The following is a 66,438-nucleotide window of genomic DNA, read 5'->3' as shown; positions in this document are numbered from 1 at the left end:
ACAATAGATTAGGTAGAAGATGGACCTTGTTGATACCTCTCCAGAAGACGAAGTATCAGAGCACCTCTCCACCCTTTTTTTTTTTTTTTACATCAAAGGATACGGCTCAAGGGCAACAAAAAGGGTACAAAAAAAGCCCGCTACTCGCCGCTCCCACATATATTGACCACTCTTCTGGCTTTTCGTTCTGTTTCCTTTGATTGGGGCAGCTTCTATACGGCCTTTCTGCTCCTGTTTTTATTTTTTTACCCTTGAGCTGCCTCCCTTGCTAAGAAAAAGACGATTAGCAGTAAAAGAAGTACTCCAACCCCTCATGTCCTGCGTAGGACGGATAACGGACCCACAACCTAAGCACGAGTGGCAACCCAGGAATTGTAGGTCAAGGTAGACAGGGAAGCAGGTGGAGGATGGAGTACCTACACATCATCATCAACAAAGAGAGATGGAAAGCGTTGGGCAAGCAAGACCTTTATCCTGCAGTATACTAATAATAGCTGATGATGATGATTATACATAGAACCAGGAGTGAAGGAGGCAAGGAAGGGATGTGGAAGGCTGGGGGAGATGGTAGTGTTTTATCTAGAGAAGTCTGGGAGTAAGATGGTGATTGTTGAACGACAGTGGGGGGTCAGGAAGAATAGGCGTGGTGGCGGCGGTTGTGTATTATTGAGGGAAATCTAAAGAAGGATGGTGTCAAGAGGGAAATGAACAGTAATAAGAAATACATAATAGACTAAGTGATAGTTTTTGATACAGAGGGAAATGGGAAAATGTGTGTGTGTGTGTGTGTGTGTGTGCTGGAGATAGTGTAGCTTGTCACAAAAAGAAAAAAAAAACAAGTGGGAAAATTAGAAAGTAACGTATTTTTGGGAAAGACCATAGGATGATGGGTTGGTTGGAACCTCTCCGCCGCGCAAAAAAAAAAAAAAAAAAAAAAAAAAAAAACATACGTTGCATTGTGCTGAAAAGAATAAAGAAAAAAAAAAGAGTAAAAGAAAAGGAAACAAAGCTTTGACTCACGCAGACAGCTCTCGAGGGGACAGGGTGTGACGTGTTTCAGATCTCTAAGACATTCTCTCTCTCTCTCTCTCTCTCTCTCTCATTTTTTCATCATTAGCGTCATTATCATTTTTATTTTTTTCTTCGTTTTTTTCTTCACCTGATCATTTCATTTCAGTTCACGGTCGGGAGCTTATGCCTTTGTGGTTGGGTTTGGTGTGACTGAGTGTGGTGTGGTATTGCTTGGTGTGATGTGTGGTGTAGTGTGGCTGGGTGTGATGTGTGATGGTGTGGCTGGCTGTGATGTGTGATATGGCGTGGCTGAGCGTGGTGTTAGGTATGCTGTGATGTGTAGTGGTGTGGCTGGGTGTAATGTGTGGTGTGGTGTTAGGTGTGGTGAGGCTAGGGGTGGTATGGTGTGTAGCTTGATATGATGTGTGATGTCGTGTGGCTGGGTGTGGTGTGCTATACTCAGATGCAGTCCTTCCCTGTCTATGTATCTACCTACCAATTTTATCTATCAATTGGACTGTCGATCTATCTATCTATTTACTTACCTATCTATCTATCTCTGCTTCATGTCCATTTCGTTCATATATATTACCCTTCCCCGTCACCTCTCATTACAGAGATCGTCAAAGGCTGTATTTTTTCTCCCTAAACTGTTTCACGTATCACCAGCTAATTTATCCTTCCTTTGATCTATAGTGGGAGAGAAAAATATATTGAGAGGAGCATACAAGGGCGGGGATGAGGTGGGCTTGTCCATTCAACTTGTAAGGGTGGCGGGAGATTAGAAGTGATAGGAGGAGGAGGAGGAGGAGGAGGAGGAAGAGGAGGAGGAGGAGGAGGAGAAGGAAGAAGAAGAAGAAAAAGAAAAAGAAGAAGAAGAAGAAGATGAAGAAAAAGAAAAAGAGGAGGAGAAGGAGGAGGAGGAGGAGGAGGAGGAGGAGAAAGAGAAAGGAGGAAGAGGAGCAGAAGGACGAGGAGGAGGTTGAATAAAAGTAACAAATTTTTAATGTTGGCAAAATCCGGAGCCGACGTTTCATGAATTTCACTTTCATTATTAAGTATCGAACTCTTTGTATCAGAATGGAGATTATATTCAGCTCAAAAAAGTCAAATTCGTTCTTTTTTACAATCACCAGGGTTCGGAGCAGGGCGGGGGGCTCCGTGGTGTAGGGATGGGCTCTAACCAGACTGTCGCGGGTGCAGGAATAGGGAATGGATATGCTCATGTTGTGTTAGTTGTGTGGCGTTAGAAGCATTTGGTATGTGTTCACTTCGTCATCGATTGAGGGAGGGGAAGGGAGAGGAAGGGAAGGGAAAGGAACGGAAGGGAAGGGAAAGGAAAGGAAGGGAATGGAACGGAAGGGAAGGAAAGGAAAAAGAAGGGAAAGGAAAGGAAGAGAAATGGAGGGAACGGAAGAAAAGGGAAGAGAAGGGAAGGGAAAGGAAAGGAAAGGAAGGGAAGGGAATGAAAGTGAAGAGAAGGGAAAGGAAAGGAAGGGAAGGGAAAGGAAAGGAAAGAAAAGGAAAGGAAGGGAAGGGAAGGGAAAGGAAAGGAAGGGAAGGAAAGGAAAGTGAAGAGAAGGGAAGGGAAAGGGAAGATAAAGGAAGGGAAGGGAAGGGAGAGAAAGATAAGGGAAAGGAAGAAAATGGGAGGGAAAGGAGGGGAAAGAAAAAAAAGAGACGCATGGACCAGCCTGTCATCATCACCCATATTCTTCCTCCTCTCCAATCTTACCCTTTCTTGTCCTTCCTTAGACTTTCATATCCTTGTGTTTTCCCTCTGCATCCCTCCCCGCCCTCCCTCCCTCCTCTCCTCTTCACTTGTGTTCATGGCTTTTATATAGTCGTGAGTGTGACCTCTTTCTTGTGCGGGAAGGGGAACTGGCAGGTATGTTAGTTGTTAGATGTTAGTATGTTAGTTGACAGGGTAATCTATTCGTAGGTAAGCCCGGTTGTTGAGTCACTGAATATTCTTTAAAATCATTGTAGCTTTGTGTATTGCTTTGTGTGTTTTAGGGACCTCGCACATTTTAATGTCCAATGAATAGTTCTGATTACCTCGTGAGACTGTTGCTAGTGGGGGGATGTTCATACTACACCCGCTGGATCTTATATGTAAACTATTCAGAAAATTAATGTGGAGGAAGTGAAGTGGTGGAAGAGGAGTAAATAGAGTTAGTTAGTCTGAAGATGGCATGTAGCTCTATTATAGGTATGAGTGGAAGAGAGAGAGAGAGATCTGTTATCATACAATATCTTCAAAAGTAAATAGAGCTTAGATTGCAATCCCTGAATACTTACCTGATGCATTAATTACGTTAGTGGTGCCAGGCCAAGCATTAGGCGGCGGGTCTTGTTGATGATAATGCGACCTGACAAAGCCCTGTTAATTAGGTGGCTTCGTGTTGCTCGCTCTCTCTCTCTCTCTCTCTCTCTCTCTCTCTCTCTCTCTCTCTCTCTCTCTCTCTCTCTCTCTCTCTCTCTCTCTCTCTCTCTCTCAATATATTCCTGCGGTTGTTCTCCTTCAACTGATTAATTATTGCCTCCTGTCGGCTGTCGCGCACCTGTTAGCCTTTTTTTTTTTTTATTGCAGGAAACAAATTTAAAAAGCCGGCCGGTTTTAATTAATTGAGTATTGGAAACGGGGAGATAAAAAGCAGAGCGCGGTGCAGTGAGCGGGAAGGGAAATGGTGTGTAATGGTTATGGTGGTGCAGAATTAGCGAAAAATGAAATAGCTTGGTTTTCTTTATTTTTTTTTTTCATGGTTTATTAAGGTATTCGTTTTTCATCTGTGGTCCTCCGCCTCTCTTTCTCTCTCTTCTCTTTTTTTCTTCCTTCGTGTGTGTGTGTGTGTGACCTTTGACCTCATGTTTGGTGCTTCTCATCTTTACTTCGATACAGATTTTCTTTTGTATTAATTTAGTTATCTTCCGTAGATTTCCAAATATTCTCTCCCTCCCTCGTTCCTTCTTCATTTTTATACCTTACCGAATATTCTTACGTGATACTAATATATGTTTTTCCATGGCTCTTGGCGTTCTTAATAACATGGATTTTAATTTTGTCGTCTTCTTCATTTTCCATTTTTACTCTTTGTCGTGGGAAGTTATTTTATTGTGCCACTGAGGGAAGAGAAATGCGAAACCCAAGACGCCGCAGAAATGTTGAATGCTTAATATCACTCTCCTTCTTCTCCTTCCTCTGTTCTCCCCTTTGCCTATCTCCCTTCTTTTGGCCAGCTGTCCCCTCGCCTATTCTTCACCCACGTAACGGACTCTCTTCCTTTACCATTTTCTTGAAGCTTTTTTCTTTCTTTAGTGCTTTCTTTCCTTCTTTCTTGCCTTCTTTATTTTCTCTTCATTCCTTCCTCTTACTTTTCCTTTATTCTTTTCTTTCCCTTCCTCTCGTCTTCGTGTTCACTATTTGCTTTCTCTCTTAAGCTATTCCTACTCCTCCGCTCCTCTGTGATTCCCCTCCTCTTTGTTTTCTTCTTGTCCTCATCTCCCGCTTTTCACCTTCTTTTTCTCTCCTTTCCCCTCCTTTTCTCTACCTTTGTTCCTTTGCATTTTGTAATTTTCTTCTCCTCCTCCTCCTCCGCTCCTCCGTGATTCCTCTCCTCAATTTTTTCTTCTTTTCCTCATCTGCTTTTCACCTTCTTTTTCTCTTCTTTCCTCTCCTTTTCTCTACCTTTGTTCCTTTGCGCTTTCTAATTCTCTTCTCCTCCTCCTCCTCCTCCTCCTCCTCCGTGATTCCTCTCCTCTATTTTTTTTCTTATCTTCATCTCCCGCTTTTCACCTCCGTTTTCTCTCCTTTCCCCTCCTTTTCTCTATCTTTGTTCCTTTGCGTTTTCTAATTCTCTTCTCATCTTCATCTCCCCTTTCCTTTCCTCTCATCTCCTCTTCTGTCCCTTCTCGCTTATCAATATATTTTTCTCCTTCTCGCTTTCATTCCTTTGTTTTCTTCTCATATATTTTCATTCCCTTGTCCTTTTTTTCTCCACATCCTTCTTCTTTCTTTTCTTCCTTACTTCTTCTTTCTTCCTTTTCCATCAGCATCCCTCACCTCTCTCTTCTTCTTTCTCTCTGTTTTCACCCATTTTTCTTTCCATATCTTTACGTGCCCTTGTCTTTTCTTTCTCTCTTTCTCTCTCTCCACATCCCTCTCCCTTCTTTTCCTCCTTGTCTCCTTTTCTCCTTTTTTTTTTCTCTGCATCCCTTACCATCCCCTTCTTCTTTCTCTCCGCTTCCACCCTTCGTTTTCTTCCTATTTATTTTTATGTCTTTCTTTTATTCTTCCTATTCCTCTCTTCTTTTCTTCCTTGTCTCTTCTTTCTTCCTTTTTTCTTCTGCATCCCTTACCATTCCCTTCTTCCTCTTTTCCTCTTCGCTTCCACCCTTCGTTTTCTTTCCATATATTTTCATACCCTTGTCTTTTTTGTGCATCCCTTCCCCTTTTCTTCCATTTCTCTTCTTTCTCCCCTTTCCTCCTCCCCTGTCTTCCTTTCCTCCGTGTTCACCTTTAGTTCTCTTCCGGTTTCTACTCATACCTTTTTTTTTTTTTCTCCGTATCCCTCTTCCTTCTTTCCTTCTTACCTCTTCTTTCTTCCTCTTCCCCCGCATCCTTCACTCCTCTCTTCTTCCTCCTCCCCTCTCCGCCATTTCCTATATCACACACAAGGTTTTAGAGTCCTCAGTTGGAGTCTATTTCAGGAGAGGATTTTGCGGTAATCCAGAGGTGATTCAGCAGTCTGTTATCTTCCTCTTTTTCCATTTATCTTTTTCCTCGCCCGTACTCGTTACCAGCCCTTTCGTTCCCTGCTGTCATTTTTCCCCGTCTGTTCATCTCCGTTTTCTCTCCTCTTTTTTTTTTTTTTTTTTTTTCCGCTTCATCTCCAGCTTTTTATCTCCGTGTGCTTTCCTTTCCCCTCCTTTACCTTACCTCTGTTTCATTTCGTTTTCCTTTCTCCTCATCCTCATCTCCTTACCCTTTCATTGCCCTTTTTTCTCCTCTCCTCTCTCTCCTTTCTCCTACCTCTGATCTTTCTCGTTATTTCTCATTCCTTCTCCCTTTACCTGCCAATCTCCATCTCTTCTCTGTCATATTTTTTTCCTCTACCTCATCTATTTCCCTCTCTCATTTCCCTTTTATTTTTATTCTCCTCTCCTCTCTCCTTTCTCCTACCTTTGATCTTTCTCGTTATTCTTCTCATTCTTTCTCCCTTTACCTGCCAATCTCCATCTCTTCTCTGTCATATTTTTCCACTTCCTCATCTTCTTTCTCCTCTCAATTGCCTTTCCTTTCCTTTCTTTTCATTTCTCCTGCCTTTGATCTTTTTCGTTTTCTCCTATTCCTTCTCCCGTTACCTGCCTTTCATATTTTTCACCTCTTCCTCATCTTCTTACCCCTCTCATTTCCTCTTTTCCTTTTTTCACATCTCTTTTCCTTTCTCCTACCTATGATCTTTCTCGTTATTTCTCATTCCTTCTCTCTTTACCTGCCAATCTCCATCTTTTCTCATCTTTTCTCGTCCTCTTCAACTCCCCCTTTTCATTTCTTCTTTCCTCTCTCCTCGCCTTTCTCTTCCCTTTCATATTTCTCGTTTTCTCATTTTCTTTTCCAGTTACCTTCCATTCTCCTCTGTTTCATGACCCTCCACTCTCTCCTACTCCTTATTCCCATGTTCCTCCTTTCCTTTGTTTTTACCCTCATCACTCACTCCTTTCTCCTCCTCCTCCTCCTCCTCCTCTCGTATCCCTTGTCCTCTAAACCTCTTTCATCCATCCCTATCCCGACCTTCACCATCAGACAACTGTTTACGATATTGGGGAAGCTTTGTGTTGTTCCTTTTTCTTTCCATTGATAGTTTTGAGCCGTGTTGGAAGATGCCAGTCTGTTATGTTAGTGTGGCTGTATGTTTGTCAATGAATTTTGGTTTGTGTTTTATGTGTTTATGTGTATGTGGCTTGTTTGTATGTTTGTATGTATGTCCTTCTTGCCTCACTTATCTCTTTCTTTCTATCAGTCTAGCTATCCACCTCTCTCTAAATGTATCTGTCTCTTCTGTTCTTCTGTCCCCTCCACTTCTCCTTTCCACCTTTTCCCTTCTCTTTTTTCCTGTTCTCTTCCTCCATTCGTTCTTTTCTCCGCGTCTCCTTTCCCCTCAATTTATATTTCCTTCTCTTCTTTCCACATCTCTCTACCCTTCTTCTCTTCTCCTTACTACTTGTCCTCTCCGTCCTTTTCCTTTCCCATTCACCTTCTCCTATCTCTGGTACTAATGAATGGACGGTCGACTCCTTTCACCAAGCGACGTGTGTGTGTGTATGTGTGTGTGTGAGTTCCTGTAGACGTGAGTGTTGTCGAGAGACGGTCCTCCGGCCGCTCTTATGCAACGTCGGGTTACTGAGGATGATGTCGTGAAGTGGCTCTTTTGTGGACACACACACACACACACACACACACACACACACACACACACACACACACACACACACACTTTTTTTTGTTCTGTTACCTCACTTCCTCCTCCTCTTCATCTTCTTCTCCTCTCCTCTCCTCTCCTTTCCTCATATTTTGAGCCGTTCTCGTGGTTTCTTCTCTCCTCTTCCTCTCAAAACCTACCAATCGCTGTCTCTTCCCTTTCCCATTGATCCTCGTCGTTGGTTGTCAAGTTGTCAAGGACACACGCATAACAGACACTTAACAGAGTATATATAATTAATGTATGAGATAAAAAAAGACAATTTCAACCTTAATTAATCACACCTATAAACAAAAAGCGCTTTCATCTCTTACCAATAGTTTCTCTCCTTATTAATTTGCCGTCATTGATTATATTCGGCGGTATTGTATAATTTCAACCCCAATCACACTTTAACAACACGAAATTTACACATAAAAGACTCATAACAATCGCTTTCATCTCTTTTCATTAGTTTCTCTCCCTCTTATTTAGTTATTGTTAATGATTACACTCGGCGGTATTGCATAATTTCAACCCCAATCACACTTTAACAACACGAAACTTACACATAAAAGACTCATAACAATCGCTTTCATCTCTATTCATTAGTGTCTCTCCTAACTTATTTATTCCCCGTTATCGATGTCTTCGCCGGTATTGACTGACCTCTGCCTTCGCTTTGTTTTATCTCGTCGGCGGCGGGGCGGAGAGGGAGGCCTTCAGGAGCCGCTTGTGCCCTGTGCTTTGTGTGGTGTTGTGTCGCCGAGGGAGGGAAGACTTTGGAGCGCCCGACCACCCTTTGTCCCGCGTGGATGATACCAATAATAGGGGCCTTCCATCCCCTTTGTCCGGCGCTGTAAAAGAGTAACATGAGAGAGAGAGAGAGAGAGAGAGAGAGAGAGAGAGAGAGAGAGAGAGAGAGAGAGAGAGAGAGAGAGAGAGAGAGAGAGAGAGAGAGAGCTTTGGTATTATCGAATGTGTACTACTATTTCTTGACGTCCCTTATATACTCAATCCTTTTCTCCCACGTGTGTAGATGAGATATTTCCTGACAGCACAACCCATAACCTTTTTAAGCCGATGTAACATGTTTTCTTCAAGTATGCACTCCTCCTCTACCCTCTCCTCCGGCTCCCACGCTTCCACCTCTCCTTCGTCTTCTTTCTTCACTCTCTCCTCCGTGACCTGCTGGCCTCGTGGGGGGAGCGTGGTCCGTGATGGGAATAAAGGGCTGGGTTGCGTAAACGTGGAAGTGATGGTGATGGTGGTTGTGGTGGTGGTGGTAGTGGTGTGAGTAATTTTTATAGATGGCGGTAGTTGTGACGTAATCATTGTGGTAGCAGTTGTAGGTTAGTATGGTTTAGTGAATGCAGTGACTGTGGTAATGGTGAGGAATTATTCACAGCAAGGGAGGGAGTCTAAAGGCAAAATAAAAATAAGAGAAAAAACGAAAAAAAAAAAAACGCTAATCGCCGCCGCCACAAAAAGAGGACAAGTTACATAAAAACGTGTACAGTTTCGGTTGGGAATGTTTGGCAAAAAGTGTTAATAGCTGTGTCACTTCGCATACTCGTCCACCGCTAGTGAAGGTTGTGGTGGCGCGAGAAGGAACGAGGACCGACAGGGAGCGGAAGCCTTCGGTCGAGGGAGGACATATTAGGCGAGGAAAGAGTTGAGGGAGGCGAAAGAGCTTTAAAAGGGACCAGATAATAACAGAGCTAGGCAGATAAGGCTATGCACTTGATGAATTTAAGAGCGCTAACTCTCTCACCCAGAAGCTTTTAAGCATATGTAGGAGTTTAGGTGCGCGCCTCTGAACCTGAACCACCCGACCTCTGAATGGGTAGCGATTCTGAGGGATAATTATTGAAGGAGATCGTTTTATATATACTCTAGCGACACTAAGAGTAAAGGACCCCTAGCAGACCAGACACAGAAGCTTTTATGCATGGGTAGGAATTTTGGTGCGCGCCTCTGAACCTGAGCCACCCGACCTCTGAATGGGTAGCGATTCTGAGGGATTATTGAAGGAAATCTTTTTATATACACTCTGGAGACACTAAGAGTAAAGGAAACCCAGCAGACCAGACACAGAAGCTTTTAGGCATGGGTAGGAGTTTAGGTGCGCGCCTCTGAACCTGAGCCACCCGACCTCTGAATGGGTATCGATTCTGCGAGATTATTGAAGATCTTTTTATATATACTCTAGCGACACTGAGAGTAATGGACCCCCAGTAGACCAGACAAGCAGATCAAAGGCCAACAAATAGAAAGCTGACTGGAAGCAGAAACACACGGAAGACACACACAAAGACTGTAAAGGTTGTCCTCTTCCTGTCGCCATTGCCTGCCTTTGTCTCCTCCCCGCCTGATGTTTATCCTGAGTCTTTTGTCTTTCTATTTGCATTCATCGTGTGTGTGTGTCTGTGTGTGTGTGTGTGTGTGTGGGATCGTGTGGGTGGGTCGTGGGATTGTGTGGGTGGGTGGCTCCAGCTGCCTGATAGCTTGGTGCTTGGTACAAAGTGGTTTAGACCGGACAAAACTAGACGTGATAAATGATATAGAAATTGTCCTCTGTTCGTTTCTTATTATTTTTTTAGAGTAGATGTGCAGTTTCATCTTCAGATTACTTGTAGGGAGTAAATATATTTATGTTTATGATGCTAGCTAGGAGTTTTTGAGCGTATATGTATTGAATCACTGTGTAACAAGTTAATTATACGATTTTCTCTATTCAATACTTTAATTTTCTAGGGACAGGGAGAGTCAGTTTCATTTACTTATAATTTTCTAGGGACAGGGCGAGTCAGTTTCATTTACTTATAGTCATGGGTATATGTATAGGTGTAGTAATATATCTTTGAAGACAAAAAAAACAGTGATAGTTGCAGTCTTTGTGAGTGATAAACTGGAGCACGCTGATGACCCAACGATTAGTGAGGGACAAACAAGGAAGTATTTGCAGGAATCTTAATGGAATGTTGATGAGAGTGATCAGTATGATTGCTCTCGAGGCGGGGACGGTATGGGGGAAGTAAATCTACTGCGATGGAGGGGGGGGGGGGAGGTAAGCAGGGAGGGAGGGAGAGAGGGAGGTGGTCACAGGTGCTGGGCTATAGGAAGGGACGGAGGGGAGGGAGAAAGGATGTGGCCGAGATCAGTGTACTTGTGTTGATTGTCTCACTCTGTTGAACGCTTGAGCCGCCGCCTCTCTCGACCTTCTTGTGTGGAGTGACGCAGGTGATCCAGGTGGTGTGTGCAGGGGACGACAGGTGGGCTATGCTGAGTACGGCGGGGGGAGGGGCGGGGAGCTGGGGGTGGGGATAGGTGGCGATGCTTGTCAATGGTCTGGGTGCTAGAAGGGTGGTTGGCATGGCTGGGGATAAACACACAAATGGAAGCAAACTGAGAGTATAAACCTAGGTAGTATAAATAACTAAGTGTGAAGAATGATAATGGTGGTGGTGGGTGTCGTTGGTCTGGGTGCTAGATGAGTGGCATGGCTAGAGATGAATGGAGATGGAATATTGAGGAGGAGGCTTGATGGAGATGGAAGCAAAGTGGGAGTATAAACCTGGGCACTGCAAGGGACTGGTTGTAAGGGATGGGGATGGGGATGGGTGTTAGAGTGGTTCCATGGGTGAAGACAAACTTACAGATGAAAAGTCAGTAGACAGAAACCAAAAGAGGGGTGAAAATGAGGGTACGGCAGGTGATAGAACAGGTAAATGGGTATGGTGAAGATGGTAATGATAGTTGTGACTGACTGAAGGAAGCCACAAAGACGGAAGGCAGAATTACTCCTGGCACTGCAGGTGAAGAGGGCTGGGAACCGAGTGTGGCAAATGGTACAGACGAATAGATAAAATGCAAAATAGGAGCAAAAATATAGGTTATTGAAGGCTTGAGAAACAGGGAAATAGGTCTTATGGGTGGAGGAGGTGATGAGAATGGCTGTTTTTTAGTGGTTCAGATTGAGGGTGGGATGACTACATTAGGAAAGGTGATCATATTCATTAAGTGGCTATGATAGGATGTTGAGGTAAAGGGAAGGTGGCTGGAATATTATCATTGGTCAAGGTGGTGATGGTGGTGGTGACAGGTGGAGAGTTGTGGTTGTTCGGTGGTCAAGATGGTTAAGGGTAGACGGGTGTGGTTACTGGGTTGGGCAGGTCGTGGTGGGGGGTCTGGCTCGTGTGTGTGTGTGTGTGTGTGTGTGTGTGTGTTTACGTTAATGTGTAGACTGTATAGCCTGTAAATAGGACTTAAGTAATAATGTTAGATGTGTGTCCGTGGGAGGAACACACACACACACACACACACACACACACACACACACACACACACACACACACACACACACACACACACATCCCACGACCAACACACGTGCACCACCACCATCACCACCACCACCACCACCACCTTACCAACACACACACGCACACATTCCTTAACTCACCTCAACTTTGATATCATAGACAAACACCTCCACAATCTCTGCACCTTTCCCTCCCCTCCCTTCCCCCTCCCCCCACCCCTCCACCCCTTCGAGGATCAACTGTTTGAGCACTTCCCTTCCTCTATTGGGGGCGGAGAGGCGCTGGTGTGTGATTCCTCTCTCCCCCCGGTCATCAAACACCCCGGCAAGAGCACATGGATGCACTTGAGGTTCATGGGCGTCCTGTCCGCCGCTTGCTTCTCATGTGTGTGTGTGTGTTAGGGGGGAGGGAAGGTTGTGTGTGTGGGTGGGGGTTGTGTATGTGTGTGTGTGTGTGTTGTGTTGTGTTGTGTTGTGTGTGTGTGTGTGTGTGTGGGTGTGTGTGTGTGTGTGTGTGTGTGTGTGTGTGTGTGTGTGTGTGTGTGTGTGTGTGTGTGTGTGTGTGTGTGTGTGTGTGTGTGTGTGTGTGTGTGTGTGTGTGTGTGTGTGTGTTGACGGGTCCTGGTGGGAGGTGACCTTGTCGGCTGTTAATGGTTACATGACCCGCCATGTTGGTTATACAAGCTTCCCTGCCCCGCGGCCGTCCCGTCCCGCTGCCTCGCCGCGCCCCGCCGAGCCCCCGCCCGCCGACTCTGACAAGACACTGAGGTGTGGGAAACTTTCATCACTGTCACGCTGGGTGGCTGCTCACGGGCGCTGAGTACACCTCGCATGAATACCGTCTAGACAGCTTGGTCGAGTTATAACCATGCTTATTTATTTATTTATTTATGTTTATTTACAAAAGGAGACTGAGTAATGGATCAGAAAAAAAAGTCGAGTAAACATAAATTCTTTTGAAGACAAGTCGGAGACTAAGTAAATTATTATTACAGTAATGGAAGGAGCTCACGGGCAATAAGAAAAAAGTCCCACAAAGCGCTGCTCCAGCAAAAGAAGACAGAATGGAGTCGCCAAAAGAGATGGTCGATTTTGGTTGGAGAGATGTCTTGATATGCTCCTCTTGAAAAGGTGAAGTCGTAGGCAGGAGGAAAAAGGAGTGAAGATGTTGGTTAACTTTTGCATAAGGAATTTGGATAGCATAGGGGTGAGCTAGAGTTGATAATTCGTGCGCAGTGGGGCCGCATGCATTTAACCAGTTCCAGAAGAAGTCATCATGAAAATATCGATAGAAGATAGAACGAGAGGCAGTATGGCGGCGAGATTTAAGAGATAGAAGACTGACAGTAAGAGGAGGGGAGTTGACGAGACGAAGAGCTTTGACTCGACACTGTCCAGAAGTGTTGTGTGCATGATGCCCCCCACACATGATTTATAGTTGTATTTTATCATGGTTTAATTTTTAACTGATTTTATATAGTTTTATTAGTGTTGGTTTTATCACGTTTTTAATTTTAAGTTTATATAGTTTTATAAGAAAATTAATTTGTATTAGATTCGGCGCCAAATGACCCCGAAGTTGCGGCGCCAAGACAGACCGCCCTAATACTCATCATCACCCCCACACATGAGATGCGTATATTCTCCATACGTAGTGAATGCATTGATGTCGTTGTTGATGCTGTGGCACACCTATGATTGATAAGTAATGTACTGGTATTAAACATTACGAGAAATGTTTTAAAATAATTACATGTGTAAAATCGTAATACTATGTTTTGCAAAATGCGTACTTTTGGTTTGGAGTTGGTCTGTAAAACTTATTTGTACTGAGACAATGCTGAAGAGTTATATGTGTCTGGTGCGATTGTTTCAAGTAATCTACCAACACTTGTTCCGTTCACTTACTGTGTTTTCTCATTAAAAAGTTAAAGAAACACCGACCCCGTGCACACACCTCAAAAAAAAAAAAAAAGGAAAGACCATCGCAAAACACACACACACACACACACACACACACACACACACACACACACACACACACACACACACACTGCAAGCCATACACCATTTCCGGTAACAGTAATGTTGGTGCTAAGATAGTTCTTGGATTCCTTTGGAAAGAGGTATTGTTTTTACGATAAAGTTGTGTAATGTCTTGAAACAAAAGTAAATTACTAATGTTATCTTTAACACAGAAACATGAGCTCCGAAGAAGAAAAAGAGCTACAGGAAAGGTTATTTTTGGGTTACATTTTTTTTTGGTCAGTGTAAGGAAAACATGAAAATTGTCGGTCATAGAAAGCGCCGAACCTTGATACTTCTCGTCCCTAGGTTCTTACTTTTTTTTTTCTTTAAGACGGTTTAGTTTCGTTGAGTCGATGCTCGATCTTATTTCGATCTTAATATGTCACCAATATACTTAATCACATGCTTGATTATCTACGCTTTTTTCTTCATAGGTGGACATTCAATAACACCTCCCATAATGATAGGTCCTTAGGCCAATCCTTAGGTCAGAGCACGCAACAGGCAAGTAACAACCTTGGGGTATACACGGTGCAGAGGGATGTGTGGTGTGCCGGGGAATGTGTTGCGCTGTTTTGTAGGGGGCACGTACTGCATCACTGTTGCGGACCGTCACAGCTCAAATTTCCGTTTTAAGTGGTTAATTGAAGCTGACGAAGTGGTAAGTGCATGTAAGAAAAATGGCCGGCTTAATTTAACTGGATTGAAGAAATTGGCTGGAGTGTGTTGTTAAGTGGTGGTGGTTGTTGAGTGACAATTGCGTGGTGTCGAGGTGTCACATCCGTGCTCTCACATGCACTGTTTGATGTCACGTGTTCAGGGAGCCAGGGGCGAAGGCTGGGGGTGACGGTGAGAGAATAGAGGGCACCGACACGATCTTCACTGCATCCAAGTTTCTGTATGTTTTATGATTCACACGAACAACATTTTTCCCTTGCCGAAGTGAAGGACGTCAGGGAGTGTTGGGATCCTGAAGCATTTCCACGGGCCCATTATGCAAGATAATTACATGTATATGGAACAACCTTCCTTCTACAATATTTCCTCCCTCCTACAACTAAAATCAAGAGGGAAGTAGCAAAAGAACATTGGAAATAATTTTGATTTGTTTTGGTGATCCCTGTTTTCTTTGTAGGGGCAGCATGTCATTGTATTTTTTTGTCTCTTGGTCTGCCTCCTTATACCGTAAAAGAGGCGTATTGAAAGTGGAGGCAGTGATCGATCGTCCTCGGCACCTACGCCCAGTGTACAATATATAATAAATAGGGCTCGTCTTCCTCCGGCGTGGGCGTCGTGGCGCCCCGCCGGCTGGCTGGTGGGTGTGCCTCACCCCTGTGCCTTCCTGTTGCCTCACCCCTGCCGTCCCCCCACCCTCCCTGCGCCGACCCCCATGGCCACCCCTCAACCCTCCCCTCACCCACCTTGCCGCCCACATGCCATTCTTGCCCACCTCAACACTATGATTTACTGGAACCTTCCGTGGGGTTTAGTCTCCGTTCTTCGTTTTTGTTTTTCTGTTTGGCAAAGTTGATATTTTTTCATGAAAATTTATCGAGATTTTGTTGTATTAGTATTGTTTGTCATTGCATGTTATTTTTATGAAAGACCTGCCCAGCGGACCATTCACTACACGTCATATAGAATCGAAAGTGGCCGTCACTAGCTTATTTTTTGCTTATATGAATGCTTAAGATGGCGTGAGGCAGAGAACAAGGAGGGAAATTTGCGGGCATTCCCCCACCAGACGAGATCAGAACCTCTCGTGTCACTTATCCACGGCGAATATTAACGGGCTGGAGCAATGTCAGACGCAGGGGCGGGAAAAAGATAAGTGGCTTCCTATCCCATATACCCAGCGCCGCGTCCATGCCCTCCCTCCGGTGAACCCGGTAGTCCTTCGGCGTTCCTCAGCTGTGTACCCGCGGCGGCCCTTCGCTCGTGCCTCGCTACCATGACGCGACCTTGTGTAGCTACAGGGGAAGCTGCTCTCCGTTTTCTATTGGGCATTAACACTCATATAGCTCCTATTACTCTTCATCATACCGTACCAGTCAGCTCCTGCAAGCATTCCCCTCGCCTCCATCACTCCACTCATTGCCGGAACTCTCCCTCTCGTGTGGTGCTCATAATAGTTTCCTTTACATCTTGCGCTATCACTTACGCTCTAAATATTTCCTCGTTAGGTGAAGTTCTTACTCTATACATGTAACACGTCACTTCCTTCTTGGTTCGTTTGCACACTAGAGTAGTCACTGTATCGTGGCCTGACGCGCATCAGTCACCATGATGTGGCACAAAAGTCTAGGGTTCTCACGCACATGAAACACTGAAGCCACACGCCCTATGTTAGCCCTACACGTGCTCCATAACCTTCTCACACACACACACACACACACACACACACACACACACACACACACACTCATACACACACACACGATTAAAATTAAAACATTCTCTCAGTATTTATCAGTATTTAAAAGCGAGTGCTTCCGTATCATTTTGTATTCTTTTATTCAGTCTTGTTATTTTTTCCCCTGTCACATAAAGAACATTCGTGTATATTGTCTTCGATCTGTCCCCCAGCTGTCTCCTAATAAACACATTTACCGCTAATTATGCCAGCTCATTCCTTGTTCATTTGTCACACTTGCCACGGCTCGTTAGGTGTTACCATCTCGTTCATCGTCCTGCCACCCATTATCTCGACTTACCTGCTTTCAATACTCTGCACCTTGTATTCACTCTGAAATAGACTTTGGGTTACGGGAGTTTCTTGCTCCTTGGCCTACACACCTACATATATTTTTTCAAAATATTTTAGCCTTTCTTGCGCCCCATTTGTCAAGAATATTTACAGAAATTATATATGTCTTCTTTGTGTGTCGTATGAAATGGAATGGACGGTGAGGTGACATTTGTATTGTGTAAAGGATGTCCCTGTGGAAGCCAGGGGCTTGGGGGCAGGAGTGTCAGGTCTGGAAGCTGTGTTCTGAGTTGTTCCGTGATTAAGAGTGCTGGAGGGCAGTTCTTTGGACCCTGTAACTAGCAGTAAAACAGTGTTACCAATACAGTACATTTTTATTAGGAATATAGCTAAGTGCACCAATATATTCGTATCTAATCTATGTAAATAATTACTATATGATACATATAGCACTCTGGAACAATATCGTATGCAGTAAAACTAATACATAATATATGTATGATATGCATAATAATTGACTTCAAATACATGTTGTAAATATTAACCATCACTTGCTAAATACAGCTGACTGGCAGTCACATCATAACATCTCTTTCTGTCAAGGATAAAATATAACATTTCTTAACAGAGTTACAGGTACTAGGAGGATGTAGTACATGGTGAGGGGGCGAGCACAGATACCAGGTGGGAGCGAGAGGGTGGGGGCGATAGCGGAGTGGACTGTCAGAGGCAACAGGAGGGTGAGGGGCTGATAGCGGCGGGAGAACTGGTAATATGCACTTGGAGGACTTAGGAAGGCTCCAGGAGACGTTGGTAGAGTGAGTGGGCTAAGAAGCAGCAGCAGCAGGAGGTGTGCGTGGCGCGGGGAAGGGAAGAATGCTGGCAATGGACGGCCGAGGGTTGAGCAAGGTGATGTTGGTGCCGAACGAAGGTTGTAGCAGCGGAACCGACATGACTCACTGACCTACAGACACATTGGATGACCCTCACTTCAGCACCATCCACTGGTTAGGTGACCCACTGACTGGGCCAACAACGTACCCAAAGAATGTCAAACTGACCGGCTAATCTGGGTCAACCACACATCAGCAGATCTAATGACAGACTTGCTAACAGATGAAATGGATATCATACTAACAGGCAGAAGGCATGACTCACAGACGTGCCGAGATACCTAAAGGGCTACACTGATTAACTCCAGACAGGTATTCGGTTCCTCACACTCGTTACATTCGTTGCCAGGAGGTGGAGGTAGGCGGGGGTGAAGGCGTAGCGGGTATTTTCTAATACGCATGCTTTACATTCTACAATCGACGCACGGAAAAAAAGGTTGATAATGTGAACCCTCGTTGCATCCTGTCCTTGACGCTTTGCAAGTTGAGTGAATCTGGGAAAACATTGGACGCATCACGTGATATATGATGCACACACACACACACACACACACACACACACACACACACACACACACACACACACGCGCACACACTAAAAAAAACTGCATGCAACTCAGTATATACACAAACTAGCAAAGTATGCATAAAGCAAATATCTGAACTAGGTGTTAATGGCAAAGCGATACGCGCGTGCGCGCGCGCACACACACACACACACACACACACACACACACACACACACACACACACACACACACACACACACACACACACACACACACACACACACACACACACACACACACACACACACACACACACACACACACACACACACACACACACACACGAATAGCAGGATACTGAAGGAAAAAAACAGTTGGTATGGTTACATTATTAAGCTAAGAGGGGCTGGAAGGACACATAGCCAGACTGCATATGAAGCGTTCGTAAGGGCGGGTGTACAGATGAGTTTGGTTGTCCTGGGCCTCGAGAAAACACCTGACCGGGAGTGGAATACTCGAACACGTCTCTGAACACTGCAACAATTAACAACCATAGAGACACCTTGCGCTGCGGGGACTCGGTATAGGCGATCACAGCTGCACCAAAGTAATATTTGACACCACAGAATGAAGTGAATCAAAATAAACATCGAACAGTCATTATTAGTAGGTTATTGTGATTATATATACCTGCCTCACTTCTCTATATCCCTAAACGCTTTGCTCAAACTAACATTGACTTTTTACTCTCACACCTACGGAATGTTCACAATTGTGTCTTTAGGTGTTGTCGCTCGCCATCATGTATGTGTTTACTCTGCTATTAGACCTAAAATCCAGGCTTTCCTTGATTTCATGAGCCACACTCTACACTGGAGGTTACTTCAGAGTAGTGGTAATGGTCTAGTCGTGTGGCCCAGCTGTGCAGTAGAGGTAAAGCATAACGAACGAATGCGACGGAAGCTTCAAGGTTGCTGCTACGTACGTACTAACAAGCCGGGAGCGGAACGAAGCAGACCCATGACTCCCTATAATCAAGCAAGGACGAGAGAGATTAAGAATTATCTGGTTTCTGCAGAGGCTTTGGAGGAATAATTATTTACTGGAGCCAAAAGCTAAGCATAACGGGAGCATGCAAGCGCGATAGGCTGCTGAGAAGAGCCGTACTATTGCTGAGTGTTGTCCCTCCTGCCTGCTGAACTAAGCCTGTAACGATCCTCTGACCTCTCTTCCGAAATTAGGGCGATATGTAAAAATGTCTCCCTGACCTGAACGAAGCAACTTTAACTTATCAACACTTTTCTGTCTGGCCTCTGGAACAAAGTTAAACAATGAAAAAAAGTTAGTCTTCCATCATCCGATTGAAACCATTGTAACCTGCATGAAAGTTTGTTTAATCTACATGAAAAAATAGGCAATCTACTAAAACAAATCATCTGATATATTCACCGAAACACCTGTCACCTGTACAAAAGTTCCAGCAAGTCCTACTCAAAACGTTTCTTCGATTATCGTGTCCTGAAATATAACCTTCGCTCACGCAACGAAAAGTAATCCTGACCTGAGCTGAGGCACTGTAACCAACCTGAAAACGTTTACTTGACGCGAGTGAGCAAAACTTCCATGTACCTGACCGATGGCTTGGAGGAGGAGCGAGTACATAGGGAGGCAGAGGAGCACCAGTTTTCCTTGCAATATCCTGCGCGGCGTGTAGCGGCAGGAGGTGTTTGAATAGGAAGACTAAAAAGGAGTAGAAGAATTCGTGATAGTAGAGAAGGTGAAAAAAGTAATTCAAAAGTAGCTGCTACGTATTCCTAACTTTATGCTCTTTGGATCAAGCCCATCAGATTCCCGCCCCTGTTCCAAAATGCTCCTTGCAACCTTTATAAATCCTTCCTATCAAACTAAACAAGCCTTTGTTCGGCATTACTGTCCAAGCCTGGGAACTTCGTAACACTTTGAATGTCCTGATGACTTGCCCACATACGCATCCCAAGGTGTGAGCTGTAATGATAATGAACAACCTAAGTCTGTTCATGTGAAATGCTCGCTCGCTCGGTCCGCCAGTACTCCAGTCCGATATCCTAACATGCAGTCCTCTCGTCAGTCACGAAACGAATCACTATCAATTTCTCCAGCAACAGGACACGCATCCGCTGCCCTCAGCGAGCAGTGACTAACGCTATGAGAAGTGTGAAGCCTGCCACTGACTCTGTCCCCCAACCTTCATTCTAATCATCCCTCACATGGCGTTTTCCGTTGTACGAGACGGGTTCTCTTTGGGGCAATTCTAATGTAGATGTTGTCCTCTTGATCCAACACCCTGGTCTGTAGCTAGTCGTCGAGGTGTTTAGAAAGAGAAGTTTTAGGCACCGACTTTTGAAATTTCATCTCAGCCCGGCTTGTGCGAGGCGCTGCGGGCTACTGATTCCCTCCCGGCAGTCGCGGCGCTGTGGCCGCTCGTGCTTGCTCTGTTGGCGGTGGCGGCAGCGGTGCTTGGTGGAGAGGGGCGGCTGCCGGGAGGAGTCACAGCTCATACGAATTCTATGGAATAGTCGGCGCTGAAGCCCTTAACGTCCACGGCGTACTTGTTGTCTGCCTGACACTCGTAGTAGCCGGCGTCCATTTGGGTGGCCGGGTCGATCTCCATCTTGCTCTTAATGGCCTTCCCTTCCTGCCACTCGTGCACCTGGAAGAGACACGCCATTAGCCACCTGGCCTCTCCATCCCCACACCTGCTAATGAGGTCCATGTCAGGGCTCGTGCTGCGAGTCGTTCCCTCTTGTTTTCTCTCGTAACGTGCAAGATGAAGGTACCATTTTGTCGAAAGCGTGAAAATCGAAGATCTTTACGGAAAATATATTGTAAATATATTCCTTGGTTTACGTTAATCTAGTTACTAAGCATTGGTAAAATGATGGAAGAAAATGTCTCATTATCTGGAAAAGTCTACGGACACCTCGAGCTATATTTCACTAACCTAAGTTATAAATGGCCTGATTTAAGGGGTGACTGTTGCATCTGGTCAGAGGCGTTACATAACTTATTAGAACAGTTAATTATGGTCTCTCCCTGGTGAGTGAAACCTGCACGAGGAATGACAATATCCCTAGGCGCGTCGAGGAGCCCACAGCTCCAACGTTCTGTTCCTGGCGTTCCAGTGTTGTCACTCACCTGGAAGAAGGTGTGGGAGTAGAGCTCGATGCCGTCCTTAAACCAGGTGATGACGGGGCGCGGCTCCCCCTCCGCCTTGCACATGAACACGATCTTGCGGCCCAGCACGTACTCAGACTCGAAGTGCGACCACACCGTTATCTTGGCGCCCTGTCGAGACACAGACGCGTGAGAATCACACACGACACACATTTCCTCACGTCGCCCTCACCCCGCCCCGCCCCGCTCCGCCCCGGAACCCGACAAGGAGGAGGAAAATTGTATCCCTTCCGTGTAAAGCGTTTAGGGAGGCGGGGAAGGATTGAATCAATGCTCACATCATTTCAAACAGGCCGGGTCTCGGCGCTGGACTGCCTGGGACCCGAATGTGTGTGTGTGTGTGTGTGTGTGTGTGTGTGTGTGTGTGTGTGTGTGTGTGTGTGTGTGTGTGCTTTGTTTTTTTGTGCATAGTAGAAAAAGGTCATATGAAAAATAAAAATAAATTAACCTTTAACTTGACATTAGCAGTTTAAGTAATCTCGTGTATTTCAGAATCACATATAGAACTCTTGGTTTTATCAGAGCATTTCCCTCACGTGTATCACTCTGTCCGCTTATTCATGTATTCACTCCTCTCTTTTCTCCCTGCCTGCTCGTTCCCGGCACCACTATAATCAAATCTCACGGCTCCAACGCCACCTCTCCCCACCCCTTCCACAACACAGACGCGCCCCACGGTTCCTTCTCCGTCCTGCATTCCTCCTCGTTCCCTTCCCGTTCCTCCAACTACAAATACGCCCTATAACCCCCTCCCCTCTTGTCTTCCTCCTGTCCGTTCCTTTCCCTTTCCTTCAACTATAGATACGCCCCACAACCCCCACCCCCTTCTGCCTTCCTCCTCTCCGTTCCCTTCCCGTTCCTCCAGCACAGACGCCCCCGACAGCCCCCCTTCACTACTGCCTTCCTTGTCTCCGTTCCCTTCTCGTTCCTCCAGCACAGACGCCCCCTACAGCCCCCCTCCCCTTCTGTCTCCCTCCTCTCCGTTCCCTTCCCGTTCCTCCAGCACAGACGCCCCCCTACAGCCCCCCTTCCCTTCTGTCTCCCTCCTCTCCGTTCCCTTCCCGTTCCTCCAACTCTTGCTACTTTATTACTTAGCGCTCCGCCCCGCCCTTTCCCCTCCTTCTCTGCCACTTCCTGCTGCGTTTCTTTTTGTCTCACTCCTCTTCCCCTCCTCCCCGCCTCTTCTTTTGTCATTTTCCTCTTCCAATCTCTTTTTGTTTTCTTTTGCATCCTTTCTCCCCGTTCCTCTACCACTTTTACCACTTTCTATTTCCTTCACCTTTGTCTGAAGTCGGCGACGGTTCATCCCAACCCCTTCACCCTACTCCTCTCTTTGAATCAGTCCCTCCGATTCCTTCCCACTTCCTTTTCCCTGTCGTATCCAACCCCCTTTCTCTTATTCCGTCTCTCCCTTCTTCATGCTTCCCCGCTCTACCTTACCTAACCACTTCTCTGTCTTTCCGTCTCTCCCTTCCCCAACCAATTCCCTGTCTTTCCGTCTCTCCCTTCCACTCACTCCTACTTCCCTGCCCTGTCTTACCCGGCCCCCTTCCTCTTATTCCGTCCCTCCCTCCTTCATGCTTCCCCGCTCTACCTTACCTAACCACTTCTCTGTCTTTCCGTCTCTCCCTTCCCCAACCAATTCCCTGTCTTTCCGTCTCTCCCTTCCACTCACTCCTACTTCCCTGCCCTGTCTTACCCGGCCCCCTTCCTCTCATTCCGTCCCTCCCTTCTTCCCACTTCCTCGTCCTCTCCCACCCGACCTCCTCCCTCTCATTCTATCTCTCCTCTCGCCGCTCCTCTACTCCCTCCCACCCCTCAGGTCCTCTTCCTCCCGCTTCGGCCTGGTGAAGCGAGCGGGAGGCTGCCCTTTAGTGCGGGTTGGTAAGGGGTAGAGGGAGGGTGAGGCAGCTTCTTGGCCTTCCCGCAGGTGACTCCGCGATCTAGAGCGATTGATTGGAGTGTGTGGTTCCGTGTGTGTGTGTGTGTGTGTGTGTGTGTGTGTGTGTTTCCTGGGGGGAGGGTAAAGAGAGAGAGAGAGAGTGAGAGGAACAGACAGGCAGGCAGACAGACAGACACACAGACAAAGCCAGGTAAATACATATAATTACAAGCAGACTCATTACTTCTCCTCCTCCTCCTCCTCCTCCTCCTCTTCCTCCTCCTCCTCCTCCTCTCTCTTCTTGTTACTCGAGACATATTTTCTTTTAAATAAGGTCATAGGAGATACTGTGACATCAGGGATAAAGTCAATCAGTATCTGCCTCACCTTTTGGCCTCCCTACTCTTCCTTCTCTTCTCCTTCTTTTACCTTCCTCACCAACCTAATTCCCAGCCTTTCCTCTTTCTCTTCCCTTCTCCTCCTTTTCTCGTCCTCATTTACGTTCTTTAGCAACCTAATTCCCTTTACTGCTCCTTTTCTCTTCCCTCTCTCTGCATCGTATCTTCTTTTTCACCTCTGTAACATCTCTTTTTCTCTTGTCCCTCTTCTTTCCCCTCCATTCTTCTCTCAGTTTTCTATCACTCCCTCATTTTCATAGCTTCTTTTTCCTTCCGCTCTAATCCATTATGTATTTTTATTTTCGCTAACTTTTCCTGTCCTTCCATTCAATTCACTTCCCCTTTCCTTCCTTCAAACGTTTTCCCATTTCTCTTCTCCATCCCTACACATTTCCTATCCTTTTTTATATTTTCAGCTACGTTTATTTTACCTCTCTTTACCTTCCTTTTAACCTAACCTCATTTCACTTCCATACCCTTTTCCCTTCCCTCCCTCCTTCTCAGTTTTTTCACTCATTCCTTACCCCGCCTCCTCCTCCCTTTCGCCCTCCCCTTCCTTCTCCCTTTTAACCTCCCTTTTCCTTCTCTCTTTTTAACCCTAACACCTTTCACTCCCTCTCCTTCCCTGACCCCGCCCCACCTAGTCAATTCCCTCTCCCATTCCTCACCCTCCCCTTTCTTCACCCTTTCCCCCTCCTTCCTTCCTCCTCCTCCTTCCCGCCCTTCCCCTCCCTCCCACTCGATCAATACACCTCTGCTGAAATACACGACAAGGGGAATACCTACTGCTGGATACATTGAGGTCAGCTGCTGCCGGACACACACACACACACAGACACACAGATATATAGTGACAAGACAGTAACAAGGTGCATAGTAATTAGTAGACAATTTTAGTGTTTTTGAAATGGTAGAACATCTGTGAATATCATTGCTGGTTGAGTGCAGGGATCGTTGTGTGTGTGTGCGTGTGTGTGTGTGCGTGTGTGCGTGTAAATGGAAGGGAGTGGTAGCAGTGTGGAAGGCAGGCTGTCCACTCCACACACATTCCATTACACCCCCCCCCCTCCCCATCCCCCCTCCCTTACACCTTTCTCCACCATCCGCTACATACCTATTCTCATGCATAATTTACCTAGTCACTCCTTCTCTTCCTCCTCCTCCTCCTCTTCCTCCCTTTTACTTCCTCTATCACCTTCTCTCCACATCTGTCCACCTCATTAACTCCCCACACACCTGCCTTCTTGAACAAACACCTCTTCATCGACCTATTCTCCACCTATTATCCTCCATGTTCTCGTTTAGGCCCAGCTCCCCTTTCTCTTCCCTTCCCAATTTCTCTTTTTTTTCTCTTCCCTTCCACTCCTCCTCTCCCCTTTCTCTTCCCTTCCCCATCTGTCCTTTTTTCTCTTCCCTTCCACTCCTCCTCTTCCCTTTCTCTTCCCTTACCCATTTCTCCTTTTTCCTCTTCCTTTCCACTTTTCCGCTCCCTCTATCTCAGCATAAACCTACCCCCTTATCAGCCTTTTTTCTCCTCATTACCTCTCTCATTCTACTCCCTTAGGCCTGGATCCCCCTTTCTTCCTCCCTTCCTAACCTTTATTCTCCAGCCCTCCTCTCTAAATAAGGACTTCAACACAAACCTACCATTCAGACAAGCACCTCCATAGTCTATTTTCTCCCTATTACCTTTCCTATCTTTCTTGTTTATGCTTAGATTCTCTTTCTTCTTCCCTATCATTTACCTATTCTCTAGTTCTCTTCATGTAAGGTCCAGTATAAATCTATTTACACACACTTCCTTATCCGCCTATTTTCTCCCCGTTACCTTTCTCATTACACTTGTTTAGGCTCTAGTTCCTCTCCTCTCCCCTTCCATATCTCCCATCTCCTCTTTCCGTCTTCATTCCTCTCTCCCTATATGATATCTAACGCCAGTACGCCACACATACCTACCCTTTAGAGTTTAGACAAGTGCCCCCTTATCAACAAGCTTTCATCGATCCATTTTCCTTCTCGTCCTATTCGTTCTGACTTGCCTCCCTTCTGTCCTGGCTCTCCTCTCTCTAACTTCCACTCTCCCCTTACCCTCACTCTCCCCTCCATCTTCCCTCTCCCCTCTCCCCTTTCCACCTCCCCTTCTCCCTTTTCCTTCACTATAAATGTCAGCGCCTCACTCACTTTCCCACTTTCCTATTCTCCCTTCGTGAAATATTAATGTCATTGTCCGTACTGTCATTTTTGGTCAATTATTCACCCTTCACGCCCCCACAGAGAGAGAGAGAGAGAGAGAGAGAGAGAGAGAGAGAGAGAGAGAGAGAGAGAGAGAGAGAGAGAGAGAGAGAGAATGCTAGCAGTGTTTATGCATGTTTTTCGTATGTGTTTTATGAGGAACTTTATTTCGAGTTGCACTTTTTTTATTATTTGGTATTCTTGTATTTTTATTTTATTTTCTATTTTCTGCGCCACGAGTTGTTCAAAGCGCAAAAAAAGGGAGGGAGAGAGTGTACCATTCCGGCAACGCTTACTAATTTTATCACTCTCGAGACTCACGCTATTTCCCCGCCGCCATGCCATTCCGGCCGCACTCCACTCCACGCCGGGCTGCTGCTGCGAAATACAGTATAATGGAGGAGGGCTTTTAAAGGGGAAAAAAGAGTCTGGGTGTACAGTGAAGGCGGGAAGTGCGGAGCGAGGCTGGGGTGTGGAAAAGATAAGCTGCTGTATCTAATTTAATCGTCAGGTGGATTTCACACGCGCTTGTTTCTCGCCTCCTCTTGTTGTCAGAGATTTGGAATGGTTTGGATGTGTTGGAGGATTGAAGGAGAAGACTTTGACGGGGAGGGAAGGAAGAAGTGAGAGTGTGGGTGCTTTGTGTGGGTTAGATGTTAGTGCTAAGATGCGGGGTTGTGGTGAGGATGTGTAATGGAGAGTTTTTGTGTGGAAGGATGTGATGATTAGAGTCTGAATGAGGAAATACAAAATGGGTAGGGAAGGAGGAAGTGAGAGTGTGGGTGCTTTGTGTAGTTTAGATGTTAGTGCTAAGATGCGGAGTTGTGGGAATGGAAAACTCTTGTGGGGAAAGTTCTGATGGTTAGAGTCTGAACGAGGTAATAAAAATGTTGTAAGCAGACGGTAAGTAAGTTCGTGGAAGGTGGCGGTTAACGGGCGCCGGGAAAGGGTTCGACGGGGTGCGAGGTTATGGTGAACGTGGAGGGCTCGACACTGAGGTTTATGGTGGTTGAAGTCTTTATGAGGTTACGAGGGTGTGGAGGATGATCGTAAAAGTGCGTAAGGAGATGGGGCAGCCTTAAATGGGTAAAGTAATGGAATTAGAGGAGTAAAAGACTGTGATAAGGCTACGATTGACAGGTAGATGGTAGTAAAAGGATAGTAGAAGACTGTGATAAAGTTACGATGGAATAAGAAGATGGTAATTAAAGGTTGTGGGGTGTTAGAGCAGCCTTAAATGGGGAAAGATAGTGGTATTGAAGGAGTAAAAGACTGTGGTTGGGCTACGATTGAGAGGGAGATGGTAGTAAAAGAGTGTGAAGATGATAAGGTGATGATAGAGTAGAAGAGTGTAGTGGAAGGATGTGAGATGTTAGAGCAACCTTAAATGGGGAAAGATAGTGGCATTGGAGAAATAAAAGACTGTGATAAGGTTAAAATTGGGTAGGAAGGTAGTAAAAGGATGTGAGAGTACAATATGTTAAGATTACGATAGGTGGAAGAGAGTAATGAAAGTGTGTGGGACGTTAGAACAACCTTTAATTGGGAGGGAAAATTATTGATGTTGGAGTAGAAGAATGTAATAAAAAAAGTGATGCAGTGATGGTAAAATAAACAACGTGTAGGGACAGGTAGTGATGATAGAGGGTAGTAAGAGTGATGACCTAAATGAGCACGAGGAGGAGGAAGAGGAGAATCACTGGTTGGGTCACTAATATTTACCTTTCATTTTGCAGGTAAGATTAACACCTGTGAGGACCATGAGGAGGGCGAGGAGGAGGTGGTGAGTACATCCATTGTGTGTGTGTGTGTTTGCAGGGAGAAGAGAAAAATGGAAGTGCAGCAAGACGATTTATTAGTGTGTTGAACATTGAGTTGTTTGCATTGCGTTAGAGACAGGGCTTATTCTTTACGTGCTCCGAGGCTGTTAATGCTTGTGTGCTTAGCGGTCTCACGTTACTCCGGCCACGCTGACAAAAAAAAACCGAGGTCGTCAATTCTCGGATTCATAAACCAGTGATATGTCGTTCCAATATTTATGTGCCTTTCTTCAAACTGACACACCCACACACACGCACACGCACACACACACACACACACACACACACACACACACACACACACACACACACACACACACACACACACACAGATTAAACGATAGTAAGGGGATATACCGTACGCACACAGTTACACACACACACACACACACACACTCTCTCTCTCTCTCTCTCTCTCTCTCTCTCTCTCTCTCTCTCTCGACATGCAAAAGTGTACTGGAAGAGTCGCTATACGCTAATCCGCTTGAGAGAGAGAGAGAGAGAGAGAGAGAGAGAGAGAGAGAGAGAGAGAGAGAGAGAGAGAGAGAGAATGTCCCCTCGCTTCGTTGATCAAGGGCTCCTGACGCCGCCTACATCTGCCTTCCCTCCCTCAGACGCCTGTTTTGTTTTGTTTTCGGAAGCCCCGGAAAAGTTTTGACTGCAATGCCTACTATTCTCGTTTGCGCAGGTGGAGGGAGGGTGGAGAAACGGAGGGAAGAGGGGAAAGGAGAGAAGGTAGTGGAGGATCGGAGGGAGAGTGGAGGATCGAATGGAAAAGGGGAAAGGAGAGGAGGTAGTGGATGATCAGAGGGAAGAGGGAGAGTGGAGGATCGGAGGGAAGAGAAGAAAGGAGAGGAGGGAAGAGGAAAAGGGAAAGGAGGGAAGAGGGAAAGGGAAAGAAGGGAGAGTGGAGGAACGGAGGGAAGAGAGGAGGGAAAAGGGAAAAGGAAAGGAGGGAGAGTGCAGGGTCGGATGGAAGAGAGAAAGTAAAAAGAAGGAGAGCTTGGTTTGTAAGTGGGAGAAGAGAGGGCTTTATTGAAGGGGTTACGAAGGGAGTGGCTTGGTGGTGTGAACGGGTATGGCAATAGTGTAAGGTGATGGAGGAAAAGAAGGATGTAGGACAAGAGGAGACAGGAGAAGGGGAGGAGAGGAAAGAAAAAGGTTGGATCGTGAGAGGAGAACCACAAGGAAAGGAGCGGGAAAAGAGAATTATGTAAGGCAAAACGACAATGAGAAACGGGGAAAAGGGCAAGAGAGAGGCGAATGTAGGCAAGATGAGAATGAGAAAGTGTGTGTAGGAATGAGAAACACAGAGAAAGGAGATGAAAGAGGAAGGATGGAAGGGGAAATCAGAATGAGGAAGGAGGGAAAGTAAAGAGCAGGAGAGAGGCTGCATCATGAGAGGGGCAGCACAGGAAAGAAAAAAGGGGGTGAAAAAAGGCAGGATGCAGGCAAGACGAGAATAAGGAAGGGAGAAAGGATAGAGGAAAACCTGAATCGTGAGAGGGAAAGCAAAGGGAAGGGAGAGGAAAAAGGGAGGATGTTAGCGAAGTCGAGAATTAGGAAGGGGATAAAAAGGGCAAAGGAGAGGCTGAATGGTAAAGCGGAAAGCACAAGAGAAGAAGAGAAGGGGAGGGAGATTGCTTGACTGAGGCGAAGGGCGGGCGAGACTTTACGGGAGACGCGAATGCAGAAAATTAGGGTTGATGTAAGGAAGGAAGGAAGGAATGTGAGACGGGAATGAGGTTGATGGGAGGCAGACGGCAAGAAAGAGTAGAAAGAGGGAATGCATCTGCTGGAAGTGAGGAGTAAGGGAGGGAGATTAGGTAGTTAAGTAGGTGCGTAGGTAAGTAAGGAGAACGAGGAAGTCTATATGGTGGAAGTAAAGAGTAAGGGAGAGTAGTTAGACAGGCAGGTACGTAGGTGTGTAAGGGAACGCTATGCAGGGGAGGAAAAGGAACATAAGCAGTTATTGAAATGATTAAGGAATATTCCGAGCAAAGAGGTGGTTAAGAAGTCAAGGAAGAAGGAAAGGGGTAAGTGCATCTAACGGCGGTATGGAGGAAGGAATGGAGGGAGGGAGGGAGGGAAGCAAGAGGCTGCGGTGCGTAAGGTAAATGGAGGTTGCAAATGTGAGGTCATAAAGGTGAAGGAGTTATTGGTGGGTAATGGGGGGCGGGGTCAGGCCAGATGGAGCTGTGTGAGGCCGAGGATGGGAGGCGTTGTGTGGGACCTCGATGGCTGCTTGAAGTGTGAGGTTTTGATAACAGAAAAAAATAGAAAAGAAGGCCAGAAAATTTAATCCACAATAGAGAAAGGAAACGAAAGATCGAAAATATGAAAAAAAGGGAAAAAGAGGTTAGTTATGTAATCCTTAAAAGAAAAAGAAAAAAACACTCGAAAATAATAAGAAAAGATGAAGGAAAAAAGTTTAAAAGTGTGGAAAAGAAAATGAAAATGAAAATATGAAAATAATGGTACAGATGAACGAAAAAAAACGCTTGAAAATGGAAAAAATAAAGAAAATGAAAAGGCGAAATTGATAAGAAAGATGAATGAACAAAAAGCTTAAAAGTGTGGAAAAGAAAAAGAAAACGAAAACTTGTAAATTAGAGTAAAGAAGGAGAAAAAGCTTGAAAATGTGGTTAAATTCTAAGGGACGAGGGAAAGGAAAAATGACGAGGCGGCGGCGGCACAGTATGGTAATGAAGCAGAGTTTTGACAGAGAAAAGATAACATTGTCAGGACGCGTCTTATGTAGTTTTAGCTTTTAGGCGCCTTGCCAAAAGTATTCTCGTCTCGAAGGGAACATCAAGGCTCTTAAATCTGAAAGGACTGCATCACAAGGACCTGCCAGCTTAGTGTTGCCCCCTCGAGGGATATGAGGGAGCTACAACACTTTAGTCAGCCCCAAACTTTACCGAAAATGTCTCCTCAAATCTGTGGGAGTTAGGCCTACTTCCTTCCCTGTCTACGTGTCTGGCAGGCCCAACGAGTATGCGACTCAGACGACACATAATTTCAGTGAATTCCCAAAGCTTGGTAGCGTGTGTAGAATTTATTAGACACTTGGTGGTTGAAGGAGGTTATTTTGACCTACCTACTCACTTGAGGAGAAAAAGGGTTCATTATGGCTATGCATCTCCTAAATTAAATGTAGCTTAACTTATGTCACTGATAAATGGCAAATTCAGTTACGTGAATGGATAAGTTAAGGCAATTCAGACCGAGGATCAGGAAGGTCAGTGGTCTCCAATTCTATAGCGAACCATTATCAAGCATTAACCACACGACCTATTTGCAAGGGTGTGCCTCCTGCTGTCTGGTATTTAGATGCACAATTTCTCAAAGAGACTAAATAGTAAGTGAGTGCGACATAACAATTAGGCGCGAATTGCACTCTGAGGAACCATGAAGTAGTATGACACCAACACACGCCATTACTCACGCCGTTGTGGTTGTAGTAGGCGCGGCTGGCTTCCGTCTTGAAGTTCTTGGTGATGCCTCTGTTGCCGAACTTGCGTGCCTTCTTGCCGCGCCCCTTGCCCCTCTTGGCGGCCGAGAGTTCAGCAGTCGCCACCAGCAGCACCACCACCACCCACACCCACACCCGGCCGAGCTGCATCCTCCTTCCCCTGGCCAGGCCGCTGCTCGATCACCACCGCCTTTGCCTCACCCTACCGCCACCCCACACCCACCATACAACCTGCAGATTAAGAGGACGTGTTAGGGGGCGATGAACAGCCGAGTAACAAGATTGGCAGCCCAGGAATTGTAGAAGTCTGGGTTGACAGAGACCTTGGTGGAGGGATTAAATTAAAACCTTTGCTGGAACAGGTGGAATATACTATCATGTGACGGAGAAACATGGTGAACATTGAGGGAAGTCTGTTCTATAGTGGAGTGATAACTGTCAATGTGGGGTTTGAGCGTCAACGAATGGAAAGGAGGGGTCAGAGCGAGGTGATTCGAAGCCCAGTGCCGACGCGTGATGGCAGGAAAGGCATCTGGTCTTGAACCCCGAGCCACAACCTCAAAAGAGCGACCACATGAACATGGGCCAAATCTACCTCGACAAAGAAGATAATAATAGTGGGTGATAATGCTTCCTATTCCTGTAGAAAAAGAAAAGTTGGCAGAAAGCATTATTTATAGGAATCAAAATATAGCAAAAGGAGGAAGGTCAATAATAATTGGGACAAAATAATCAGATGAATACAAATAAAGAACATAGACAGAGAATAAACAGGAAAAAGATATAATTAATGAGAAAAATAATTACACACTTTAAAAGAATATAGCAAGTGAAATAACCTTGCCGAAGAAGTAATTCCGCTCCAGATAATTAATTGTAGACAGGAAGTGAAGAGCGGTCGATGCAATTGCTTGACAACACAAACACACTAATCATTAACCTGGCAAGGGCGAAGTGGGGCACGTGGACGAGATGGAGATAAGAGAGGAGGAGGAGGGGGAGAATGTGGAGAGGGGGGAAGGCCTTGACCGTGGAGTGTGTGGAGGAACAATGACGGCCACTGATAACCGTGATGGTGATGATGATGACGATAAGAAGGTGGAGGAGAAGGAGAAATGAAAAAGAAAATAAGAAGAAAAAAGGAAAAGCAAACAGAAGAAGAAGGAGAAGAAAAAAAGAAGAAGAAGAAGAAAGAAGCAACATGAGAAGAAGAAAAAAAAGAAACAGAAGAAAAAGAAAAGAGAAGAAAATAAGAAAGAAGAAGGAAAAAGGAGCAGAATGAAAGTGAGAAGTAGGAACAAAGAGGAAAGAACACAGACAAAGAAGAAAAGGAAGAGAGGAGGAGAAGAAGGAGATAAGGAAGAAGTAGATGAGTAGCCCTCTTCGAACATGGACCATTTTCAAGCCAGTGCAGCAAAAATAAAAATGGGGGGGGGGGGGGGAGAAGATGCCATGGTCCCTTATACTTCACACTTACCACACAAACTTATACACACACTTCACATACTCCCCTAACGCTACTCCTCCTCACACTCCTCCTCCTCAATCCTCATCCTTCACTCACGCCGGCCACTTCCTCTTCTCCTCCTCCTCCTCCTCCTCCTCCTCTCTTCGTAATAATAGCGGTCGTAAAAATACTGATCCTTACCTTTCCTTGTTTCTTGTGAGTTTGCGAGATATTGTGCTTTTTTTTTTTTTTTTTTTTTTTTGTGTGTGTGTGTGTGTGTTCCTGCCTCCATCCCTCTTTATTCTTTTCACCTTTTTTAGTTATTTTTTTTATATAACTTCAAATAAAAATAAAAAACTTCCGCCGGTTCCCTTAGCATCATTAATTAATCCTTCTTAACTTTTGGGGTTCATGAATAAAACGGATTTTATTTTATATTCGCTTTTTTTTATTCTGTTTTGCCTTGTTAAGATCTCACTCGTTTCGTGCGTTATCTTGTGTCATGTTATTCTTGATCATTTTTTTTTTTTTGTCTTGTTTTGTCTCCCTTTCTCTCTCCCTTCCTCCCTCTCTACTTCTCGTTCTTTATTTCTTTCTTCCACCTGTGTTGTTTTTCTTCTCTCTTTTTTCTTATTCCTTCGTCCTTCCCCTCCTCTCTCTTTCTTTCTTCCTGCAAGCTCATTTTTTTCTAGGTGCTTTTGAATCGATGTTTGTTTTTCTATTTCTTCCTCTTCTTCTTTGTCCTCCACCTTTTGCTCTTCGTCTCTCTGTCTCTTCCTCCTTTATTTCTCATTTATCGTTCGTCCTTCTTCGCTTCCTCTTCTCATCCCTCCTTTATCCTCTTCCATCACGCCCTTTCTTAGCTATTGTCTTGCCCTTCTTCTTCCCTTTCGTATAATGTTTCTCCTTTTCTGTGTCCTCATTTTTCCCTTTGTCCTCCACTTCTATCTCTACCTCCTCGTTCTTTCGTCATTCTTATCTTCTCTTTCTTTTATCAAGCCCCCACTTTTCCTCTTGTTTTTCCTCTTTCACCTCTTATTTTGCTGTCGCCTTTTTCCTCTCTTCCTCTTCTTCCTTCTTCCTCTTCCTCCACTCTTTCCTTCATCTTTTTCCACCTCCTTTTTTTCTTCTCTTTTCTCCTCCTCCTGTTCCTCATTTCCGTCCTCGCGTCATGGACTCACTTTTCCTCTTTATCTTCTTCCACTTTTTTTTCCTCCTCCACCTCCTCCTCCTCCTCCTTCCCCTCCTTCTCTTCCTTTGTGTCTTCACCGTCATGACCCCGCTTCTCCTTTTTATTCCATTCCACCATTCTTCATTTTTCCTCCTCCTCCTGCTCCTCCTCCTCTTTCTCCTTTGTCCTGTCTCTGTCCTTCATCTTCTCCTCCCCCGCCTCCCGCCCGCCCGCCCGCCTTTCCCCTCATCGCCTTTAAAATGTCCTCGCGTTCGCCAGTTGTTTTAATTGTCATGAGCCCTTGTTCCCTGCCCACAAGGAGTCGCGGAGTGAGGTAATGGGAGAGTGAAGGAAGGGAATAATGAGTGTGCGGGGAGGAGAGGGAAAGAGAGAGATCGTGGGAGAGAGGAAATAAGATAGGAGAGAAGTGGAAGAAGGCAGTGAGGAAGGGAGGGATGTCGGGAGTGGGTTAGATGATGGGAGAGGGATAGAATGAAGAAGGGGAATAATGAGTGATCGGGAAGAGGGAGAGGAAAGGAGAGGGAGATCGTGAAATGGGAAGAATGGGAGAGGAGAGGGATGGAATTAGACAGAGAGGGAGAGAGGTCGGAAAGGAGTTAGATGATGGGAGAGGGATAGAATGAAGAAGGGGAATAATGAGTGATCGGGAAGAGGGAGAGGAAAGGAGAGAGAGATCGTGGAATGGGAAGAATGGGAGAGGAGAGGGATGGAATTAGACAGAGAGGGAGAGAGGTCGGAAAGGAGTTAGATGATGGGAGAGGAAGTGGAGTTTTAGGGAGTTAGGAAAGGGATTTGAGAATAGAAAGTGAGTGAGAGAGAGAGATCGTGGAAGGGGAAGAATAGGAGAGGAGAGGAATGGAATAAAGTAGAGAGGGAGAGAGCTCGGGTTGGAATTTGATGACCGGAGAGGAAGTGGACTGAGGGAGTTAGAAAATGGGTTTAAGAATGGGAAACGAGTTATGTGAGCGAGTGAGTGAAGAAATAAGATCGTTAGTGAGGGAGGAATGAGTGAGGACGTAAGGAGATAGGTTAAGGAGTGAGGGAGTGGGGAAATGGGTATGAGAATGGGATGGGGGTCGTGTGAAGGAGGGAGTGAATGAAGAAAGAGGTGAAAAAATATGATAGATGGTGTTGATAAATAAGTGAGGAAGTAAGGGAGTGAGATGGCTAAAGTAATGGATGAAGGAGAGTGAATGAGGAATCGGTTTTGAAAATGGGAAGAGGATCGTATGACGGAGGGAGTGAAGAAAGGAGTGAATAAATATGCTAGTTGATGGAAAGGAAGTTAGGGAGTAGTGACAAAGGTTAAGTAATAGAAGGAGTAAAGGAGTGAGGAAGGGAGTTTGAGAATGGAAAGAGGGTCGTATGAAGGAGGGCATGAAGAAATGAGTGAAGAAATAGGTTAGTTAGTTAGAGAGGAATGAACAAGGAAGTGAGAGAGGGGGAGATGGATGGAGTGAGGGAGTGAAGAAGGGGATTTGAGAATGGTAAAAGGATCGTATGAAGGAGGGAATGAAGGAAGGAGTGAAGAAATATGTTAGTTAGTTAGGAAGGAATGGACGAGGAAATGAGAGAGAGAGAGGAGGGGAAGGGATGGAGTGAAAAAGTTAGTGGAAAGTTTTGAGAGTGGGGAAGGGAGTGTTGAAAGGAGTTATGTAATAGTTCAGTAATAGATTAAAAACGAAAAAGCTGAAGAAAGAAAAAACAAAGGAAAAAATAAGAGAGTGAGGAAGGGAGAGAGGAACAAAGCGACCCTATTTAGTAAAGGAATAAAAAAAAAATGAAAAGGGATAAAGAAGAAAGGAAAGGAGAACGCATGAATAGGAAAGAAAGATAAAGATGTACAAAGAAACTCGGGTTGTAACAATGAGAAAGGTATATGGTGAGGGGGTCGGAGAGAGGGAGGGAACTGTCCTGTGAATAAGTGACTTTATGAGGGAGGAAGCGACTAAATCAGTGAGGAAACAATCGTTCAGTGAGACGATAAATGAATGAATGGAGCGATGGATGAGTGAGTGAATGGACCTGATTTCACCTTGAGCGATAGAGTGAAGGACCACGTGTGACTGATAGAGTAAGTGGGCGAACGATTGAGTGAGTGAGTGAGTGAATAAGTGAGTGATTGAGTGAGTGAATAAGTGAGTGAGTGATTAAGTGAATGGGTGAGTGAGTGAGTGAATGAGTGATTGAGTGAGTGAATGAATGTGTGAATGAATGAGAGAGAGAGAGAGAGAGAGAGAGAGAGAGAGAGAGAGAGAGAGAGAGAGAGAGAGAGAGAGAGAGAGAGAGAGAGAGAGAGAGAGAGAGAGAGAGAGAGAGAGCAACATAGTGAGTTTAGGATCACCTCCAGGACTCCGGAAGTCAGAGTAGAAATCAAGTTCAAGTTTGTACGTGTTGTGAATTCGGCCCTCCTCCACTTCCGGCTTCTCTTCCTCCTCCTCCTCCTCCTCCTCCTCCTGTTTCTCTTTCTCCTCCTCCTCCTCCATCTCTTAATCTTTCTCTTCACCCTCCTTTTCCTCTTCCTCCTCCTCCTTATTATCATCGAAACGACCTTTTTAACTAGCAAGATATTATAATCTGCTATATATTATCTTTACCTGCCTATCTATCTATCTAATGTATCCTCTCTTCCTCCTTTTGTGAAGTTACTTCGTTTCACTTTTCGGTCTCTCGCTCTCTCTCTCCTTCAGTCGTGTCTCTGGAGTGAAGCCCTGACCTTCCTCCTAATCCTCCTCCTCCTTCTCCTCCGCCACACCCAACACCCCACCACACCCAGCCACACCCCGCCACACCCACGGCTCCCAAGGGCTTCACCTCCATCAGGCAGCCTTTCTCCTTTTTGAAGATGATTTTGCCCGGCACTGTGTATTTTCGCGTCTTCTTATGCTGTGTCTTTTGTTCCCTTCTCTTTGTGCTGTCCGTGAGAGCTCGTGTGTGTATGTGTGTGTGTGTGTGTGTGTGTGTGTGTGTGTGTGTGTGTGTGTGTGTGTGTGTGTGTGTGTGTGTGTGTGTAACTTATTTTTCTGTTGCTGTGCTTGAGTCCACGCTTGCTTTTTCTTTTCCGTTCCGCATGTGTTCCGTGAAAATCCCTTCTTTCTTTCTTCCTTTCTTTCCTCCTTTTCTTTCTGGGGATTAAATTACCATCTCTCCTCCACATCCTGCGAATTCTACGTCTTTCTCACTTTCCATTTCCAAACACGACTTTTCTTTTATCTCCTACTATTACGCCCACTGCTACTACTTCTATTTATTCTTCAGCAAATGTAAGAATTAAGGCGAAAGAGAGCAGGGAAAGGATATGGAGGAGTTGGAGAGAGAGAAAGACAGATAGACAGACAGACAGAGAGAGACAGACAGAGGTCCAAATTATTAAACGTTCACTTTATTACTTTTTCCCAAGGCCACAGAGACGATTAACCGGGTATTCATGGGTGACTTTTCCCGTTGAAGGTGCCGAGGCTCTGTAAAACCATCACTAGGGTCACAAAACAGCCCTTGAGAACCCCGGCGACTTCCACGCGAGTCTCTTCAAACAGGCGAATTAAGGTGCCAAAACGTTTAAAAATACGAACTAGAGACAGACAGGCAGAGACAGAGGCAAATAATCAGGACGAAGGAAAAAAACTGAAGTGGAGTAGTTAGCGATGTGGGTGAAAGATAGCACGTGTAATGGAGTAACGCGGAAGCAAGTGTGGAGTGGTGGCGTGCGTGGCGGTGCGTGGATAACAAAGTGGCGGTGAGGGCGATGGAATGGACCGGTGTCGGGGTGAGTTATGAGTGTGCGTGCAGGCGAGAACTCAGGACAACACTTGATACTAACTGGATACACTTTCTTTTGTCCACGCTTGTCCGGCCTTGAGAAAAATTAAAAGTGAAGTAGATAGATGGTTAGATAGATTGGTTAGTGGTAGATAAGTAGGAAGGTGGATATGCAGAGAGGAAAGGAGGTAAGGAGGTGGGTAGTGCTCAGGTAGGTAGGTAGGTAGATAGGTAGTGAGAGAGAGAGAGAGAGAGAGAGAGAGAGAGAGATTAATTTCACCTCTCGTGTGTTTATTTAAAGAAAGAAATACACTCATCATTTAGAGTTGAAATGTTGGTTTTGTGTATACGCCGAGTGAAGACATATTCATCTTCTTTATGGTTAGTTTAGATAGACCGTATACCACACACCCCTTATCTATCTATCTATTTATCTATCTATCTATCTATGTATATCTATCTTTCATCGTATCAGTTTGCACAAGTCACTCACTGGTCACTGTCGTCTAACTGATTGATAGAGGCAGTTGTTTGGATGTTACCAGGCTATTTTTTGACCCTGTGTGTGCGTGTGTGTGTGTGTGTGTGTGTGTGTGGTAATGTACTAGTTACGAGGTAAAGTCATGGAGCGGTGTTCTGTGATATATGTCCATGGAGGGAGGGTGTTGTGTCATGAGTGTAGTGTAGTGTTTGCCATGTGTATCGAGTGTGGCTGGACGGTTAGTAATGCATGGTGGCCTGTTATTGCTCTCGCTTTAGTGGTGGTGGAATGGAGGGGGCGTGAGTTGGGTGAGTAACGCGGTGATGTGGTGATTGCTTTTTTGGGGGTGGTAATGATTGTGTCGTATTTTTTTGTTATGAGAGTGAGGGTGTAAAGCATGGACCATCACATCACGAGTACTAGTGTAGTGCGGCGACTATGCCTGATGAACGAGCCTCCCATAACCCACTTAACCAGTGCGGTACCTCTTTGGCCGACTCGGTAAGGAGTTGCTCTCCCGTCACGCTGCTGGTCGCGGGTTCAATCCCAGGTAGCCGGGGAATACCCTCTCCTTGTTGTGATTAATTTCTCGTGTGTTTCGATACACGCAGAGGACGTGTGGGACCAAGAGAGTAATAGAAAAAGAGAATAGAAAATCTCGTCATTAAACTGGTGGCATACGGTGGGCATCCTCTCCTGCGGTTCTGTTGAGTTTCCCCGAAGGGGTATAGTATGTAGAGTGGTGGCCCATGCTCTCCGAGGTTGAAAGAAAACGGAAAGTGTTGGAGGTATGTCTCTACGGGGACATTGTAAGGAGTGCACCAAAATGGGTCACTGTCTAAAGGTCTCAACACAGAAATTAATCTTCATAGGGGGGAAAGCCGTGTAGTGCGGCGACTATGCCTGATGAACGAGCCTCCCATAACCCACTTAACCAGTGCGGTATCTCTTTGGCCGACTCGGTAAGGAGTTGCTCTCTCGTCACGCTGGTCGCGGGTTCAATCCCAGGTAGCCGGGGAATACCCTCTCTTTGTTGTGATTAATTTCTCGTGTGTTTCGATACACGCAAAGGACGTGAGGGACCAAGAAAGTAATAGAAAAAGAGAATAGAAAATCTCGTCATTAAACTAGCTTACGAGAGTCCATTCACGGGGTCATTATTTTTTACGAGTGGATAACTTATAGTGGGAGTTCCAGAGTCCGACGCATTGTCATTGTCAGCATCCAAACCAAATTATATTGTCCATAATGGCCCGTTTTTTTCTACTCAACACCCGATACTGGAGAGACTTCCTTCTGTTTGGTTTCTTCGGATTTATGGCCTTCTGTGTGAAAACCAAACACCGCACAAGGACTTTTCTTTGTAATCCGTGTTTGGTTTGCGATTTTACAAACTTAATTTGTTGAACTGTGGAACGCACCCTAAATATTTATAAGAGAGGCAGACAAACAGCTCTTAGTACTTCCAAGAGACCTAGAATGGGGCTTGATGGAAAATTCAACTATAAAACGGAGAATCAAGCAAGAAAAGTTTTAAGAGCACGAAATTAGAGGAAAGTGTAATGTGAAATCAATGGTATGGTATGGTAATGGAAGTAATGGTTCTTAGACTGTGGCTTGATAATATATTAGTATTGATCAGACTCGTGACAGATACTCATGCCTTGAAGAAATCGAAGACAGTTTTGTGGTACCAGGCAAAGGGGAAGAGGCTGCATTGATAAGTGATGTGTGAAGCAAAGCGTTGGAAGTGCCTTGTAGTGCCTTGCTCCGAGTAGCGACTGTGTAATATTGTAGTGGGTGGTGATGTAACACGCGTGGCTGTAAGGTGTTGTTATAGTTTAGGATGTCAAGAAAGTAGATTAGAAAACGAGGTTAGAGCAGACGTGAGAGGAATATACGAAGTTGGAATGAAAATAGGAAGGAAGAAAAGAAGGAAGGAAAGAAAGAAAAAGATAGAGGAAGAAAGAAGAGAAGTAAGGAAGGTATAGAGAACGGAAAAAAATAAGAAACGCAAAAATGTGTAACTGAGATAAGACAGGAGTGGAATTGATATGAAGACATGGAAGAAGGAAAAAGATAGGGATGAAGGGAGAGAAGTAAGGAAGAAAGGAAGAGAGAAAAAATAAAAAAGGAAATAATAAATACAGGAATGGATGACTCGGGTATAACAGAGAGAGAGAGAGAGAGAGTGGATGGATGTCGACGAAACTTTGAGGTTAGGGCGGGGGCAAGGTTTGGGGGGCGGGGAGCAAGGCGGGGGCAGCGGGGCGGGTCGTTGGGCGTGTCAGCGGGAGGGAACTGAGGGGCCTCGAGCACTCAGCCTCGGCCACTCAGTCTAAGTGATGGACAGCGACACTCTCTGATTGTCTCTTCCTTTCCGACCCGCGCCATCGTAACAGCCTCAAATCACCATCCCCCGACCCTTTGCTCTTTTGTGCTTCTCTCTCTCTCTCTCTCTCTCTCTCTCTCAACACACATACACATTCATACACACACACGCGTTTATTTGGTCACCCTCTGCATCCCTTCCTTTATTTTATTTTTCGACTCACAAACCTCCATTTATTCCTACACTGATTGCTCCTCGTTAGCCTCCCCTTTTGTCCATCCTCCCTTCCTCTGCCTCCCTTTTGTTATTAATCGTTGTCCAGTCTCATCCCTCCCGGTTTTGCCTTTTCCTCTTCCCATTCTTAGTCTAATCCTCATTCATTTCCTTTACTTTATTTTTTTCGTACCTATCTTTATCCATTCATTACTTTACCTCTTTCTTTTATCCCCGTTTCATCCTTCCCTCTCCATTCTCTTCCTCACCACTTGCGTATTCTCGTTAACTCTTTCCACTCCTTCCATTCTTCTCACTCGCCATTCCTTCACGTCTATCAGATAAATAAAACAGGAATTCCAAAACTCAATAACTCTTCTGCCTTCCATCCTTCCTCCTTGCCTTCCTCCTCACCCCTTTTTGCGCCCCTCCTCGCCCTCGCTTCCTGGCATGTGAGGCGAGGAAGATGGTAACAGTGTGTGAGTTCGCGCGATAAACAACACTACTACCACGTAAAAAATTCCACACGTGACCTTCTACATCCTCTTCCTCCTTCTCCTCCTCCTCTTGTGTGTGTGTGTGTGTGTGTGTGTGTGTGTGTGTGTGTGTGTGTGTGTGTGTGTGTGTGTGTGTCGTAGAAAGTATGAATTCACAGTTTTCTTGGTATGTACTGCTTTTCTACCCCCTCCACCCCTGTCTCTCTCTCTCTCTCTCTCTCTCTCTCTCTCTCTCTCTCTCGTCCCCCTTTCTTCAGGAATAATTAATTTCTGTTAAGACTTTGCCATCACTCACTGTCACGGACATGGAACTCACACACACACACACACACACACACACACACACACACACAAACACACACACACACACACACACACACACACACACACACACTGGTACCCGTAAAATTGTAGTATGCAGTTGGTAAGGCTAAAGGGGGGGGGGGGGGGGGGCAGCAACAGGAGGAGGAGGAGGAGGAGGAGGTGGAGGAGTTACAAGCAACACTATCTCGGTCACGGAACGTTTAATTTAGCTTTAGGTGAGCCACGGACGAGAGAGAGAGAGAGAGAGAGAGAGAGAGAGAGAGAGAGAGAGAGAGAGAGAGAGAGAGAGAGAGAGAGAGAGAGAGAGAGAGAGAGACCGGACGACGTTATTCTCTCCCTAAGTGGTCCACGGAGACACCCGATCGTGGGACACTGCCGCCAGCTGTGTCTCACTCCAGGGCGGGGTCAATAGCAGCGTGTTGAAGCGGTGGGAAGGGCGGCTGCGAGGAGGGGCGGGGTCTAATAGGGTGGGAAGGGTGAATGGTAAGGGTGATGGGTAAGGGTGTGGGCCGTGGGAGGGGGGAGAATTTAAGGGTAATTAAGAAAGGATGTTAAAGGAGGGGCGTGACTAGCTAAGGAGGAGGGAAGTGGAAGTGGGAGGAAATGGGAGAGAGAAAGGGTGTGCGTCGTGAGAGGGGGAGGAAAGAAGGGAGGGTATTCAAGAAGGGACTGCAAGATAGGAACGTGGCTCGCTAGGTAGGAGGGTGATGGGTAATTAAGGACATGGATTGGGTGAGAGGGAAGCTAAGGGAAGGAATAATGGTAAAGAAGGGGCGTGGTTAGCTAAGGTGGCGGTAGGTAATGGGTGAGTAAATGTGGACAGGGCGAGAAGGAAGTTGAGCAAAGAATTGGAGGATTTTTTTTTCCGCAAAGGAGACTGCTCAAGGGCAACAAAAAGAGTGCAGAGAAAAAATTAGCCCGCTACTCGCCGCTCCCATAATAGACACAAGTAAAGAGCGGCCAAGAGAGGGGTCAATTTCGGGTGTAGAGGTGTCTTTATACATTTAAGAACGGATGGTAAGGAAGGGGCGTGTATAGCTTGGATGACAGGCGGAGGTGTGGGAGGGTGGTGAGTAAGGAAGGGAGGGCATTATTAAAGGAAACAATCGGGTAGAAATGGAGGGTATTCAAGAAGTGACGGGACATGGTCAGATAAAATATAAGAGATGGGAGAGAGAAGGGAAATGGGTAAAGATGGAGGCAGTTTGAGAGGGAAGATACTAGATAATAAAAGTTCAAGGGCACCGAAGTAGGATAAAAGAAAGGAGGAAGCAAGGGAGGAGGATGGGTAAGTAAGGGTAATAGTTTGATGGACAGAGCCAGTTGGAAGGGTAAAAAAATTAGGTAAGGGAGCTTGCTACTAGGATGAGAGGAGGGAGGAGGGGAAGAGAATGGCCAGGTGCGGACCGAGTAGAATGATAGAGGTAGATGAAGGAAGGGGAGGGAGGGGATTAGATAAGGAGTGGCATGGGTGGGGGCAATATGACGTAAGGGGAGCCAGCTGGGTACGAGAGAGAGAGAGAGAGAGAGAGAGAGAGAGAGAGAGAGAGAGAGAGAGAGAGAGAGAGAGAGAGAGAGAGAGAGAGAGAGAGAGAGAGAGAGAGAGAGAGAGAGAGAGAGAGAGAGAGAGACAGTCAGAAAATTCGGTAGAGGGGCAATTGAGTGAATGAAAATTTAATGATGATAACGGACAGCCTCTTCAAGATAATGAGCTCGGGGCGCCGGGTAAACGAATAAGAGATGGGACGGGTACGGGACGGTAAAAGGACGGTCCCAGGCGGCGGCGGCGGCGAGTGGAGGCGAGGCACGAGACGAGAAACTAAAAGGAGGAAGCCATGGAAGACCCAGAACTCGTGTACTCAAACGCTTCAGGCTCCTGTTCCGATCACGTCTGAAAGCCACAGAAATATCCATCGAGTTCTCATGAATGTTCTCCCCGTTCATGGCGTAGAAGTCTTGCAAAACTACCACCGGAGACCATATACATGAACCCACCTATGAGGATCCCTACAACTTATACGAGAGGTAGATAAAATGAAGTTACTAAGCCGTCGAAACGTTTGCGAGTATTGACACAGAGGCATAGCGGTGAACACATTTTTTCCTGTTCATGGCTTGATAATCTTGCAAAGCTACCACCAGAGTTATGAATCCACCCCTGAAAATCCCTACAACTTCTACGAGAGCTAAAGGTACTAAGCCGTCGAAACGTTTAAGAATGTGGACCCAGAGCCGTAGCCATGAACTCAGGGGGTCAGGAGAGCCGTGAAGGTCCCTCCCTGTTGAGGCGAGGTAGCCTCCGAAGGTATAGGGTCGATAGGGAAGATTACCTGTCTGGCCTTGAAGGTGTGTTGGCGGCCCCGTGGAGTGCGTAGGGAAGGGAAGGAAGGGCGCTGGAGGAGGAGAAGAAAATAAAAGATAGGAGGAAAGAGAGTTAGTGAAGAAAGAAAGGAATGTCAGAGGAGAGAAACGGCTAGAAGGAAGGGAAGAAAAAATGAAAGAATGAATGAAGATGGGAAGGAAGGAAAGATGGAGGCCAAGAATGAAGGAAAAAAAACTTGAATAACTAAAGATGAAAAAATTTAGTGAGGGTAGAACATGATGAATGAAGAAATAAAAAAAAAAGGAAAGGAAAGGATGAACGAAGGAATGATAAACTGAAAAGGGAAAAACATTGAATAAGGAAAGAGAGAGGGAAAAAAACGGAGAGAAGGAAAGCATGTCGGAATAAAGAAGGGAAATATGAGAGGAGAGAACCCATGGAGGAAAGAAACAGGAAAATAAGAAATGCAAGAATGTATGAGTGAAGTAATGCAGGAAAGAGGGGAGCAAGAAACACACTCACAGGGGAAGGCAAGACAGGTGTGTGAGCGGAATCTCAAGAGGGACTTCAGAGGGTCACCTGGAACGGAGACTCTCTTAGATCGCAGGTGAGAGGGCAAGGTGAGACAACCAGGCAGAGCACCCACTTCCCTTCCCTCCCTCACGGTGACCTTAATACTGGCGAGGCGAGGGTGACGAGTGTGTTTACATGGGGGAAAGGCGAGAAAGAGGCTGCGTATCTGGGTGTTTACGGCACTCTTATGCACCTCCGCGCGAGATTAGGATTTGTGGTGTCGAGGAAAGGGAGACTGAGAGGGATGGAAAGGAGAAGAGAGAGAGAAGCGACCTTGTACCACTTGCTGCTGCTGTATGTATGTGTTCTCCTTTTGTAGTAGTAGTAGTAGTAGTAGTAGTAGTAGTAGTAGTAGTAGTAGTAGTAGTAGCAGTAATAGTAGTAGTAGTAGTAGTAGTAGTAGTTGTAGTAGTAGTGGTAGTAGTAATAGTAGCAACAGCAGCAGTACCAGGAGGACCAGCAAAGGTTGTAGTTGGTACCGTCTTTGTTTCATAGTAATAGTTAAAGTTGTAGTTGTAGTAGTAGTAGTAGTAGTAGTAGTAGTAGTAGTAGTAATAGTAGTAGTAGTAGTAGTAGGAGGAGGAGGAGGAAAGGGAGCGGGAGAAGAAAGAGGAAGAGGAAGAGGAGGTTGAGCCTGTCTGAGCCGGTGTGAGGTCCAAGGTCTAAGTCATACTTGTGAAGGTCGTTTTAGTGGACGATCGATCACCGCCTCTACTCTGATTACCCTGACCCAGTTCGTCGCCGTTAAAAAGGTTAAGCAGCTGTAATCACCCGCCATTAATTTGCCCCCAACGACTTCATACAACCTCAGGCAACGCAAAGAAAACGGGTGCTCTAGTCTTGGGGGGACCATTGAGATTATGACCCTTTTTATCACCAAACTTTTTTTTTATTGGGGTCGTGGAGTCTTGCCGCGTCCTCTCACTCTCTCACTTTCCCTCTCTCGCATTGTATAGTGAGGAGAGACTGTGTACTAAGGTCTGGACAGTATATTTGTCTTTTTTTAATGCATGTTTAGTTTCTGAGTCCTGGAATCTAAATACTTAATGGTTTTCTTCATATTCTTCTTCACGTCATATTTTCCGTTGAGCTTCCTTATAGCCGTTTCTTTGCTCTCTGTTTCTCTCTCTTCTATCATTTTCTCTCTCTCTCTCTCTCTCTCTCTCTCTCTCTCTCTCTCTCTCTCTCTCTCTCTCTCTTAATATCCTCCAGTGGTTTCCTTCTTTCTTTCTCCTCGGTATTTTTTATGCATCAACTTTTGTTTTTTTTCTGTCTCTTAATGTTCTCGTTCTCTTTTTTTTCCCTCTCTCTTTCCGCTTCTTTAGTATTCTTGCAAACAGCCTTTTCGTCCCACTCTCATAATGTTCTCTGTCTCTTTTCTTCTCTCTTCTGCCATCTCCTGTCTTATTATTCTAGTATATCAACTAACTTACTTTTCTTTACGCTTTTACTGTTTATTTCCTTTTTGTGTCCATTGCATCGTTTTCGTAAGGCATAGAAGCTCGTATACGCCAGTTGGTTCCGTGACGAATGGGAGACACATTCAGGCGTGCAGGACCTTTGCTTGTGGTCTGAGATACGTGTGTTACCCAAGCCGCCGCCGCCGCCGTCCTGGGAGGCTGTGGTGGCGGGGCGGGCAGCAAACAGATGGTGTGGCGGTGAGGCCCGTAAATCTTGCCCCCACCCCAAGAACAATCACGAGGGTTAACTGGAGCACGCGACGAGAAGTGGAGGAGATTTTTATGCGTTGTTTGGTTTTATTAGTGGAGGAGGAGGAGGAGGCGGACGATGACAAGGAGGAGGTGAAGAACAGCAAGAACAAGAACTGGAACAAGAGAAGCAATAAAAAGGAGCAAAAGGAACAGGAACAAAGGACAGAAGAGGAACGCAAACGAAAACAAAACCGTCGACAATAACCAGAAAAAAAAAATCATGAGCAAAGAACAAAGAACAGAAGAAGAAGAGAAACAAACAAAAACAAAACAGTCGACAATAACCAGAAAAGAGAACAGAGCAGGACCAAAGGAACAAGAACAGAAGAAGAACATGAACGAACAAAGGACAAAAGAAGAGAAACACAAACGAAAACAAAACCGTCGACAATAACCAGAAAAGAGAACAGAGCATGACCAAAGGAACAAGAACAAAACAATAACGTGAGCGAGAACAAAGCTGAAAGACAAGAACCAGAAAAGAGAGAACAAGAACAGGAACGAGAAAGAAGAACGCAAAAACAGAACAGGAACAGGAAGAGAGAAGAAACAGGAGAAAGAGCAGGAACAGAAGCGAGAAGGAGAAAGCGCCTAAGAAAATAAAGTCAGCGAGGGGAAAGAAGTGCAACAGCAAGAACAGGAACAAGGGAATAGCCGTTTTAAAGTCCTCTAACACCATCCAAGGCGAGGAAGCTGGACAAGAGGCGAATGTTAAGCGTCGAAAGACCGTCTGAACCCCTAGAGAGAGAGAGAGAGAGAGAGAGAGAGAGAGAGAGAGAGAGAGAGAGAGAGAGAGAGAGAGAGAGAGAGAGAGAGAGAGAGAGAGAGAGAGAGAGAGAGAGAGAGAGAGAGAGAGAGAGAGAGAGAGAGAGAGCACTGCCAAACACAAGTGTGAAATTCAGGAAGTTAGCCGAAGGATCAAGCTGTGAGGCGGTAAAGATTATAAGAGAGAGAGAGAGAGAGAGAGAGAGAGAGAGAGAGAGAGAGAGAGAGAGAGAGAGAGAGAGAGAGAGAGAGAGAGAGAGAGAGAGAGAGAGAGAGAGAGAGTCCCCTCCCATCATCACTGACCATTCGGCTTTAAATATATCTTGCATAACGGTCTCACGCTGCGTAATATTGAGCACAGGTGGGCGACGTCGATCTGGTTAATACTGAACGGCACTTGGCGGCTTCCCATTGCCCAATATTAATCAGTATGACGCACAACCGCAGGATATCATAAGCGGGAGAAAATTGTGACACCAACGAGATCCGAATACAGAATTGCAGTTCGTGAAAATGTTGACCGTTGTATTTACATATGTATATATCAATTCTGTAACCTTCATTATAATTTACTTTGTCTTGGGCATAACTATTTTGTAACCTTCATTTTAATTACTTTCTCTTGCGTATTACAATTCTGTAACCTTCATTTTAATTACTTTGTCTTGCTAAATTTACAGTTCTGCGTGACAGAGACGTATTCAGTTATCAAGACTTCCTCTACACCTCAGTAAATTTATGGCTCGTTCTCGGAAGTATTCACAATCACATTATTCAGGAGTTGCGTTTCCTATATGTCTTCCTGAAGAAGTCATCAAACTGCTTTTCCAGTTTTATGAGCATAGTTTCTTTTCTTTTATTTTTATTTTTGAGGAGTCGAAAACGAAACGTCTTATTCCCTAAATGTGGAGCAGAGTCTACGCAGCGCTAAAACCATCAATCATGATATTACGTGAACCTTTAAAAATATTCACGTATTGCAAAATATAGCAATCATTTTCATTCTCTTTTAACTTGTACTAAAAATAACTAAGCAAATCTACATTGTTTTTAGGAGTATTGTCGTGCTACGTTATTTCAAAGGCACATAACCATCATCAGAAATGTAGGTGGACTGCAAACCACCGTCAGTACATTCCCTGTTTTACACGCACACACGCACACACGGTTTCCGGCGCACTCCCGCGGGGACATTTTTGCCGGTGCTTGTTTTCAAAGTTAGGTCATGACTCGGCTATTTCCTTGGTGCTTGGGTCTCCAGGGAACCACGAGGACCACAGCACCTCCCTGCGTCCCCTGACCTTACCCTCCCTCTCTCTCAAGCCTCGACCTCCTTTCGCCTTCCATCCCTCGCCTTCCCTCTCCTCCCTCCCCTCTTCCTCCCTGCCTCCCTGGTCGTACTACGTGACAGACGCCCGGCCTAGTATCCCTTGATCCCAGCCCTTATCTCCTTCCGGCCAGGAGTACGGGTTCACGGGTACAGAGAGAGAGAGAGAGAGAGAGAGAGAGAGAGAGAGAGAGAGAGAGAGAGAGAGAGAGAGAGAGAGAGAGAGAGAGAGAGAGAGAGAGAGAGAGAGGAGTAGGGGGTCAGGCAGGAAAGCAGGCAGACATGTAAAGACGCACCGACAAGAAGACAGACAGACAGACAGATAAACAGATACAAACAGAAATATGAATAAAGAGACGGACAAACACATAGAAACAGACTCACAGATAGACAGACATTAAGAAGACAACCACTTTGACAACATAAACGGACGGACAGACAGACGACCGGACATACAATTATATCGACAGCTAATCAAAGAGAAATGTAAAGATAAACAAAAATCAGCACAGCGAACGTTTCATCATCATCATCAGCAGCGCTACACCGGGCGGGGGATGCATTTCACGTCAGTATGGATTTTGTGTTTTCCTTCCCGCGTGTGACGTCCGGCGAGTGACTGCATGGTTATTACGTGTCCCGCCATGCCAGACATACACGCGTGGGTCTGGAAATGCACGTTAGACAGACAGATAATGAGGATTCTTTGTGGCATATTCTCAAACATTTCGACACACATATTTGACAAGGAGTTTTGGACTTCCGGGAATATCCAGTAGTTATGTGACCGTTGTGGTAGTTTGTCCCTTCTTTTGTACCATGAACTTAACAAAACACTCATTAGAACCCGACTGATCTTTTTAGCCTTTGAAGTTGTTGATGTGGGAGGTGGAAGCGTTTTATAATACCAGGATATTAATATTTCATCAGCGTAGTTATGGACACAAACTCAAGCACATACACACAAAACGCAAAATAGATATACGCAAGCTTTCACGTAACCAAGGACGGACACACACAAACACACTCACACAAAAAAAATAACAATAGGAAATCACATAAATGCGCCATCATCCCGGGAAATGGACCCTCAGCAACACGGGCGTCCCTAACTCTGTCCCTTATTCTTGTTTTCCTCTCTTTTCTCTCTTTCTCGTCTTCCCTCTTCCCCTTCGTCCCTCCTCTCCTCCTCTTGCTTCACTTCTCCCTCCTCCTCCTCCTCCTCCTCCTCGTCCCCTTCATTTGTTTTGCTCTGTTGTGTTTCCTCTTGAATGTTGTTTTTGTCGCCATGATGTTTACTTTTATTTGTTCCTTTTTTTTCCATGGCTGGTTAGTTAACTGGGGCTCATATCTTGTGTTCGTTGATTCGATTTAAGTTTCAGCTCAGTATGGTTTTTTTTTTCATTTTATACATTTTCATTCAATCACTCCTTTTGCCTGGTTTGTGTATTCAAAGTTTCGGTTGTTAGTTCGTTAGTTCATTCATTATAAGCATATTTTTGTTGTTCCTTCAATTATTCATGCACTCCCACTCACTCACTCACTCGCTCACACCTCCATCCATCCATTCATTCATTCAATCATTCATTCATTCAAAGTTTAATGTGTACATCAGTCAGTCAGTCAGTCAGTCAGTCAGTCCGTCAGTTAGTAAGCCCAGGCAGTCAGTCATTAAAGTAAGAAAAGAAGTAAATCACAATTAGTCACCAACCGTTTATGAATTCTATCTTTCGATCTTCCACTTTTTGCTTTGGGGGATCAGTACTGCAGTGAGCTTTTTTGTCTTTTGTTTTCCCTTGAGCTGCCTCCAATATAGTAAAAAATAAAGTCAGTCACGGTGCTCCCTCGTGTACTTCCCCGCCTACACTCGTCCCCGTCCCATACAACGCGGCTGATCCTCGCAGAACGCAGATAGACTTCCATGTATGCATAACCTTGCCACTCTTCCCTCGCTTCCCCTACTCCCTCTCTTTCTCTTTCGCTCTTTCTCTAATCTGCACTTCAATACTCATTCTCCTCCCTCCTTTTGACTCACCAATATTCATCCTTCTCACTTGCTTCTCCCTCCCATCTATCCTTCGCTCCCTCTCCTTCCCTTTTTTCTCTTTTTTTTTCTCTCTCTCTAATCAGCACTTCACCAATACTCATTCTGTTTTCTCCTCACTTTCTCCTCACCAATACTCATCCTTCTCACATACTCCTCCCTCTCTCCCTCCCTCCCTCTCTCCCTCCCTCTTTCCTCTCCTTCCTTCCTTCGTACGTACAGCTCACCAATAATCATCAGTTTCTCTCCACCAATTCTCATCATTCTCCTCTCTCTCTCTCTCTCTCTCTCTCTCTTGCTCACTGTCTCCCTTCCTCCCCTCCCCTTCCCTCCCGTCCCGTTCCGTTCCTCTCGCCGCAGCCCTGTAGCACAAACAGACACATAATACAGACGCTAAGTTTACCGGTATTTCAGGTTCATAGTTCCTCATATTTTATAGATATTTTTCGATGTTTATTTAGTATTCGTGTGTCTTATTTTTCTTTAACTGGTGTTTGAGACTCATAGGATAACAGATACGTTATTATGGTTAGGTTTTATTTGTTTTGTTTTTTCTCAGCAATAGCGTGCTAGGTAAGGTCAGGTAAGGTCAGGTGAGGTAAGGTAAGGCACGGAGAGGGCGCGTTAAGATGTATTGTCCGGACTTCTTGACGCAATGCACAACTCCGGTCTCCTGTTATTGCCCCCCCACCCACCCCCCACCCTTCACCTTCCGCCTCCCTCCCATCTTCTCTTTCTCTCTTTCTCTTTCTCCCTCTCTCTCTTTTTCACTTTCTTTCTCCACCGTTTTCCGCTTCTCTTCTTCCTCTTTCCCTTCGTGTGCCCGTATGCATATCAACCCCCTCTCATATTTTTCTTTCTCTCTTTTTCCTTCTTCCTTCGCTCACTTTATTTTTTCCTTTCCTCCGGCTTTTTCGCGTCAGTATTGGGTGAGATATACCAGCATGGCCTCAAGGGAACACTGTTTCTTTTCTCTTAATTAAATTTTCATGGCACCGTCCCGTCAGCCTGTTAACTTCATCCTCCCCTCCACCAGTTCCTTTTTTTCTTTTCTTTTTTACCTCGTCTCCTTTTTCGTAACCACCGCTCTCTATTTTCTTTCCACCTTTTTTGGCCCTTCCCTTCCTGCACATTTAAGCTTTTTTTTTTATGTTTGGTCAGTGGTGTGGCGTGAAAACATGAAAAGGGTGATATAGGGTGTGGTGTGGAAATGGTTTATAAATATGTGCTCTATACAAGTGTGATGAGGTGCAGGGAAGTGTGTTTGTGTGTGTGTGTGTGTGTGTGTGTGTGTGTGTGTGTGTGTGTGTGTGTGTGTGTGTGTGTGTGTGTGTGTGTGTGTGTGTTGCGACGGGCGTTACTGGGCGAGGCCTTCGTCCTGGTCCTCCCCGACGGCAGGTGAAGAGCGATCGTTATAGAGGGCCGCGTGGAGCCTCGTCGTGGAATTGATTCGTGGGTGAAATCTTCCGATCGACGCGTATGATGTAAGGTGTATGTGTGTGCCGTTTGTGCGTCCCTGAGGTGTTTGGGTCATGATGGACGATGTGTGGCCGGGGCGTGACCCACCTGACGTCTAGAGCCAAGATTTGTTTGGTTGTGGGGTGACACAGGCGGCTGGACAGGCTGGCTACAGGCTGACCCTCGGCTGGCTCACTCGGTTCCGGTGTTGTCGTGGCGGCGAGCCTTGCGTGAGCCTTCGTTCTTGAGCTGCGGCGAGCGGAGCCTCTCACTGTGTGTGTCTGGTGCCGCGTGCAGGTGGACTGCGCCAACCTCACCGTCCACACCCAACTTGGGGGTCTCCACGCCCTGCCCCGCCCCGCCCGGTCCCGCCCCTCCCCGCCCTCCTGTCTCATTTTGCCTCTTCCCGGACAGCCCGTCCCACTTAGGGCCTCCTAATACTCCCCTGCTGGGACCCTTTTTGACCACATGCTGCTGGGAAGGTCATCAGGGCATGGCTGCCGCCCCGCCCTGCCCCGCACCTGGCCGGGCAGAGGGGGAGGGTTGGGAGAGGCAGCGTCCTCACCCCTCAAGAGGCCCATCGCTCCAAGCCATTCGAGGCCGCGGCTGGTATGCAACACCGGCGGAACAACGACCATGACCTATGACATGGCCGCCGTTGCATATTGTTCTCATTTCTGAAAACCCTCATCTCCGTCCCTCCGACGCTTCCAATCGGCCGTCCAAAGTGATACAATCAATATTAAGGTTTGCCATGTCTCGCGCTGTCCTTTCCGAAGAGGTCACGACATTACAGTACGAAGCAGTTGCCCTTCTGCCGCTCGGCACAGACTCGGCAACAAGGCACCGTCACAGACATTCGATCAACAATGCTGATGAAAAAAAAAAAAGGAGCACGATACCAGTAAATGGATATTCATAGCAAAAAGGTTTAATGTGTCCGTCGCCTTCCCTGGACATCACTGTCTGCTTCGATATGCTGTAGCTACATCTAGATCAAAGAAACTGTTACATATACATATATGTTGGCAGGATGTGTAGGGAGGGAGGGGAGCAGAGGCCGCCAGGTGGACAGTGAAACAGCGTCCATTGGCTTCCCCGAGAGGATGTTGAGCAGCAGCAGCAGCAGCAAGAGCAATTGTGTAACGGTGAGCCGTGCTTGATTGGCGGCGACTGGCGTGTCGTCCGGCCTGTCGAGGCTCAGTACTTTTCCTCCACTTGAACGCGAGGAAAGCTGCACATTCTCGTGGTTCAGTCTTTTAAAGTTTCTCAAAGACTTTCCACCTCTATCTGTTCACCTTCATTCCGCCAATCGCCTCGAGTACTGCACGCTACCTTCAAGTCAGGTCAGCGTGCGGGAAGCAGCTGACCTGTGTTCTGCAAGGCCGAAAAACGCGTGCCAACACCAGTACCTCGGCCAACGAAAAAAAACTGCACGTGGAGTACACACTTTGTCGGGGGAAAAAAAGTTACATGAGTCCCCGTCCCGTTGATTATATATATTATGTTTGTAAGGGAACAGATCACACGTAAAACATTGAGTTACCAGTGCGGGAAATTGAACAAATAAAAATAACTGAAAAGCTTGTTACTTGTCATGCGTAACATTCAAATACAAATAAAATTAAAATTAAACATTACCGTGTAGAGACAAATAGCACCTAAATAAAACTAGATTTGCAAGCATTTAGTAATTTATGATCGGTGCGTTAAAAAAGGTTTAAACGTGAAGCCCGCCGTAATCGGAAGGGCAGGGGAGGGGGGAGGGTGGAGGGGAAAGAGAGGGGCACTGCGGCCGCGAACATTTGCGCTAATTTGGGATTATTGAGCGACGTGGCGGTGAACAACGGCCGGAAAAGTGAGAATTGTGTGTGTGTGTGTGTGTGTGTGTGTGTGTGTGTGTGTGTGTGTGTGTGTGTGTGTGTGTAAATGAGTCCTATTACAACATTAATTAGCTATTAAAGCAGACCTTACATAGAAGCGTGGCGATAATAATGTGTGTGTGTGTGAGAGAGAGAGAGAGAGAGAGAGAGAGAGTGCAGCTGTGTGAGGCCTGTACCTTAACATTTAGCGGGTACAGTTGGGGGTGACCTCCCTTCCCCTCCTCCCCCCCCCCCCCTGACCCCTCCTTTCCACCTGGTTAAGACAAGTGCTCTCGTCCGGCCCCGCATTCAACTCTCATGTCACTCCTCGTCCTCGCCCTCCTCCTCCTCCTACTCCTCCTCCTCCTACTCCTACTCCTCCTCCTCTTCCTTCTACTCCTCCTCCTCTTCCTACTACTCCTCCTCCTCTTCCTCCTACTCCTCCTCTTCCTACTCCTCCTCCTCTTCTTCCTCCTACTCCTTCACCTCCTCCTCCACCTCAACCACTATACCCAAATGAATGGTGGTCACTGTGGTTAGTCATATCCAGTCTCTCTCTCTCTCTCTCTCTCTCTCTCTCTCTCTCTCTCTCTCTCTCTCTCTCTCTCTCTCTCTCTCTCTCTCTCTCTCTCTCTCTCTCTCTCTCTCTCTCTCTCCCCCCCCCCACCCACCCCGTTGCTATATACTGTAACTTGTCTGTCTGTCATTATGCAAAATACCAGTTATCCAAGTTGCACATGCGAGCGTCATTGGATCTTGCGTCCTTGACAGAGTACGACCGTTTGCTTCCTCACTTTCGGGCGAGACGAAGCAAGTGGATCAAGGAAACAGCAAGGTATATAAAAGAAGTTTGATTAGACTAAAGGAGTTGAGGAGAGCTGCACCGGAGGAAGGGAAGAAAAAGTTATAAGTGGAACAACAAGGAATAGAAGAAAAGTCCAGCAAGGAAATTGCAGATAATAGAAGTTCAAGAAAATATTTATGATAACTAACCTTTCTTACCCATGTTATTCAAATGCAGATCTGTATAGCAACTTGAGTGACAAAAATTGGAAAGAAGATAAGAAACGTGACAGATATGGGGCAGGAAAAGTGGACCTGAGGCAGTTTTTATTATGTTGCCCAGAGTACAGCCATGAAAGGACGATGAGTTGTGTTACTAACGGAAGAGGTATGCAGTGGACGAACAGGAAATAGTCGAAGAACTGTTTTTGACAACAACGACAACAGACGAAACCGAAAACTTACTTAGGAATTTGGGACATTGACAAAGAAAACGGAAAACCCTACCAACTCACGGAGAGCATAAGCCAGGCGCCACATCGCTTACCCGGCCGCCTCCTCCACTCCCGAAGTCTACCACTAGCAAGCCGCCACGTAGCTTTCATTCCAAGTCACTCGTGGCAGGATCGATTAACTTGCCCCATCCATGAGTTACGTGGGCGTCCCCTTGGTTTCGTTCACTCAGGGTTGTCTCGCATATAAACAACCCTGTGAGCATGCTCGACGTCCGTGACGCGTGCCACGTACCTTTTTAGCCGGAGTTGGCGTTCATGGACTAAGCTATTGTAAAAGATTTCGATTCAGTCTCATGAAGTAGTCGCTGGTTCGGCACGAAATCATCCCAGCGATACCCCATACCTAGGAAATGAAAGAAGAGTAAGAAAGCGGAAAGGAAAAAAACATGAATCACGACAAAAGAAAACACAAAAGGGCGGCGCCGATACGAAGGCGAAACCTCCCGCTACCCACTAGACTAGACCCGAGCCGTAGGACCGGTCTGAATCAAACCATAATTATTATTATAATAATTAAAATGATTACTTGCCACACTTTTTCGCCAGGTCAGTGGCTCAAGAATCTGTGAATGATATGCTTTTCAGGGTCACACGAACTCTAGTTAATTAAAAGGGAATGCACATTCTCGCACGCACGCATGCACACGTTCGTTCGTTCTCATGCACGCATGAAATTATTTAATTGCAAGAATTTGCCTCGTGCGCTTCGTAATTATGATGATTATTTCTGCTTTGTAACACACATTAAGTGTGCTTGAGTCACATAAGAGTAACCTTTGCAACTTATTTATTAATGATGCTCTCTTTGCGTATATGACGAATACGTGAAACCTTGCACACCCGCCGGTATAATGAACGGCGGATGAAAAAACCCTAGAGTTTTGTGCGTGATGCATACGCGGTCACGGAACGTTCTGTATTCAACTCAGCCTAAAGCAATGCTGAATAGGCTAATAATGCAATTTCAATGTAATGTATCGTTATTCTTCATCTTTTTTTTTTTGTGGGAGCAGTACGATGTGACATTCTTTAGATTAAGTCTGATTAAGGGGGTCTGTAACCCTAAAAACTAAACTAATGAATGAAGTGAAAATATCAAGAATTTAGGGAGACAATATAAGTAAGATTAAACAATGAACAAGAATTTTTTTTCATCATGTCTCCTTAAGCTGTCTGACACATTTTAATGGACCATAAATCTTATATTGTGTGTGATCACTTCCTATGAGATAACTGTGGCAAAAGTAACATATATTCGTGCGTGTGTGTGTGTGTGTGTGTGTGTGTGTGTGTGTGTGAGAGAGAGAGAGAGAGAGAGAGAGAGACTTTTCTCCCTCGTTACCAGCTAGGGTGTGGTGTCAAAGGTGGGCGCTTCGCTGTCTGTTGCGCACACCCTTACCGTCCAAGTTCCGCCATGCAATCATTATCAGCGTCACATTGCACTAAAACTAATATCCCGCCTCGGGCCTTGTGGCGGCAGGGCTTTCATGCGGTGTGCCATGCCTGCTCTGGGAGGAGGGTGGCAGAGGCGAATATCCTTTGCAGAGTGCAGGGCAAGGGGAAACCCAGGCTGCGGGTGTGGTGCTTTGGGACGTCGAGGGGAATGGTCTGGCGGTGGAGGGGCGAGTGGAGCGGCGGTGAAGGGGCAGCCGCGTGGCCCTTACCGGGGGACGGCGGATGGGTGAGTTTGGGCTTCAGCGCCGAAAAGAGAATGGGGAAGGATAGGACGCGGCGCTATTGATCCATGGGGGGCACACACACACACACACACACACACACACACACACACACACACACACACACAAGGGCACACTGGCCACCACTATCTTCCACACTTCCCGGCCGTCGTTATCACTCCTAGCTGTCCCTTGGCCGCCTCCTCGCCCTGACCCCTGCCATCCACGGCCCTGAGGTTATATTGCCCTTAAGACCCTAAACATGACCACGGACACGAAGCGAGAAGTGACTTAAAACTTTGGCAGTGTGTCTCGCCGCAAGTGGAAGGACGTCCAGGGGGTTTTGCTTCGCCCTCGCTTAGTGTGCTACAAGGAGGCGCGCACTGCTTGACAACACTGAAAATATTTTGCTGAAGAGAAGCAATAAAAACGGCATCAACAAGCATCCATGGCACCTCACTATTAGGAACTTCATGGTGACAGTTTGCGTTAATATCACCTTCTGCTAGTCACGGAATCAGAGAATCACTACCCTCGCGATGGGCGCTGCATACCTCAGGGGCGCCAGGAGCTTTATATATACTTGGTCTTCACTGTCATTTGATCATCGTTCATGCCGTTGACCTCATAATTGGACCACATGTAGCGCTGCTTTATGTAAGTGTTCGCGTTTAGTCGCTGAAGAGAGAAAACGGAACGGTTAGAAAAAATGGTGGCGTCGCATTGGAGGGCTAACCGGTGTGTTCGTAGAGACACTCCTATGAGATGATAATGGCTGAGTGTGATTAGCAAACAGAACCCTTTGAATGTATATAAAACTTTAGTCCTCTGTTGTTTCTCACCCATCATGGAAATTCCCACAAGACTGCACGCGCACCCCCGACTAAACGAACGCAAAGAAAGATAAAAAAGTGCGATGAAGCTAAAATCGAACTCAGACTACGCAGCGAAGGAAATCATTACAGGTTGAGTGTGTGCAATTTTCGCCAAGTGTGTAATGAGACATGGAGAGGTGGGCCCCTCCATTCCTCTCTCCCTCTCCTCCCTCTCTCCTTCCTACCTCGCTCCCTCTCCCTCAACCTCTCCCTCCTCAATCTCCCGCTCATCCATTTTCCCTCCTTGTCCCTCCTCTTACCTGCTCCACTTCATCTCACTACCCACTCTCCTCCCCCCGCCCTCCACCTTTCCTCCTCCTCCTCCTCCGCCTCCTCCCCCTCCTTCCCGTATAGTCTAGATGGCCTTGGTATAGTCCCGGTAACTCGCTCGTACTTTTCATACTTTACCAAGATACACGTACACGGTTCAAGGCCACACACACACACACACACACACACCAATGCAATGGATGAATGACACACTGGTAATAAAGACAAGGACAACCTATTAGTCCTCCTCCTCCTTCTTATCGACATGTAAGTAAAATGGCGCTAGACGGTGGAGTGTCAAAATTCCACGGTTTCCTACCCCGCCCGGACAGGGGTGACGAGGGAGGGGTGGTGGGAGGGGAAAAAGTAGGGAAATGCTGTACTGAGAGGGATAAAGGGGAGCGGATGTCGCAGGGTGGTAGAGAAGGGGAAGAAAGGGGGAAACTGCAGGACAAGACGCCACGTGCCTCGGCCCCCGCGAGGGTGGCTGCGGCACGCCGGCCAGCCCTGGACAGCAGGAGCTCGGCCAGGACCAGGGGCGGCACTCCCCTGCCCAGGTGGATAAGGCGGACGAGGACAGTGCCTCGGCCTTTTCGGGAGTGCCTCAGCCAGTCCTGAGGACGCTAATAATCAGTCACCAGGAGCACACAGTGCCAGCAGTACACTGCAGGCACCCCACGGCCAGTGCCCAGGACGTGGCAGTGCCAGGAGTCGACACTGGGGACCCATCAACCCTGGCACTCTACCGCGCCCTTCACAAGATTAAGCCAGAGCCGTACCAAGGGGTTCCACCCGCCAGGGCCCAAAACTGTGAAGTACCAGGAGCGAACTGCAAGGACCCACCATCCAGTGCCGAGGCCCGTGAGGCAGTGCCAGAAGCGGACTTGGGGGAGTACTCTTCTCTGGCACTGTACCATGACCACACCACGGAGCCTCACGTGGGGGTTCCACCGCCCAGTGCCCAGGACCTTACAGAGCCAGGAGAGCACTGCGGGGACCGTTCAGCCAGTGCAGTAGTGCCAGAGGCTGACTTGGGGGAGTCATCCTCTCTGGCACTCTACCACGACCTTCACCAGCCTGCGCCTGAGACCGAGCCTGACGAAGGGGGCCCACCAGCCAGTGTCCAGGATGTAGCAGTGCCAGAGGCTGACTTGGGGAGTCATCCTCTCTGGCACTCTACCACGACCTTCATCAGCCTGAGCCTGCGTGTGACGAAAAGGACCCACCAGACAGTGCCGTGACCTGCGAGGATGTGCCAGACGAGGACTCATTGGAGCCAGCGCCGAATGCCCAGGAGGCGTCGCCCCCGGGGTTGGGGAGGCCCTGGTGGCACGCCGTCCTGGAAGGCCTGGAAGTGCTGAACCCCGTCGTGTATTGGAGTAATTGTAATTGTAATTTAATTGAAATGTGATTAATTACTTTTTTTGTAATTGTAATTGAAAATGGAATTATAGTAAGTAATTGTAATTAATTACAGGATGAGGTAATTTGTAATTAAATTGTAATTATAAAATGGAAGTGGTACTGGTTGGGCTCCATTAGTAGTGATAGGTTGCTTATAAGAATTAAATTTGCCGATGACACACAGGAAGTCGGAGGCGGCCGCTCCGTCACTACAAGCAATAGTGCGCGTGATGGACACGTCCAGTTCTTGACCGCGTCCTGTAGCTAACGTGTATTAAACGAGAAACAGACGGTCTTTTGCTGCTACTGCTGCCCTCTGCGACGTAATTCAGTTCACATCCTCCAAAACCTTCCTACAGTGAGGTTCAGTGTCTTCAGTCCTGTAGACTCCTTCAATTACGCTGGCTGCTTACATGTGCACGCTACGCTTCGTAAAATACGTAAGATGATTCTGGGCATATTCCTCCTACTCATCCCCCTCTGACTCCTTTATGCCTGTTATTAAGATCCTTTAAGAATTATGTTTTCTATGCCCTCTCTGGCCTCGACCCTCAGAGGGCTTATGGGCCTGATGGAGTGCCTTCTATTGTCCTCAAAAACTGTGCTTCCGTGCTGTCACCCTGCCTGGTCAAACTTTTGCCTCTGCCTGTCAACATCTACCTTTCCTTCTTGCTTGAAGTACGCCTTCATACAGCCTGTGCCTAAGAAGGGTGACCGTTCCAATCCCCCAAACTACTGCCCTAAAGCCTTACTTTCATGTCTATCTAAATCTTTTTTTTAACCGGAAGATTCAAAAGCACCTTTCCACTTATGATCTATCTGATCGCCAGAATGGGTTCCACAAGGGGCGTTCTACTGGCAATCTTCTTGCTCTCTTAACTGACTCTTGGTCATCCTTTCTTAGCTGGTTCGGTGAAACTTTCTCAGTTGCGCTGGACATATCGAAAGCTTTCCTTAGAGTCTGGCACAGATCTTTGCTTTCTAAACTGCCCTCTTTCGGATTCTATCCCTGTCTCTGTTCCTTTATCTCTACTCTCTCTCTCTCTCTCTCTCTCTCTCTCTCTCTCTCTCTCTCTCTCTCTCTCTCTCTCTCTCGAAGACGCTCCATATTTCTCATGGTAATAGAGAAGTGTAATTAATTGAAGGAGTTTTTCAATTTTCCAGAATTTTGTAATTAATGAAGAGAAGGAAGACCAGGAAGAAGAAAAGAATATAGTGAAGGAAAAAAAAATACGACGGGAAAAAAACTGAGGAGGAAAGGAAATTGTGAAGATTGGTTATGTAATTTTTTTTAACTATCACAGAAAGGAATGATTGAAAGGGTAACATAGTGGAAGAAAAGGGAAAGAATACGAGGAAAAAATCAAACAGGAAAAATAGGGACGCTGGGTTAACTTATATTTTTTCTTAACTTCGTCACAAGGAGGAATATTTGAAAGGGTAATATAGTGGGGGAAAAAAGGAAATAGTACGGAAGTAATGGAGTAGAAAACATGTAGGAATGTTCATTACGTAATTTTTTCTTAACTATCACAAAGGGATGATTTTGGAAGGGTAATAAAGTTGAAGAAAAGGAAAACAAAAAAAAATCAAGTAGAAAAAAATAGGAACGCTTGGTTAACTTTTTTCTTTTTTTCTTTTTCTCACAAGGAGGAATGAACGAACGAGTACCATAGTAAGTAGAAAAGGAAATGCAAGGAAATAAAATCGAGCAGAAAAATGGGGACGCTGGGCTTACTTTTTTTTTTCCTTTTTCTTTTTTCACAAGGAGATTAATTGAAAGGGTAATAAAGTTTAAGAAAATGAAAACGAAAACGAGAAAAAAATCAAACAGAAAACATTGGGACGCTGTGTTACCTTTTTTTTTTTTTTAACGAAGTAATAATTGAAAGAGAAATATTTGCTCGACTACACTTTTTCTTTTTTTTATTTCTGCAAGCCGTTAATTATGTGTGTGTTGAGGCATGTTTTAATAAGTCCCTTCACCTTTTTATTCTCTTATTTTATTTGTTTTACCTGTGGGCGGTGTAAGTCCTTCAGTTTACTAATTACCTTGTTTCCGCGTTTTCTTACCTGAAATTTCCATACCCGTTAATTAAGTGAAGGTAACGTGTTTTAACCAGCTTTCCTCTCGTCGTTCCATTTTTTTTTTTTTTTTTTTTTTTTTTTTTTTTGTATTACCTGCGGGCGGTGTGAATATCTCATTCTGCACACCTGTTATCCACGTGTTCCTTTGTTTCCTTTTATTTTCATCTCCTAGCCAGTTCATTCGTGTACATTATCGTATTATTTTCTTTATTACCTGCGGGCGATGCGAATCTCACCTTATGGACACCTGTCTTCCACGTGTTCCTTTGTTTCATTTTATTTCCATCTTTCAACCAGTGCTTTATCGTTTTTCTTTATTACCTGAGGACGGTGTCAATCTCACCTTTTGCACACCTGTATACCACCTTCCCTTTGTTTCCTGTTCTGTCCATGTTTTAAGCAGATCATTCGCTACATTACCTTCATTATTCACCTTGTATTATCTCCCTCCAGGCGACGTGAAGCTCCTCTTTTACACACCTATATTCCACCTTTCCTTTGTTTCCTGTTCTGTCCATGTTTTAACTAGCTCGTTCGTTATTTTATCTTTGTTTTCTTTATTATTCAATTTGCATTTCCTCCGGGCTGCGTGAATCTTCTTTTGTACATTTATTTTCCATGTCTTCCTTTGTTTTAGCCAGTTGGTTTATTTACATTATATTTTTTACCTTAACATTTAATTTTTATTGCCTATAGACCGTGTAAGTTCCTCTCATTTTACACACTTCAGTTCTTCGTTTTCTTTTCTGTGATGTGGCGTTTTGGGCTGTTCTTTATTTACATTAATTTTTTTCTTTATTGTTTCATATCTGTGTGTGTGTGTGTGTGTGTGTGTGTGTGTGTGTGTGTGTGTGTGTGTGTGTACCGAACCCATGCATAGCTATAGGTTATGTTTCTAACTTCACCTTTCATTCATATTACCTGTAGACGCTGTATGTCTGTCTCTATTCTCACGTATTTTGATTCCTCGTATTTCCTTGTTTTCTCAGATTTATAAACTGATTCTCGTTAAACATGAGATTTTTATTGACTGGTACCTCACTGTTTCAAATTCTCACCTCTATTATTTTTGTGTAAGTTACCTGCGAGCAGTGTAGATTCTCTCTCTCTCTCTCTCTCTCTCTCTCTCTCTCTCTCTCTCTCTCTCTCTCTCTCTCTCTCTCTCTCTCTCTCTCTCTCTCTCTCTCTCTCTCTCTCTCTCTCTCTCTCCATTTTTAATTTCCTCATTCTCACGTTTTCCCTTATTCACTTAATTTCCATACTCGCGTAGGGGAAAGAGAAATTTAACCACGTCTGTCATTTCATTTTTCCTTATTGCTCCCATTTACATAACCTGCGGGTGATGGTGGTGTTGGTCTTCATTTTATGTATTTCCCTCTTTTTCACATTTTCCATTGTTTTCCGTGATTTCCGTTGGTGGTTTGGGTCTTCATTTTATAATCATTCCTTCTTTTTCGCGTTTCCCATTGTTTTCCGTGATTTCCGTAGGTGGTTTGGGTCTTCATTTTATAATCATTCCTTCTTTTTCGCGTTTCCCATTGTTTTCCGTGATTTCCGTGGGTGTTGTAGGTCTTCTTTTCATATCATTCCCTCATTTGCACTTCCCATTGTTTTCCGTGATTCCCATCCTCGTGTAGGCCAGGGGTGATAGCGGTGTTAGGGCGACGAGCTCTCTTTACACACCAAAATAGACTCGTATTGGGCGACAGCTGCGGTGGATGGCGTCAACATGTTTTCTTCTCTCTTCCTCGCGCTGTGTTATTCCGTTCCTGCATGTCTGTGTCTGGCTGGCTGTTAGGATGGCTGACTGGCTGCTTGGCTGGCTTATTTTTCTGCCACTTTTTTTTTTTTTTTTTTTGTGTGTGTGTGTGTGTGTCTATGCGTGACTCCCTGGTATGTTAGCTGGCGTTATTTCATTCTGTTTGTTTGTGTTTGTGTGTGTTTTTTTGTCTTTATTTCTCTCTCTCTCTCTCTCTCTCTCTCTCTCTCTCTCTCTCTCTCTCTCTCTCTCTCTCTCTCTCTCTCTCTCTCTCTCTCTCTCTCACACACACACACACACACACACACACACCATTTAGAATGAATCCAATTATATCCATGTTCAATTACGGACGAGAGTTCGGTTCCTTCCCTTTGTTCCTCGAGGGTCAGAAGCAGTGAAGTGTGTGTGTGTGTGTGTGTGTGTGTGTGTGTGTGTGTGTGTGTGTGTGTGTGTCTTTGATTTGCTGGACTTGGGTGTACCTGTGATTAAATAAATGTGAATACTGACGACGGCTCTGTGAATGTGTGTGTGTGTGTGTGTGTGTGTGTGTGTGTGTGTGTGTGTGTGTGTGTGTGTGTGTGTGTGTGTGTGTTTCCTATAATTGCATCCTTCATCACGCTGGTCGAGGAGGAGGAAGTGAAGGAAACTCCAGCAGCTTTGTTAACCTTTTATCAATAATTATTGCTGGATGGTGGTGGTGGTGGTGGTGGTCGTACAGGTGCGAGGTATGCGCTCTCTCTCTCTCTCTCTCTCTCTCTCTCTCTCTCTCTCTCTCTCTCTCACACACACACACACACACACACACACACACACACACACAACAGAGGTCCGCGCCAAGCGTTTCATTACACGTGAGTGCTTCCAATGGTAATTATCGCCCACCATGGCTAGCGCTCCACAGGCGGAGGTGTAACTATATTGTGCACAGTGCTGAACCCTTGACCTCAGTACTTTGGATACGCGGAAGGTGTCTGAGTAAATCTAAAAGTGATTCTATGGGGAAAGGGAGCTAGAAGGGAAGGCTCAACCATCAGCTGACAATATATTATTCTGGGTGGATCTGGCGCTCGCTCTTCCTGCCTCTCCGCCCCCAAGGTTTGTCCGTGGCAGCTCGACCCGAAGTGGTCCCCGCCGCCCTTTCCCCCACACGTCACTGCTGTCGCCGCTGCCAAGGACAGATACAGCCTCAAATGGTTCACCCTGAGTCAGTAGCTCTTTAATGTTGACAGTGCGAATACGGGGACGGGGAGAGAGAGAGAGACAGAGAGAGAGAGAATCACTCGCAGGTGTTAATATTTTACATAACTGTATAAGTTTACATGAAATACACTTAATAGAAAATTGCATAATGTCATACAATACAATGAGAGGCGCGGGCACTAAAGAGGCGACGGTGCAGATGGTGCGGCACTCCGTGGTACTGCGGTGGGACTTGTTTTACAGGACATCTCTGGCCGTAGCCACGGGATCTCAAGTCACCTCACTTTTAACGTGCCATCTCACGCGAGTGTTAAGTAACGTCAGCAGCACGGGGAACTACCTCCCACCGGTCTCGAGCGTCTCCTTCCCTTGAGGGTCGCCGGCAAGGCACCTCAGGGGAAGGACATGTCTCGAGGCCGCGGAACAGACTCGCCGGTGTTGGCTAACTCACCTCGCTGCAACAGTTGTTGAGAGACACAAATTCAAGAGTGACATCGCAAGGAAACATTCTTAACGGATAATAGAAACATGGTCTAAAGAGTGCTGTGGGTGACTCCTGTGGCCTGTCCGTGGCCTAGAAATATGCCTCCCGTCTCAGCCCCTGGGCAGGTCAACAAGAGACACACACACTACCTATATACTCGTATGTAGAATATAATATTGATATATATTTACGGCTTTTATGTCGAAAACTATATTGGAAAAGTGTCATACATTTCCCTATTTATAAATACACGTATCTATACAGCTACAAAAGTGTAGAAGCTCTGGTTATGTCGCCCCTTGGGAGGTGAGGACCCATTGGGCGGGGCGGGCACGCAGGCCCCACGGTGTGGCAAGGAAAGTAAAGACACGGCATGGGGGCGGCTCCCGTTAGCTTTGTGGCGGCGGTGGTGGTGGCCCCGACTTAACCTAGTGATGGAGATGGATGGTGGTGCGGGTGGTGGTGGTGGTGTTGGGCTGTTTTAGTGGAAATGAAGGTGACCCAAGTTCATGCTGGCATGGTGATGGAGCTAGATGGTGCCAATGGTGGTAGAGGTGATGGTGAAAGGAGGAGTTGTGGTGGTGGTGATGGTGGTCAGCACGACGGCTCATTGTCCAAGCAGTCGTGTGTGGCTTGAGGTGGCTCCCTCGCTCCCTGACTCCTGAAGGAACTACTCGGGGACATCGAAAGGGTATAAGGGACGTGACGGTGTGTTTCCGGGGCGACGTGTTTCTCGTTGACTTGATGTGTACTGCATGAGTGTGAGTGTGTGTGTGTGTGTGTGTGTGTGTGTGTGTGTGTGTGTGTGTTTGTGTCTCTCTCTCTCTAGGTCTCTCTCTCTCTCTCTCTCTCTCTCTCTCTCTCTCTCTCTCTCTCTCTCTCTCTCTCTCTCTCTCTCTCTCTCTCTCTCTCTCTCTCTCTCTCTCTCTCTCTCTCTCTCTCTCTCTCTCTCTCTCTCTCTCTCTCTCTCTCTCTCTCTCTCTCTCTCTCTCTCTCTCTCTCTCTCTCTCTCTCAACATTACCTCCTTGTTTACAAAGAGACAAGGTCGGAAAACAATTACCTGCCAAAAAACAATACGTCCCTTTTATCAATTTCGAAATAATGATTGGCCTTTCACTTTCACTTTGGGACGGTAACTTTATTGTTGTCCCCTGCGCCCGCGTCTACCGGCACTGCAACACATGACTCGGGGAGGGGGGGGGGGGGAGTACGGTTACTTTGATGTGAGAGAGAGAGTGAGAGAGAGAGAGAGATGATACTGATCTTACCGTTATTATTTTTTATTATTATTACTATTATTTTTTTTTTAGTAGTAATAGTAGTGGCAGTAGTAGTAGTAGTAGTAGTAGTAGTAGTCGTTGTAGTGATAGCAGTAGTTTTTGTAGTTGTAGTAAATGGGTTTAAATAACGATCGTGAAATTGAGTTCCTTTCATCAATTGCCACGACTGCCATCACATGCAGCCTCCTTTGTAAACACACACACACACACACACACACACACACACACACACACACACACACACACACACACACACACACAGCGTAAACACCCGCCTGGCACTCTGCTCTTCCGCTTGACTCTACCGCTGGAAGATTAAACACGACGGATGATCGTTCCCTGTTTGGCTTCAAGAGGAAAGAGATGCGCGGAAGAGGATGTGAAGGTGGAAGAGGAACAGGGAAGAGGAGAGGACGATCAGGAAGAAGCAGAATCAGAGGAAGAAGAACAACAACAAAAAGAAGAAAAAGAAGAACAAAAAGAATATGATGAAGATGAAAAGGAGAAAACTAATAAACTGGAAGATAGTGAAGATAAACACAATGAGAGAATCAAGCAAAGCAAATAATAAAGGAAGGGGGACTTAGGAGAAAATGCAAAGAAAAACTAAAAATGAGAAGACAAGGTTGAATAAGCATGAAAATAAAGAAAGAAGCGGAAGAGAAAGAGGAAGAGGAAGGAGGGTAGAAGAATATTGATTATGAGGACAGATGGTGAGGGGTAGCCGCGGGGAAGCAATTTCCTTAGAGGCTCACGTGACGGCGAGAGACAGACAGGTGGAGGACGAGGGCGGTACATCAATTTATTCTCACCAGGCTGTTGCTGTGGGCGTCGTGCT

General features: G+C 45.9%; 2 protein-coding genes and 1 long non-coding RNA gene across 3 annotated transcripts in view; 1 reads left to right on the top strand and 2 right to left on the bottom strand.

Moving 5' to 3' along the window:
• Nucleotides 1–16,886: 16,886 nt before the first annotated feature.
• Nucleotides 16,887–51,718, bottom strand: LOC127009497 (immunoglobulin domain-containing protein oig-4-like). The gene is made up of 4 exons (XM_050882607.1): nucleotides 51,509–51,718; nucleotides 30,927–31,184; nucleotides 21,108–21,257; nucleotides 16,887–20,622 (listed from the first exon to the last, which is right to left on the bottom strand). Exons 2-4 carry the CDS (start codon nucleotides 31,101–31,103, stop codon nucleotides 20,467–20,469), a joined length of 483 nt encoding a protein of 160 aa, XP_050738564.1. The 5' UTR covers nucleotides 31,104–31,184; nucleotides 51,509–51,718; the 3' UTR covers nucleotides 16,887–20,466.
• Nucleotides 51,719–59,997: 8,279 nt separating this feature from the next.
• On the top strand, nucleotides 59,998–65,127 carry LOC127009490 (uncharacterized). The gene is made up of 2 exons (XR_007762018.1): nucleotides 59,998–62,289; nucleotides 62,362–65,127. It is a non-coding gene; the product is annotated as an uncharacterized LOC127009490 (long non-coding RNA).
• A 509-nt stretch (nucleotides 65,128–65,636) lies between these two features.
• LOC127009477 (immunoglobulin domain-containing protein oig-4-like) overlaps nucleotides 65,637–66,438 on the bottom strand; it is a 61,893-nt gene continuing 61,091 nt past the window's right edge. Inside the window, exon 5 of the mRNA XM_050882576.1 lies at nucleotides 65,637–66,438. This exon is cut by the window's right edge and continues 5,318 nt beyond it. The gene's annotated coding sequence lies outside the window, so the exon portion shown is untranslated.

This window comes from Eriocheir sinensis, chromosome 4 (assembly GCF_024679095.1).
Source record: "Eriocheir sinensis breed Jianghai 21 chromosome 4, ASM2467909v1, whole genome shotgun sequence".
Lineage (NCBI taxonomy): Eukaryota > Metazoa > Arthropoda > Malacostraca > Decapoda > Varunidae > Eriocheir > Eriocheir sinensis.
This window is presented reverse-complemented; position numbering and strand designations above follow the sequence as displayed.

Bases quoted from the DNA above. Each gene is read 5' to 3' on its own strand.
- LOC127009497 (XM_050882607.1), bottom strand. From the start codon at position 31,103: ATGCAGCTCGGCCGGGTGTGGGTGTGGGTGGTGGTGGTGCTGCTGGTG. The intron at 21,258-30,926 runs GTGAGTAATGGC...GTGTCTCGACAG, and splicing joins CCTACTACAACCACAACGGC to GGCGCCAAGATAACGGTGTG. The intron at 20,623-21,107 runs GTGAGTGACAAC...TGTCTCTTCCAG, and splicing joins ACTCCCACACCTTCTTCCAG to GTGCACGAGTGGCAGGAAGG.